Source organism: Salvelinus namaycush, chromosome 29, assembly GCF_016432855.1.
Source record: "Salvelinus namaycush isolate Seneca chromosome 29, SaNama_1.0, whole genome shotgun sequence".
NCBI classification, from domain to species: Eukaryota; Metazoa; Chordata; class Actinopteri; order Salmoniformes; family Salmonidae; genus Salvelinus; species Salvelinus namaycush.
In genome coordinates, this window is record NC_052335.1 from 3,317,507 (window position 1) to 3,389,595 (window position 72,089).

General features: G+C 42.8%; 1 protein-coding gene across 4 annotated transcripts; it reads left to right on the plus strand.

The window, feature by feature from the left end:
• Window positions 1-8,224: 8,224 nt before the first annotated feature.
• On the plus strand, window positions 8,225-48,241 carry LOC120024381 (cGMP-dependent protein kinase 1-like). 4 transcript variants are annotated; one of them, XM_038968612.1, is made up of 22 exons: window positions 8,229-8,539; window positions 8,888-8,899; window positions 17,982-18,071; window positions 18,189-18,251; window positions 18,380-18,512; window positions 18,624-18,790; window positions 18,928-19,041; window positions 19,189-19,294; window positions 19,403-19,466; window positions 19,562-19,639; window positions 31,848-31,936; window positions 32,066-32,131; window positions 32,221-32,268; window positions 32,376-32,535; window positions 39,880-40,016; window positions 40,306-40,395; window positions 41,068-41,209; window positions 41,452-41,615; window positions 41,712-41,828; window positions 41,938-42,000; window positions 42,099-42,174; window positions 46,992-48,241. In XM_038968612.1, the coding sequence occupies exons 3-22, from the start codon at window positions 17,984-17,986 to the stop codon at window positions 47,076-47,078; spliced, it is 2,052 nt and encodes a 683-aa protein (XP_038824540.1). In that variant the 5' UTR covers window positions 8,229-8,539; window positions 8,888-8,899; window positions 17,982-17,983; the 3' UTR covers window positions 47,079-48,241. The 4 variants fall into 4 exon arrangements, with proteins under 4 accessions (XP_038824543.1, XP_038824544.1, XP_038824540.1 ...); XM_038968615.1 differs by lacking the exon at window positions 8,888-8,899 and having other exon boundaries at window positions 8,225-8,539; window positions 42,099-42,193; XM_038968611.1 differs by lacking the exon at window positions 8,888-8,899 and having other exon boundaries at window positions 8,230-8,539.
• The last annotated feature ends 23,848 nt before the right edge of the window (window positions 48,242-72,089 follow it).

A 72,089-nucleotide genomic window follows, 5' to 3' on the forward strand; every position in this document is an offset into this window, starting at 1 on the left:
AAAAGAAGCCATACGCGGACTGCCATTGAAAAGAAATTTGAACTCATTGTCTGAAATGTAACCATTTTCCTTAGCTTCTGTGAGGATCCCTTTCAATTCAGTTTTTAGGTCCTCTGTAGGGAATTTGGTCAATATTGGAGAGGGAGACCTGAATCTTCCCCCCTTGATTTACGACAGGACTTGAGTTGTTAATCCAGTCAGTTAAGGTGGTTATTGTTTGGGGGGTTTAAAGTGAAACATGGATTTGAAATGAAATTGAAACTGTGGCCATTCTTCATGCGAGCTAACATTAGTTATTGTTCTGGATACTGCAAATGCACTAGAATTAACTAGGAAGTCGGGGCACCACGGAACATTTTTGTTTATAGAGTGTCAATTTCCCGAATATGACTCCAGATATTTTCATATCTTATCAATTAGTTTTTCTCATTCATGTATTATTATTACCTCATCAGTTCTCTTTACTGAACGTCACAAACCCTTGGATATCTGTATGAACCCTAGCCTAAATCATGAATCAACAATATACAAATTGGATTCATTATTTATTTACTAACTAACAGTAGATATTTGGGTTACTACATGATACAAAGAAAAAGTCCCTATCGGACGAAGCCAATATGACGTCTTGGTAGACAAAGGAAAGGGGTTGGGACTGAGAAAAAGTGGGAAAGACAAAATGGATTCACTACACACAGTTGAAAATTGTATTAATTGAAATGCTAATCCTTTGCACATGAATGACCGCTCATTCGCGAATAATTGCAATGTATATATTTACGCCCGTATGTCGTTGTTGTCTTTGTTGGAATCGCCTGTCCGTCTACTGGAGAGTCAGCTCATCAGAGAGTCTCTGGTTAACTTCCCCAGAAGTAACAATGTCCTTTGTGGTTGTAGGTTTCTCCGCAGCTCTGGATAGTGTCCGTTGTAATGGATGCATCAGATCTGAAGATGGTTGTTGCATAAAATAGATGTACTAGACTTGTACTAGACTTACGTAATTTCTAGCTGCAGACTAGTAATTTTACGTCTCAGATTTGCTCTTATTCTGTAGTGATCGAGTTTAACCATTTCCAGCCGTGTAGCCAAAACTACAGCTGTATGGTCTCCGTGGCCTATAGAATTGTAGCCATTCCAACGTGGGGACTCTGTCCCGGCGTTCTCTGACAATGTATATTTTGTAGGAAGTTCGTTTTATACTCTGTGGAAGATGGGGCGGTTCTATGACGCCAAATGTGATGTCTGGCCTCACGGGGGTGTGGCCACTGACTAGTTCATCTTTATATGAAAATCCATACTCTCATTTAGGTTAACATCACATTACATCTTTTCACAAATAGTTTCATATTTAATCACACGTTTCACAATATTTAGACATCAACCTAACCTGACAGCTGGGAAATGTACACTTTAAGAGATACAGTTGTGTGTTTCCTGTCCTTCATGAGATCACCAAATGAAACACATTCATCATGACTGTCCATCAAGTGTCCACGGACCATTCCCACATTCTCAAAAGTAGATACATTGTTTAATTATTCAAACTTTTGATGTCCAAGGGTCTCTCTGTGTGCCACAGTTTACATTCTAATCTCGAACAAAACAGAGCATAGGGGCAGCATATTTTATGACCGACCATAAAACCGACCATAAAACACTCCATCACAACTTTTTTCCCTCATTCAACTTTTTCACTCCGGACGCTTTATCTGGACATGGTTCGTCAGCACTTTCAACAGCCGAAGCTAAGTAGTAACATTAACATGATGTCTTCTAATTGCAGTCGCTGTACTCATATTATACAGGAGAACAATCGCCTTACGGCGAGGATAGCTGTGCTGCAAGCCCAGCTTCAGACGCAATCGTTAGGCGAGGGTAATTTCAGTGTAGGAAAGGATGAAACAGCGTCTGTGCCACCAGTAAGTACAGATAGTAGTATAAACCCCCCCCCCCCGCACAGTCCCCACAGCCGGACAACTTTCTCATGGCTTCTGGAGGGAAATGCTGTAGGAATGCTCAACTGGTGTCGCTCATTCAGCCGACAGAAATTTTCAACCGGTTTTCCTCATTAAGTAGCGAGTCGGAGTCTGAGGCCGAGTCTTCTCTTGTCTCTACTCCTCCCGTTACGGGGTCTGAGACGCCGAAGGCTCCCACCATTAGCTCTGACAAATTGAAAACCCTAGTCATTGGCGACTCCATTACCCGCAGTATTAGACTTAAAACGAATCACCCAGCGATTATACACTGTTTACCAGGGGGCAGGGCTACCGACGTTAAGGCTAATCTGAAGATGGTGCTGGCTAAAGCTAAAACTGGCGAGTGTAGAGAGTATAGAGATATTGTTATCCACGTCGGCACCAACGATGTTAGGATGAAACAGTCAGAGGTCACCAAGCACAACATAGCTTCAGCGTGTAAATCAGCTAGAAAGATGTGTCGGCATCGAGTAATTGTCTCTGGCCCCTCCCAGTTAGGGGGAGTGACGAGCTCTACAGCAGAGTCTCACAACTCAATCGCTGGTTGAAAACTTTTTTCTGCCCCTCCCAAAAGATAGAATTTGTAGATAATTGGCCCTCTTTCTGGGACTCACCCACAAACAGGACCAAGCCTGACCTGCTGAGGAGTGACGGACTCCATCCTAGCTGGAGGGGTGCTCTCATCTTATCTACCAACATAGACAGGGCTCTAACTCCTCTAGCTCCACAATGAAATAGGGTGCAGGCCAGGCAGCAGGCTGTTAGCCAACCTGCCAGCTTAGTGGAGTCTGCCACTAGCATAGTCAGTGTAGTCAGCTCAGCCATCCCCATTGAGACTGTGTCTGTGCCTCGACCTAGGTTGGGCAAAACTAAACATGGCGGTGTTCGCCTTAGCAATCTCATTAGGATAAAGACCTCCTCCATTCCTGCCATTATTGAAAGAGATCGTGATACCTCACATCTCAAAATATGGTTACTTAATGTTAGATCCCTCACTTCAAAGGCAGTTATAGTCAATGAACTAATCACTGAATATAATCTTGATGTGATTGGCCTGACTGAAACATGGCTTAAGCCTGATGAATTTACTGTGTTAAATGAGGCCTCACCTCCTGGTTACACTAGTGAGCATATCCCCCGTGCATCCCGCAAAGGCGGAGGTGTTGCTAACATTTACGATAGCAAATTTCAATTTACAAAAAAGAAAATGACGTTTTCGTCTTTTGAGCTTCTAGTCATGAAATCTATGCAGCCTACTCAATCACTTTTTATAGCTACTGTTTACAGGCCTCCTGGGCCATATACAGCGTTCCTCTCTGAGTTCCCTGAATTCCTATCGGACCTTGTAGTCATAGCAGATAATATTCTAATTTTTGATGATTTTAATATTCATATGGAAAAGTCCACAGACCCACTCCAAAAGGCTTTCGGAGCCATCATCGACTCAGTGGGTTTTGTCCAACATGTCTCTGGACCTACTCACTGCCACAGTCATACTCTGGACCTAGTTTTGTCCCATGGAATAAATGTTGTAGATCTTAATGTTTTTCCTCATAATCCTGGACTATCGGACCACCATTTTATTACGTTTGCAATCGCAACAAATAATCTGCTCAGACCCCAACCAAGGAGCATCAAAAGTCGTGCTATAAATTCTCAGACAACACAAAAATTCCTTGATGCCCTTCCAGACTCCTTCTGCCTACCCAAGGACGTCAGAGGACAAAAATCAGTTAATCACCTAACTGAGGAACTCAATATAACCTTGCGCAATACCCTAGATGCAGTTGCACCCCTAAAAATTAAAAACATTTGTCATAAGAAACTAGCTCCCTGGTATACAGAAAATACCCGAGCTCTGAAGCAAGCTTCCAGAAAATTGGAACGGAAATGGCGCCACACCAAACTGGAAGTCTTCCGACTAGCTTGGAAAGACAGTACCGTGCAGTATCGAAGAGCCCTCACTGCTGCTCGATCATCCTACTTTTCCAACTTAATTGAGGAAAATATGAACAATCCAAAATTTATTTTTGATACTGTTGCAAAGCTAACTAAAAAGCAGCATTTCCGAAGAGAGGATGGCTTTCACTTCAGCAGTAATAAATTCATGAACTTCTTTGAGGAAAAGATCATGATCATTAGAAAGCAAATTACGGACTCCTCTTTAAATCTGCGTATTCCTCCAGGGCTTAGCTGTCCTGGATCTGCACAGCTCTGCCAGGGCCTGGGATCGGGAGAGACACTTAAGTGTTTTAGTACTATATCTCTTGACACAATGATGAAAATAATCATGGCCTCTAAACCTTCAAGCTGCATACTGGATCCTATTCCAACTAAACTACTGAAAGAGCTGCTTCATGTGCTTGGCCCTCCTATGTTGAACATAATAAACGGCTCTCTATCCACCGGATGTGTACCAAACTCACTAAAAGTGGCAGTAATAAAGCCTCTCTTGAAAAAGCCAAACCTTGACCCGGAAAATATAAAAAACTATCGGCCTATATCGAATCTTCCATTCCGCTCAATTTTTTTTGAAAAAGCTGTTGCGCAGCAACTCACTGCTTTCCTGAAGACAAACAATGTATACGAAATGCTTCAGTCTGGTTTTAGACCCCATCATAGCACTGAGACTGCACTTGTGAAGTTGGTAAATGACCTTTTAATGGCGTCAGACCGAGGCTCTGCATCTGTCCTCGTGCTACTAGACCTTAGTGCTGCCTTTGACACCATCGATCACCACATTCTTTTGGAGAGACTGGAAACCCAAATTGGTCTACACGGACAAGTTCTGGCCTGGTTTAGATCTTATCTGTCGGAAAGATATCAGTTTGTCTCTGTGAATGGTTTATCCTCTGACAAATCAACTGTACATTTCGGTGTTCCTCAAGGTTCCGTTTTAGGACCACTATTGTTTTCACTATATATTTTACCTCTTGGGGATGTTATTCAAAAACATAATGTTAACTTTCACTGCTATGCGGATGACACACAACTGTACATTTCAATGAAACATGGTGAAGCCCCAAAATTGCCCTCGCTAGAAGCCTGTGTTTCAGACATAAGGAAGTGGATGGCTGAAAACTTTCTACTTTTAAACTCGGACAAAACAGAGATGCTTGTTCTAGGTCCCAAGAAACAAAGAGATCGTCTGTTAAATCTGACAATTAATCTTGATGGTTGTAAAGTCATCTCAAATAAAACTGTGAAGGACCTCGGTGTTACTCTTGACCCTGATCTCTCTTTTGACGAACATATCAAGACTGTTTCAAGGACAGCTTTTTTCCATCTACGTAACATTGCAAAAATCAGAAATTTTCTGTCCAAAAATGATGCAGAAGAATTAATCCATGCATTTGTTACTTCTAGGTTAGACTACTGCAATGCTCTACTTTCCGGATAAAGCACTAAATAAACTTCAGTTAGTGCTAAATCCTGACTAGAACCAAGAAATTTGATCATATTACTCCAGTGCTAGCTTCCCTACTCTGGCTTCCTGTTAAGGCAAGGGCTGATTTCAAGGTTTTACTGTTAACCTATAAAGCGTTACATGGGCTTGCTCCTACCTATCTTTCCGAGTTGGACCTGCCGTACATAACTACACGTACGCTACGGTCACAAGACGCAGGCCTCCTAATTGTCCCTAGAATTTCTAAGCAAACAGCTGGAGGCAGGGCTTTCTCCTATAGATCTCCATTTTTATGGAATGGTCTGCCTACCCATGTGAGAGACGCAGACTCGGTCTCAACCTTTAAGTTTTTACTGAAGACTTATCTCTTCAGTAGGTCATATGATTGAGTGTAGTCTGGCCCAGGAGTGTGAAGGTGAACGGAAAGGCTCTGGAGCAACGAATCGCCCTTGCTGTCTCTGCCTGGCCGGTTCCCCTCTCTCCACTGGGATTCTCTGCCTCTAACCCTATTACAGGGGCTGAGTCACTGGCTTACTGGTGCTCTTTCATGCCGTCCCTAGGAGGGGTGCGTTACTTGAGTGGGTTGAGTTACTGACGTGATCTTCCTGTCTGGGTTGGCGCCCCCCCTTGGTTTATGCTGTGGTGGAGATCTTTGTGGGCTATACTCGGCCTTGTCTCAGGATTGTAAGTTGGTGGTTGAAGATATCCCTCTAGTGGTGCGGGGGCTGTGCTTTGGCAAAGTGGGTGAGGTTATATCCTTCCTGTTTGGCCCTGTCCGGGGGTATCATCGGATGGGGCCACAGTGTCTCCTGACCCCTCCTGTCTCAGCCTCCAGTATTTATGCTGCAGTAGTTTGTGTCGGGGGCTAGGGTCAGTTGGTTATATCTGGAGTACTTCTCCTGTCTTATCCAGTGTCCTGTGTGAATTTAAGTATGCTCTCTCTAATTCTCTCCTTCTCTCTTTCTTTCTCTCTCTCGGAGGACCTGAGCCCTAGGACCATACGTCAGGACTACCGGGCATGATGACTCCTTGCTGTCCCCAGTCCACCTGGCCTTGCTGCTGTTCCAGTTTCAACTGTTCTGCCTGCGGTTATGGAACCCCTACCTGTCCCAGACCTGCTGTTTTCAACTCTTAATGATCGGCTATGAAAAGCCAACTGACATTTATTCCTGATTATTATTTGACCATGCTTGTCATTTATGAACATTTTGAACATCTTGGCCATGTTCTGTTATAATCTCCACCCGGCACAGCCAGAAGAGGACTGGCCACCCCTCATAGCCTGGTTCCTCTCTAGGTTTCTTCCTAGGTTTTGGCCTTTCTAGGGAGTTTTTCCTAGCCACCGTGCTTCTACACCTGCATTGCTTGCTGTTTGGGGTTTTAGGCTGGGTTTCTGTACAGCACTTCGAGATATTAGCTGATGTACGAAGGGCTATATAAAATAAACTTGATTTGATTTTGATGATTTGACTTCCCGCTCTCCCCCTCTATGAGAGAGAGCATGGTGTAGAGCGGACCCCCCTGTAATCTGATCCTTCAGATCGTCACAGGAGAGTTATGACACCACCTGGACTTTGGGAGGAAGGCCCCATATACCACTGACTGACCACTATCCCAGCTGCACTGCGATAGCAATAACAATCTAAAGTAATTTAGACCTTCCATTGTCCATTTCTATCTGTTACCATGACACCAGTCAAGACATTGAAATTGTATTCCTCAATAAAAAAAGTAACAATGTAAAATAGTTGTTCAGGTTGTGTCTGTCAATTTTCTGTTTTTCAGTTGATACGCGTCTACCTTATCACTGCTGTATTTACCACGAGTAAGAGCACATCAATTTGTTTGGATTGTTTTATTATATCACTGTGTTGGTGTCTCAGTGGTAAAACAGTACTGCTTGTCATTTGGTGCTCCAGGTCTATACCTCTTTCATCTGGTTGTTAATGTCGTTGGGTATTGATTAACAGAAAGGGTATCAATAATCAACTGAAGACAATAAAAATCCCCACATCCTCTGTCACAATGTGAACCCTTCAGCCTCATTTACATTCCTTAAAGGATGCTGGGCTGGAAAATATCCAATGATTTCACTGTGGCTTTCTGTGGAAAGACGGCATATGATAAAGTAGCAGCAGCTTTTCCCATCTTGTTTTAACCTCAGCGTATATCGTTTTATTGTACGATTAATGCTAGTTTCTGCTGGTTGAAACCAGTGGTTGAAAGTCTCTGGTGATTATGTGTTTTGCAAGGTGCTATTTAGGACTTTTAGTATTACGTACCTTTGACTCTCACTTTTCTGTCACTCCTATCTTTTGAACCTGCTCTGGCACAATTTAGTGCTAATACAATGTGGGTCTGTATTGATCTCTTTGTCTTTACCGCTCTCTCTCTTCCCCTGTGTCAAAAGGCCTGTGTATTCATGGTTGTTTTGCTTCTTACAAATGGAGATCAAGACGGAGTATGAGGAGTATTCCCTTTCCCTCCCACTCCTTCTTCCTTTCCCTGTTCCACGCTCCTCTGCCCTCCCCTTAATTTTCCCCCTCCATCTCTTATTTTTTTCCTAGCCCCCCCTCTATTTCAACCTCCTTGAGTTCCTGCACTTTTTCTCCTCCCTCCCTCCCTCCCTCCCTCCCTCCCTCCCTCCCTCCCTCCCTCCCACCCATCCTCCTCGGTTCTACTCTGTCATCCTCTATCTTGTGTGATAGGAGGTGCCTCTGGGGTCTGGTTAATGATCCAACACTGGAGCTGCTGAGCAGACACAGATAAGGAGAGACAGGGGGAGTGGAAGAAAGGGAGATAGAGAAGTAAGAGTACGAAGTATGGGGGGAGCCAGGTGAGATCAGAGAGAGGAAAAATACAGGATTAGGTAATAGTAGGTAAACAGAGAGATAGGAGTCAGTGTGTGTACAAGTGAGTGGACTCTGAATAGAGATAGGTGTCAGTGTGTGTACAAGTGAGTGGACTCTGAATAGGATTTCCCTTCAAGCTACAGGTGGAGAAAGCCTGATACAGGACCTACACAACACTTATCCTTAGCTGGATTTACAGAGTGCTGGAGGAAGGTCTTGAACCTCATATGAAGATCCATGTGGTCACCCTAGCAGCTACACAGACTCACCCTCCGTCCTACCCCTCCTCTCTTCACAGACTACAGGTGAGTCTAACTTAAGTCTTTTCCCCTGTAGCATCAATGTATTTGTTCCAAAATGAGACCTGTTGGAGCAACATCAGAACCCAGTTGCAACTATGTGCATCTAGTTTTAATGACCTCGGGTTGTGACTGTAGTGGCTGGCTTGGGGCCAGTGGACTTTTTAAACATGACTGACATACACTTCACACCAATGAATTCATATTTTCCATTTAGAAATGAAATAGTTTTGTCTATAATTACAGAGTGGAAAATGTAGCCTCTTAATCTACTTTATTTCTGTTAGGTGTTTGCTGGGTGACTTTACAATCACTGTAATACCATGTCTAATCTCTGCCCTGTCCAATGTTCAGGGTGAAGTAAAGGTAATTGGGGTCACGTGAAGAGCGGGCGCTAGGCAGTGCGGGATGGCATCGGAGGAGATGGCTGCCGTTTCACTGGCTCTGAACCAATTGTGCTATTGTGTTTGCTTTGTAACTTATTTTGTACATAATGTTTCTGCTACCGTCTCCTTTAACCGAAAAGAGCTTCTGGATATCAGAACAGCGATTACTCACCTCATACTGGACAAAGATTTTTTCTTTAACGAGTCGGACGCAGAGGATTTACTTCAGACACCCGACAAGGCCCAAATCACCGTCATTCGCATGAAGAAGAGACCGATATATTGGGGATGTAGGTCGGGGTGCCTTGTAAGGATCCGACGGCGAGTGGGTAATCCGCCTCCACCATCAGTCCTATTAGCCAATGTGCAACCATTGGATAATAAGTGGATGAGCTCCGATCAAGACTATCCTACCAACGGGACATTAAAAAACTGGAATATCTTATGTTTCACTGAGTCGTGGCTGAACAACGACATGGATAACATACAGCTGGCTGGGTTTTCGGTGCATCGGCAAGATAGACCAGCTGCCTCTGGGAAGACAAGGGGTGGCTGTCTGTCTATTTTTCTAAAACAGCTAGTGCACGAAATGTAATATTAAGGAAGTCTCAAGGTTTTGCTCGCCTGAGGTAGAGAATCTTATGATAAGCTGTAGACCACACTATTTAGCAAGAGAGTTTTCATCTATATTTTCCATAGCTATCTATGTACCACCACAAACCAATGCTGGCACTAAGACCGCACTCAACGAGCTGCATAAGGCCATAAGAAAACAAAAAAATTCTCATCTAGAGGCGGTGCTCCTAGTGGCCAGGGACTTTAATGCAGCGAAACTTAAATCCGTTTGAACTCAATTCTACCAGCACATTACATGCGCAACCAGAGGAAAAATAACTCTAGACCACAATAACTCCACACACAGAGATGCGTACAAAGATCTCCCTCGCCCTCCATTTGGCAAATCTGACAATAACTTTATCCTCCTGATTCCTGCTTACAATCAAAAACTAAATCAAATTGTATTTGTCACACGTGCCGAATACAACAGGTGCAGACCTTAGTGAAATGCTTACTTACAAGCCCTTAACCAACAATTCAGCTAAGAAAATACCTCAAAGTAAGAGATAAGAATAATAAATGATTAAAGAGCAGCACTAAATAACAATAGCAGTGCTATATACAGGGGGTACCAGTACAGAGTCAATGTGCGGGGGCACCGGTGTCGAGGTAATATGTACATGTAGGTAGAGTTATTAAAGTGACTATCCATAGATAATAACAGAGAGTAGCACCAGTGTTCCAGAGGGGGCAGGGGGCTGTCTCATCGTTGTCGGTGATCAGGCCTACCACTGTTGTGTCATCAGCAAACGTAATGATGGTGTTGGAGTTCTGCCTGGCCGTGCAGTCATAAGTGAACAGGGAGTACATGAGGGGACTCAGTACGCACCCCTGAGGGGCTCCCGTGTTGAGGGTCAGCGTGGCAGATGTGTTGTTACCTACTCTTACCACCTGGGGGCGGCCCATCAGGAAGTCCAGGATCCAGTTGCAGAGGGAGGTGTTTAGTCCCAGGGTCCTTAGCTTAGTGATGAGCTTTGTGGGCACTATGGTGTTTGTAAGATGAGCTATAGTCAATGAATAGCATTCTCACATAAGTGTTCCTTTCGTCCAGGTGTGAAAAGGCAGTGTAGAGTGCAATAAAGATTGCATCATCTGTGGATCTGTTGGTGCACTATGCAAATTGGAGTGGGTCTAGGGTTTCTGGGATAATGGTGTTTGATGTGAACCATGTAGAGGAAAAAGAAACGCACACCTATTTAGGCGAGGTGCTTGCTAGCGGAGTGGAAAACTTGAAAATAAAGGAGAGACGTTGGATCTGTTGGGGCGGTATGTGGGTCTAGGGTGTCCACGAGGATGCTGTTGATTTGAGCCATGACCAGCATTTCAAAACATTTCATTGCTACAGACGTGAGTGCTACGGGTCGGTAGTCATTTAGGCAGGTTACCTTAGTGTTCCTGAGCAAAGGGACTATGGTGGTCTGCTTGAAACATGTTGGTATTACAGACTCAGACAGGGAGAGGTTGAAAATGTCAGTAAAGACACTTGCCAGTTGGTCAGCGCATGCTTAGAGTGCACGTCCTAGTAGTCCGTCTGGCCCTGTGGCATTGTGAATGTTGACCTGTTTAAAGGTCTTACTCACATTCGCTGCAGAGAGCGTGATCACACAGTCGTCCTAAACAGCTGATGCTGTCTTGCATGTTTCAGTGATACTTGCCTCGAAGCAAGTGTAGAAGTAATTTAGCTCGTCTGGTAGGCTCGTGTCACTGGGCAGCGTACGGCTGTGCTTCCCTTTGTAGTCTGTTATAGTTTGTAACCCCTGCCGCATCCGACTAGCATCGGAGCCAGTGTAGTAAGATCCGATCTTAGTCCTGTATTGGCACTTTACCTGTTTGATGGTTCGTCGGAGGGCATAGCGGGATTTCTTATAAGTTTCCGGGTCAGATTCCCGCTCCTTGAAAGCCGCAGCTCTACCCTTTAGGTCAGTGTGAATGTTGCCTATAATCCATGGCTTCTGGTTGGGGTATGTACGTACCGTCACTGTGGGGACGACATCCTCGATGCACTTATTGATAAAGCCAGTGACTGATGTGATGACTGATGTGATGTAATCCTCAATGCCATCGGAAGAATCACGGAACATATTCCACTCTGTGCTAGCAAAACAGTCATATAGCATCTGCTTCATCTGACCAATTTTTTATAGTCACTGGTGCTTCCTGCTATAATTTATGCTTGTAAGCAGGAATCAGGAGGATAGAATTATGGTCAGATTTGCCAAATGGTTGGTGAGGCTAGAGCTTTGTGCGGAGTAAAGGTGGTCTAGAATTTCTTTCCCTCTGGTTGTACATTTAACATGCTGAAAGAAATTAGGTAAAACTGATTTAAGTTTACCTGCATTAAAGTCCCCGGCCACTAGGATCGCCGCCTCTGGATGAACGTTTTCCTGTTTGCTTATGGCGGTATACAGCTCATTGAGTGCGGATTTAGTGCCAGCATCGGTCTGTGGTGGTATGTCCACAGTGACGAAAAATACAGATAAACTCTCGAGGAAGATAGAGTATCTCATGATAAGCTGGAGATCACACTAACTCAGGCGAGCAATACCTCAAGACTTAGATACCTTAGATATCGTGCACCAGCTGTTGTTTAAATGCATAGGCCCCCGCCCCGTGTCTTACCAGAGGCTGCTGTTCTGTCCTGCCTTAGAGTGTATTACCCGCCAGCTGCATGTTAGCCACGACTCTGTGAAACACAAGATATTACAGTTTTTAATGTCCCATTGGTAGGATAAATGTGCTTTCAGTTCGTCCCATTTATTTGCAAGCGATTGAACGTTAGCTAGCAGGACGGAAGGCAAGGGCAGATTAGCCACTCTCTTTCGTGAAATCTCCATTTCCTTTTCCAGTGATTAACGGGGATCTGGGCCTGGTCGGATATCTGCATTATTTCCCTCCTGTCCGACTCATTGAAGAAGAACTCTTCGTCCAGTTTGAGGTGAGCAATCTCAGTTCTGATGTCCAGAAGCTCTTTTCGGTCATAAGAGACGGTAGCAGCAACATTATGTATAAAACAAATTACGAACAAAGCGAAAAACCCATCAAAGTAGCATGGTTGGTTAAGAGCCGAAAGACGGCAGCCTTCCCCTCCAGCGCCATCATCAAGCAGGAAGTAACCAGTGACTCGCTCAATACGGAAGTGGTCAGTTAACGCAGATGCTAAGCTACAGGTCTATTTTGCTAGCACAGACAGGAAAATGTTCCCGGGAATCTTCTGATGGCATTGACGAGTACACAACATTAGTCACTGGCTTCATCAATAAGTGCATCGATGATGTCGTTCCCACAGTGACCGTGCGTACATACCACAACCAGAAGCCATGGATTACAGGCAACATCCGCACTGAGCTAAAGGGTAGAGCTGCCGCTTTTAAGGAGCGGGACTCCAACCCGGATGCTTATAAGAAATCCCACTATGCTATTCACTATGCCCTCCGACTGCCCTCAAACAGGCAAAGCGCCAATACAGGACTAAGATTGAATCGTACAACACTGGCTCTGACGCTCGTTGGATGTGGTAGGGCTTCCAAACTATTAAGGACTGCAACGGGAAGCACAGTCATAAGCTGCCCGGTTACACGAGCCTACCAGGCGAGCTAAATTTTTTCTATGCTCGCTTCAAGGCAAGCAACACTGAAGCATGCATGAGAGCATCAGCTGTTAAGGACGACTGTGTGATCTTGCTTTCCGTAGCCGATGTGAATAAGAGCTTTAAACAGGTCAACATACTCATGGCTCAGCGTTCAACACCATAGTGCCCTCAAAGCTCATCACTAAGCTAAGGACCCTGGGACTAAACACCTCCCTCTGATACTGGATCAGGGGTGTGTGCTCAGTCCCCCCTATACTCTCTGTTCACCCAGGACTGCATGGCCAAGCACGACTTCAACACCATCATTAAGTTTGCCGACGACACAACAGTGGTAGGCCTCATCACAGACAACGATGAGACAGCCTATAGAGAGGAGGTCAGAGACCTGGCCGTGTGGTGCCAAGACAACAACCACTCCTTCAACGTGATCAAGACAAAGAAGATGATTGTGGACTACAGGAAAAGGATGACCGAGCGAGCCCCCATTCTCATCGACGGGGCTGTAGTGGAGCAGGTTGAGAGCTTCAAGTTCCTTGGTGTCCACATCACCAAAAAACTATCATGGTCCAAACACACCAAGACAGCGTGAAGAGGGCATGACAACGCCTAATACCCATCAGGAGACGGAAAAGATTCGGCAAGGGTCCTCAGATCCTGAAAAGGTTCTACAGCTGCACCATTGACAGTATCCTGACTGGTTACATTACCGCCTGGTATGGCAACTGCTCGGCCTCCGACCGCAAAGCACTACAGAGGGTAGTCCGTACGGCCCAGTACATCACTGGGGCCAAGCTTCCTGCCATCCAAGACCTCTACACCAGGCGGTGTCAGAGGAAAGCCCATAAAATTGTCAGAGACTCCAGTTACCTAAGTTATAGACTGTTTTCTCTGCTACCACACATTAAGTGGTACTGGAGCGCCAAGTATAGGACCAAAAGGCTCCTCAACAGCTGCTACCCCCAAGCCATAAGACTCCTGAACAGCTAATCAAATGGCTCCCCGGACTATTTTACGCTGCTCCTTGTCACTGTTTATTATCTATGCATAGTCACTTTACCTCTACCCACATATACATATTACCTCGACTAACCGGTACCCCCGCACATTGACTCTGTACTGGTACCCCCTGTATATAGCCTCGCTACTGTTATTTTATTGTTTCTCTTTAATTACTTGTTATTTTTCTATTTTCTTCTTTATTTTTAACTTACAGTAAATACTTTCCTCACACTTATTTTTCTTAAAACTGCATTGTTGGTTAAGGGCTTGTAAGTAAGCATTTCACTGTAAGGTCTACACTAGCGGAGATGGGTGAATTGAAACATTGAGGAGGATGGGAGACAGCAAAGTGTGTTTCAAAAATCGTCAAAGACCAAGTCTTTTAACACAAAGCATTTAATAGAGACATTTATAGTACAATATTATGGGGAATAGGAATGAGAGGGCTACTTACACAGTGTTGGACAGAGATCACAGCAGGGATGTAATGAGGGTATGATGCAGGAGTTGAGGTGTTCAGAGGCTTGACCAGTACAGGACAGGATTTGACTGGGAAAACAAAAAACAATAATACACTATAGAGTTAGACAAAAGAGCTAAGAATGAGTTTGTCCAAGCAAGGAGTAAAATCATTGATGTGTAATAATGTGATTGTTTTTGTGTATGTGACTGACTACATACAATAATGAGCTAAAATTGATAGGGGTACTCAAAGTGCTTGGAGAGGAAACATTCAATGTGCCAGTGGATGAGCGGGCACGTGAGACATGGCTTAAATTCATGTCATGAGAGAGTTGACAATGGTAGTGGAGTGGAGTGGTCATCGCCTCTTAATCAAGGAACAGGAGGGGACTTAGCTGTAAATAAAATAGCAGATACATTCCTTATAGCTATGCCATCGTAGGTTTGGACAACGAGTTTCTCTATGAAGTCAAACACAGACTGCGCATCTCACCCACTTCAAAGTAGGCCAAAAAACGTTGCTGAATACAGCCCTGATTATCCACATACCTGACGATAACAGACAACTGCAAGCAGACTGGTGGCACCATAGGTCCCAGAGTGGTGGGGCAATTTTTACCCCCTAGGTCCTGGAGTTTTTCCTTATATGTTAACCTAACTAGGAAAACTCTGAACCCTATAAGGTATGACAGTGATTAATCAGTTGTAAAAAGGTTTCATATGGGCTATGATGGGACCATTTTTTCCTAATCAGGTCACATGGTTATAAAAAACTCCTGGCCCTGAGGGGATGAAACCCCTGTCAAACTGCAGCTACCTTATATTTGTTCATATAAATTATATTTAGACCGGATTAGGAGGGGGATTTCCTCTACCCAGACAACAGAACTCACAGGGCTGAGCTTGCTTAATGCATGTTTGCATCATGCAGGCCTATGCAACTGTTGGCCTTACAAAAAATGTACTCACATCTGTCATCACTATTATGTTGACTGATTCATTTTGGATTAAAAACATATAGGCAGCCTAGCCAGCCCAATTTTGAATATAAACTAAATTTGATCACGTTCACATTTTCTCCTGACACATAAATGGACTATAAATACTTAACGTTACCAATTAGTTTACCCTGAACAGATGGACAGGGCAGATAAGATGTAACATTATGCAGCTGCTCTTATTAGCAGCCTACAGTTGATCAGACTGAAAAACAGTCTCATTTTCATCCCATACAGCATGTTAGATTTCTGATGTTTAGGTGTAGAGATTTTGCTTGGGTCTGTCCGGACTGATTATGTGTTGTCATCTTTGCTAAATAAATACTGGAGGAAAGTGGAAAGCCTACTTGAGCAAACGTGAAAAAATGCGCTGCGTCAACCTCTCTCTTTAATCTACATTTTCATGCATGATGCGATGGACGCTATCAAATCATTCGGAAAAGACAGTCACAAGTTCGATACGTGGGCATTCATACGCTCCCTGCTTTTGTTTTGCTGTTTAGCTGAACAAACGATGTTCTTCAGGTCACTGTACACACCTTTCGACCAAGGCTCAGACTTTCCAAAAAGCAGGCAAGGCCAGCAATACAGGTGGCTTGATGAAAAGCTCCCTGTTAACCAGCTATACTATTGATACCAGTTGAAATTGAACGCCCTCACTTTTTCATCCTTCATGAAACTGATCTCAGGCAGAGGTCGACCCTCCAGTGTTGCCAACTAATTTTCAGGGTAAGTTGCTAGAGGCAGGCAGGTTGTTACTCAAAATGACTGGCCATCTCAGCGAAAAATATGATTTGACATTTAATGTACAGACTCCCACTCTTTTCTGTACTTCTGGCTGTACAATTTTGATTGAGACATGTTGATTGATGGTGTAAGTTCTGTTCAAGATCAAACATTCGTGACCAACTATAGTCATTGGGTTTGGCTCGTCGAACCCGTACTACTGCTGCTGCCGTCAGCCAACAATGATCTGCAATTTGCTGAAATTGCTGCTGGCCTGCTGCTGACTTCACTCACAATGCACTTTTGCAGCCAGGCACGTGTGTTGTGACTGAGTGTGTGACAGAGAAAATCGTTTTTGTGTCATTTAGAGGGAAAATACGTGCATTTTAGCGTTTGAGTCACTTTTCAAAAGTTGCTAAAAGTTCAAAATACATTTTTAAAAGTAGCAAAATTTGTTGCTAGGTGCTGTTTGAAAAATAAGTTGCCAGAGTAGTCTGAAAAGTTGCTAAATCTAGCAACAAAATTGCTAAGTTGGCATCACTGCGACCCTCACTTTTAATTCGCACCTTTTCTGTGTACCCCAGAGAATGAAAGGGGTTCTTCAAGCTGTCCTCCGGCTACACCATGGTGCTACCCCAGACAGTGCTGTTGAAATTACTGTAGACTTTCAATGCAAAACTGTGTATTTTACTCAATTATTTGGTGACATATGAATATATTTAGTATAGTTGTACCTAAAAATTATAACTTTTTTAATGTTTCTAATGTTTATCTTTTTTAGGAAATTTCACTGAGGAGGATGGTCCTCCCCTTCCTCCTCTGTGGAGCCTCCACTGGTGTACACCTGTTGTATTCGGCGCATGTGACAGATAAAACTAGATTTGATGGGGATGTGTGTGCTAGGCTAACCCTGTGATTTGTTTGCATGGATGCTCTGTCAGAGACCAAAGCAGTTTTTTATTGACTACTAAATTAGCCCTCGCAATCAGTGCAATTGTAAACTGATCCGTGTATTTGGGTAGGACTTTTTGTTCACAGCTGTGTGTGTGTCCCTGCTAGCGTGTACATGCATACTCATACACATGAATGGCCCAGGGAGATGTACTGTATATGCACAGACACATTCAAGAAAACACAAACAATTAGTGATCGCATGAGAGAGTGGGTTTGTGTTTAAGACATGCACCAGCAAATTATTCCTGCACACACCAAAAGGTAGCTTTGATTTCGGAAACAATTGTCTGATTTATGAGACTGCCAAAAGGTACACAAATATTAGAGTCACGTGTTTAAGTGAATATAAACACAACGTGACCATTTAATTAGGACAGGACTTTGCGTTAGTGATAACAGTTTCTATATGCGTCGTCTTCCCAGGGTGTGATGGTATTTACAGTACCTTCTGTTGGTAGCCCATCATTTGTGTGCATTATTCATGATGACAGTGTAGAGACCTCTCGCTGAATGCTGGCTGTGTGCCAGTTTAATGACAGATGAGGCAGTGGTGTGTGCGCGAGTGCGTGCGCATGCGTGGGTGGGTGCATGTTTTATGCAGCTGGTATGAGTGTGAGTACATGTGTGCATAAGCGCTTACATTTTGTGTGTAAGCCTACATGTTCATTTGTTTTCCATCCTGTGACTCCTCACACATCCTCTACCCCTCCCCTCAGCCATGGAGTGCCAGGTGGAGGAGCTGAGGCAGCAGCTGGAGAAACAGACCCTGATCAACCAGGAGCTGCAGAACCACAACAAGGACCTGGGTACAACCACAACCACGACCCTGACCATGATTATGATCACAACCAAGACTACAGCCATAAAATAAACCATGATCTAAACCACAACTATCACAACCAATGGTCTCCTTTCACCTGTAGAAAGAAGACTGCAGGAGACGGAGAAGTTACTGCAGGAGCTACAGAGTCATTACCATGACCTGGGTAAAGTGCTAAATGTGACTATGGCAACCCACTGGGTGACGAACGGCAGCCATTTGTGTCAGATCACTAACCAAAGAGCAGCATGTATATTAACCCTATGTCCTGTGTGTGGATTGTATCTATTCCAGAGTTCCCTGATCAGAGGATCAGTGATGAAGGGGGACTTGTGGTCAGGAAGAGCAGAGCGGCTGTCATGGCCCCTGAGCCAATCCCAGAGGATCAGCTGGAGATCATGAAGACTAGAGTCAAGAAGACCGTCAGGTGATTGGCTAAGGCTATGCATGCAGCATCATGATATGTACAGTATCATGTGTTATGTGACGTCAGTAGAGTATGCTGGTGTGAATATATACAGTATGTCTCTTTCCACAGTGAGACGAGTCTGATCGTCAAGGCCATCCAGAAGAATGACTTCCTGAGACGCCTTGACGATGAGCAGATCACCATGATGGTGGAGCTCCTGGTGGCCATCGACTTCAAACCAGGAAATGATGTAATCAAGGAGGGCACTGAGGGAGACAGCATGTACATCGTAGCAGGTATGTGTCAATTTCTCAACCATATACGGAGATACACAACAAACATTTCCCAAATAAGGGTTGCTATGTCTGCTTACTATTCCCAATTAAATGATAACCCTCACCCCTCAATGTCCCCCCTCTATCTCTCTCTTCAGCGGGTGAGCTCCTTGTCAGTCAAGCAGATTGTAACCTTCGAACCCTGACCTGTGGGGATGTTTTTGGAGAGTTGGCTATTCTGTATAACTGCAAATGCACAGCCACAGTCAAAGGTGAGATGGTATTATAAAATGTGGATATTGAGAAGTACACAATATGGTAACTGTGTACCTTCCTACATTCTGTATTATGCATGTGTGCTGTACCGAATATTGCTTGTTGTTATGAATGAATTGTCCCCCTCACTCCCATCGTCGTAGCCAAGACAGTGGTGCGTCTGTGGTTTATGGAGAGACAGATGTATAGAACCATCATGACCAACAAGTCAAAGAAGAAACGTGAACAGCTAATGGGCTTCCTAAAAACGTGAGTTTACATACTTAACCTTCCAACTTGCACTCTCTTGGTCACACGCACATGCACCCACCCACCCGCACACTCTGCTAATTCTGCTCTGATATGCTTACGTATCAGGTCTCGGACTCTGAAGGCCCTAAATGACAGTCAGCTCTCTAAGATAATTGACTCCATGGAGGAGGTTTGTACTCAGCCATTTGACACACCTCCCCATACTAGATACATTTTCCAGAGCATTAACATCCAATTCCATATGAAATCTGTTCCTTCTTGTAGGTGAAGTACCAGAACAATGATGTCATTGTACGTGAGGGGGCGGAGGGCAACACGTTCTACATCATTCTCAAAGGAGAGGTACAGTGATCCAAAACTAGGAAAGTTGTGACACACAAATGGGCTGCTACACAGTCACTATGGGAGCTCTTTCTAGAGCACCTAGTTAAATCGTGCTGAAGAATTTATTTTAAATCTCTTAATAGTTAAACTAGTGGGAAAAATCTGTGAGTTTACTTAATTTACTGTCATCGTAAATGAAGATATTATATTAAATTTATATTACGTTACTTTCCATGATGTGGAAAGTATTTGTTACTACATTACAAAAGCTGACCCCATCGAATTGGGGGGAATTACACATCCTATATACCTCAGATTGGGGATGTGAAAAAGTATAGTTTCACTTAAATTTTATTTTACCTTTATTTAACCATGTAGGCTAGTTGAGAACAAGTTCTCATTTGCAACTGTGACCTGGCCAAGATAAAGCAAAGCAGTTCGACACATACAACAACACAGAGTTACACATGGAATAAACAAACATACAATCAATAATACAGTAGAAAGTCTATATACAGCATGTACAAATGAGGTAGGATAAGGGAGGTAAGGCAATAAATAGGCCATGGTGGCGAAGTAATTACAATATAGCAATTAAACACTAGAACGGTAGAATGTGCAGAAGATAAATGTGCAAGTAGAGATACTGGGGTGCAAAGGAGCAAGACAAATAAATAAATACAGTATGGGGATGAGGTAGTTGGATGGGCTATTTACAGATGAGCTATGTAGTAAACATGATGACAAAAGTTCAATTGTTTAAAACAGATCAACATCTTCGGTTTTGTGCTATTGATTTTGTCATAAGCGCTGGGGTCGCAGGACTGACATGCTGACCACAATGCTCGCGTCCCGTTGCCAGGCGCTAAAATAGAGCGTCTGCATTGCCAGGTGCTAAAATAGAAGTTGCTTCTATTTGTGGCTCAGAAAGTGCTGCAAGTCCTGCCTCTCCCATCTCCTCATTGATTTATAGAAGCAGATACCCATGTGCCATCTCCTCATTGGTTGTACCCAGGTGGGTGATTGAAAGACAAACTGAGGTCAGTCGTTGTCATGGTAACTATGAAAGTTAGATGCCAATCGCCATATAAAGTCCAAAGAAGAAAAAGTCTGGAAGGAGGAGAGATGACTAGAAACGATTCGGTTGACTGTTTTATGTGTGGCTTAATTGTCGTAGTAGAGGACCTTGTGCATTTCAGGTAAAATAACAACTCAATGTTCATATCCCAGGACAAATTAGCTAGCAACAGCAAGCTAGCTAAATAGGACACATTAGCTAGCAACTGTGAGCTAGGTAGCTAAATTGCCATAAATTGCATTTTTCCTATTTTGTTGCCTTATAACCTGGAATTAAAATAGATTTTGGGGGGGGTTGTATCATTTGATTTACAAAACATGCCTACCACTTTGAAGATGCAAAATATGTTTTATTGTGAAACAAACAAGAAATAAGACAAAAAAAACTGAAAACTTGAGCTTGCATCTGTCACGTTCCTGACCTATTTTCTGTTAGTTTTTGTATGTGTTAGTTGGTCAGGACGTGAGTTTGGGTGGGCAGTCTATGTTTTCTGTTTCTATGTTGGTTTAAAGGGTGACCTGATATGGCTCTCAATTAGAGGCAGGTGGTTTTCATTTCCTCTGATTGAGAGTCATATTAAGGTAGGTGTTTTCACACTGTTTGTTGTGGGTGGTTGTCTCCTGTGTCTGTGTCTATGTACGTTGCGCCACACGGGACTGTTTTCGGTTTGTTTGTTCGTTTGTTCGGTTTATGTAGTCTGTTCCTGTTTCATGCGTTCTTCGTGTCATGTAAGTTCTTATGTTCAGGTGCGTCAACGTCGTTTGTTGTTTTGTAGTTTGTTAAAGTGTTTTCGTGTTTTTTCGTCTTTAATTTAATAAATCATGTCATATCAAGAAGCTGCATTTTGGTTCAATCCCTGCTCCTCCTCTTCGGATGAAGAGGAGGAGGAAAGCCGTTACAGAACCACCCACCAATCCAGAACCAAGCAGCGCAAGTTTGAGCAGCGGCCAAGAAATCAGGACTCATGGACTTGGGAGGAAGTATTGGAGGGAAAAGGACACTGGGCTCACATTGGGGAATATCGCCGCGCTCGTGAGGAGATGGAGGCAGCGAGAGCCCAAGAGCGGTGGTATGAGGAGGCAGCAAGGAGACGTGGCTGGAAGCCCGAGAAGAGACCCCAAAAATTTCTTGGGGGGGGGCTAAGAGGTAGTGGGCCGAGGGCAGGTAGGAAACCTGCGCCCACTTCCCAGGCTAACCGTGGAGAGCGGGAGTACGGGCAGACACCGTGTTACGCAGTAGAGCGCACGGTGTCTCCTGTACGTGTGCATAGCCCGGTGCGGGTTATTCCACCTCCCCGCACTGGTAGGGCTAGATTGAGCGTTGAGCCGGATGTCATGAAGCCGGCTCTACATATCTGGCCACCAGTACGTCTCCTTGGGCCGGCTTACATGGCACCAGCCTTACGCATGGTGTCCCCGGTTCGCCTACATAGCCCGGTGCGGGTTATTCCACCTCCCCGCACTGGTCGGGCGACGGGGAGCATTCAACCAGGTAAGGTTGGGCAGGCTCAATGCTCAAGGGAGCCAGTACGCCTGCACGGTCCGGTATTTCCGGCGCCACCTCCCCGCCCCAGCCCAGTACCACCAGTGCCTACTCCACGCACCAGGCTTCCTGTGCGTCTCCAGAGCCCTGTTCCTCCTCCACGCACTCTCCCTATGGTGCGTGTCTCCAGCCCAGTGCCTCCAGTTCCGGCACCACGCACTAAGCCTCCTGTGCGTCTCCAGAGCCCTGTACGCACTGTTCCTTCTCCCCGTACTCGTCCTGATGTGCGTGCACTCAGCCCGGTGCCACCAGTGCCGGTACCACGCACCAGGCCTATAGTGCGCTTCGAGAGGTCAGTGTGCCCTGTCCCTGCTCCCCGCACTAGGCTTGAAGTGCGTGTCTCCAGTCCGGTGCCTCCAGTTCCGGCACCACGCACCAGGCCTACAGTGCGTCTCAGCCGGCCAGAGTCTGCCGTCTGCCCAACGGCGCCTGAACTGTCCGTCTGCCAAGCGCCGCATGAACTGCCCGTCTGTATTGAGCCTTCAAAGCCGCCCGTCTGCCATGAGCCTGCAAAGCCGCCCGTCTGCCATGAGCCTACAGAGCCTTCCGCCAGACAGGAGCCGCTAGAGCCTTCCGCCAGACAGGAGCAGCCAAAGCCTTCCGCCAGACAGGATCAGCCAGAGCCATCCGTCTCCGCAGCGCCATCTGAGCCATCCGTCTCCTCAGCGCCGTCTGAGCCATCCGTCTCCCCAGCGCCGTCTGAGCCATCCGTCTCCCCAGCGCCGTCTGAGCCATCCGTCTGTCCCGAGCCATTAGAGCCGCCCGTCTGTCCCGAGCCGTCAGAGCCGTTAGTCAGTCAGGAGCCGCTAGAGCCATTCGTCAGTCAGGATCTGCCAGAGCCGCCAACCAGACAGGATCTGCCAGAGCCGCCAACCAGACAGGATCTGCCAGAGCCGCCAACCAGACAGGATCTGCCAGAGCCGCCAACCAGACAGGATCTGCCAGAGCCGCCAACCAGACAGGATCTGCCAGAGTCGCCAGCGAGCCATGAGCGTCCAGAGCCGTCAGCCAGCCATGAGCGTCCAGAGCCGTCAGCCAGCCATGAGCGTCCAGAGCCGTCAGCCAGCCATGAGCGTCCAGAGCCGTCAGCCAGCCATGAGCGTCCAGAGCCGTCAGCCAGTCATGAGCTGCCCCTCAGCCCAGAGCGGCCATTTATCCAGAACTGCCCCTCAGTCCAGAGCTGTCTCTCTGTCCGGAGCTGCCCTTCAGTCCGGAGTTGCCCCTCTATCCTGAGCTACCTCTCTATCCTGACCTACCTCTCTGTCCTGTGCTATATCTCTGTCCTGAGCTACCTTATCCCGGTGCTGCCCCTTGTCTCGATGTTACCCAAAAAATTAAGTGGGTGGAATAGGAGGGTGGTCAGTCGTAGGGGGAAACGTAAGCTGGGATTGACTATGGTGGGGTGGGGACCTCGCCCAGAGCCTGAGCCACCACCGTGGTCAGATGCCCACCCAGACCCTCCCCTAAACTTTGTGCTGGTGCGCCCGGAGTTCGCACCTTAAGGGGGGGGTTATGTCACGTTCCTGACCTATTTTCTGTTAGTTTTTGTATGTGTTAGTTGGTCAGGACGTGAGTTTGGGTGGGCAGTCTATGTTTTCTGTTTCTATGTTGGTTTAAAGGGTGACCTGATATGGCTCTCAATTAGAGGCAGGTGGTTTTCATTTCCTCTGATTGAGAGTCATATTAAGGTAGGTGTTTTCACACTGTTTGTTGTGGGTGGTTGTCTCCTGTGTCTGTGTCTATGTACGTTGCGCCACACGGGACTGTTTTCGGTTTGTTTGTTCGTTTGTTCGGTTTATGTAGTCTGTTCCTGTTTCATGCGTTCTTCGTGTCATGTAAGTTCTTATGTTCAGGTGCGTCAACGTCGTTTGTTGTTTTGTAGTTTGTTAAAGTGTTTTCGTGTTTTTTCGTCTTTAATTTAATAAATCATGTCATATCAAGAAGCTGCATTTTGGTTCAATCCCTGCTCCTCCTCTTCGGATGAAGAGGAGGAGGAAAGCCGTTACAGCATCACTATTCAATCCCCCAAATTCAATACTTTATAGAGCAATCATTTGCAGCAATTACAGCTGCAAGTATCTTGGGGTATATTTCTATAACCTTGGCACATCTAGCCATTGTTATTTTTGCACATTCTTCAAGGCAAAACTGTTCCAACTCCTTCAAGTTGGATGGGTTCCGCTGGTGTACAGCAATCTTTAAGTCATACCACAGATTCTCAATTGGATTGAGGTCTGGGCTTTGACTAGGCCATTCCAAAACATTTAAATGTTTCCACTTAAACCACTCGAGTGTTGCTTTAGCAGTATGCTACTGGAAGATGAACCTCCGTCCCAGTCTCAAATCTCTGGAAGATTGAAACAGGTTTCCCTAAAGAATTTCCCTGTATTTAGCACCATCCATCATTCCTTAAATTCTGACCAGTTTCCCAGTCCCTGCCGATGAAAAACATCCCCACAGCATGATGCTGCCACCACTATGCTTCACTGTGGGGATGGTGTTCTCGGGGTGATGAGAGGTGTTGGTTTTGCGCCAGACATAGTGTTTTCCTTGATGGCCAAAAAGTTCAATTTTAGTCTTCTCTGACCAGAGTACTTTCTTCCATATGTTTGGAGACTCTCCCACATGCCTTTTGGCGAACACCAAACGGGTTTGCTTATTTTTTTCTTTAAGCAATGGCTTTTTTTTCTGGCCACCTCCGTAAAGCCCAGCTCTGTGGAGTGTACGGCTTAAAGTGGTGCTATGGACAGATACTCCAATCTCCGCTGTGGAGCTTTGCAGCTCCATCAAGGTTATCTTTGGTCTCTTTGTTGCCTCTCTGATTAATGCCCTCCTTGCCTGGTCTGTGAGTTTTGGTGGGCGGCCCTCTCTTGGCATTTTTGTTGTGGTGCCATATTCTTTCCATTTTTTAATAATGGATTTAATGGTGCTCCGCGGATGTTCAAAGTTTCAGATATTTTTTTATAACCCAAATCTGATCTTTACTTCTCAACAACTTTGTTCCTGACCTGTTTGGAGAGCTCCTTGGTCTTCATGGTGCCGCTTGCTTAGTGGTGTGGCAGACTCTGGGGCCTTTCAGAACAGGTGTGTATATATATACTGAGATCATATATACTGAGATCATGTGACACTTAGATTGCACACAGGTGGACTTTATTAAGTCCACCTGTGTGCAAGGTAATTAGTTGCACCAGATCTTATTTAGGAGCTTCATAGCAAAGGGGGTAAATACATGTGCATGCACCACTTTTCCATTCTTTAGTTTTTAGAATTTTTTGAAATAAGTAATTTCTTTCATTTCACTTCACCAATTTGGACTATTTTGTGTATGTCCATTACATGAAATCCACATAAAAATCCATTCAAATTACAGGTTGTAATGCAACAATATAGGGAACACTCCAAGGGAATGAATACTTTTGCAAGGCACTATAAATATTCCATAAAAAATCTGCCGTTTCCAGCTACAACAGTCATTTACAACATTAATAATGTCTACACTGTATTTTTGATTAATTTTATGTTATTCTAATAGACAAAAAATTTGCTTTTCTTTCTAAAACAAGGATATTTCTAAGTGACCCCAAACTTTTCAACGGTAGTGTTTATCTGACTAAATTATGAAAAACAAGAATTGTAATTTGTATTCCGTAAAGTGAGTGTGGAAGAGGTGCATTTTTTTGCCAGCAACAAACGCTGACACTACACATCAAAGTATATCTAACCAAATTATGAAAGGCAAACATTTAATTTTTTGTTGTTGTCTATCAACAATGACAAGCCACAGGGGTCTGACAACTTCGATGGAAATTTACAGAGGATAATAGAGGATGATATTGCCTTCTTCCATTTGCCACATCTTCAATTTAAGCCTACTAGAAAGTGTGTGGGCTCAGGCCTGGAGGGAAGTCATTCCGCTACCTCTACCTAAGAATAGAAAAGCCCCCTTTACTGCCTCAAATAGCCGACCAATCAGCCTGTTAACAATCCTGATTAAAGTTTTTGAAAAAATTGTGTCTGACCAGATACAATGCTATTTTACAGTAACCAAATTGACAACAGACTTCCAGGATGCTTATAGGGAAGGACATTCAACAAACACAGCACTTACACAAATGACTGATGGTTGGCTCAGAGAAATTGATGATAAAATGAATGTTTCGTTAGACTCAGTGTGGCTTTTGACATTATCGATCATAGTCTGCTGGTGGAAAAATATCAGTGTTATGGCTTACACCCCCTTCTATATTGTGGATGAAGAGTTACCTGTCTAACAGAACACAGAGGATGTTCTCCAACATAATCCAGGTATAATCAGGAATTCCCCAGGGCAGCTGTCTAGGCCCCTTACTTTTTTCAGTCTTTACTAATGACGTGCCACTGGCTTTGAGTAAAGTCAGTGTTTCTATGTACAGTATGTTGATGACCTAACACTATACACGTCAGCTACTACAGCGACTGAAATTACTGTAAACCTTAACAAAGAGCTGCAGTTAGTTTCAAAAAGGGTGGCAAGGAAAAAGTTCTTCCTAAATATTTCAAAAAACATTGCACTTGGGATGAAACATTCACTAAACCCTGAACCTCAACTAAATCTTGTTATAAATAATGTGGAAATTGAGCAAGTTGAGGTGACTAAACTGCTTGGAGTAACCCTGGATTTTAAACTGTCATGGTCAAAACATATTGATAAAACAGTAGCTAAGATGGGGAGAAGTCTGTCCATAATAAAGTGCTGCTCTACCTTCTTAACAGCACTATCAACAAGGCAGGTCCTACAGGCTCTATTTTTTTCGCACTTTGACTACTGTTCAGTTGTGTGGTCAGGTGCCACAAAGAGGGACTTAGGAAAATTGCAATTGGCTCAGAACAGGGCAGCATGGCTGGCCCTTGGATGTACACAGAGAGCAAACATTATTAATATGCATTTCAATCTCTCCTGGCTCAAAGTGGGGGAGAGATTGACTTTATCACTACTGTTTAAACAACACAGCTCAGACACCCATGCATATACCCCACAAGACATGCCCCCAGAGGTCTCTTCACAGTCCCCAAGTCCAGAATAGACTATGGGAGGTGCACAGTACTACATATAGCCATGACTACATGGCATTCTATTCCACATCAGGTAACAGAAGTAAGCAGTAGAATCAGATTTTTAAAAAACAGGTAAAAATACACTTTATGGAACAGCGGGGACTGTGAAGAGACACACACATAGGCACAGACACATGCACACACATACATGATAATATATGCACTATACACACACATACACATGGATTTTGTGTTATAGATATGTGGTAGTGGAGTAGTGGCCAGAGGGCACACATTTAAGGTGTTGTGAAATCTGTTATTAATGTATTGTAATGTTTAAAAAATGGTATAACTACCTTAATTTTGCCGAACCACCAAAGAGTAGCTGCTGGGGGATCCATAATCAATACAAATGCATTATTATAATTATCCACTTAAATTTTTTCCTCAACATTTTTTTGGGATGCTAACTGGGCTCGAACCTGAGATAAAAAAAACACTATCAATTATAAGTCAATTGCTTTAGCTGTCACGATCGTCGAAGGGAGAGAGATTGGACCAAGGCGCAGCGCGTGAAAAATACATCTTCTCTTTATTTTAAGAAGAAAAATGAAACAAAACAACAAACAGACGACCGTGAAGCTATAAATCCAGATAGTGCTGACACAAACACTACACATAGACACAGACAATTACCCACAAAAACCTAGTGCCTATGGCTGCCTTAAATATGGCTCCCAATCAGAGACAATAAATGACATCTGTCTCTGATTGAGAACCCTTCAGGCAACCATAGACACAGCTAGACTTCTATACTAAACATAAACCCAACTACTCTAATAAACCCCCTAACCTTACAACCACCCTAGACACTACAAAAACACATACATTCACCATGTCACACCCTGACCTAACTAAAATAATAAATGAAAACAAAGATAACTAAGGCCAGGGTGTGACATAACCCCCCCCTTAAGGTGCGAACTCCGGGCGCACCAGCATAAAGTCTAGGGGAGGGTCTGGGTGGGCGTCTGTCCACGGTGGCGGCTCTGGTACTGGTCGTGGTCCCCACCCCACCATAGTCACTACCCGCTTTCGTAGCCTCCTCCAACTGACCACCCGCCAACTTAACCCCACTGGATTAAGGGGCAGCACCGGACTAAGGGGCAGCACCGGACTAAGGGGCAGCACCGGACTAAGGGGCAGCACCGGACTAAGGGGCAGCACCAGGATAAGGGGCAGCACCAGGATAAGGGGCAGCACCGGGATAAGGGGCAGCACCGGGATAAGGGGCAGCACCAGGATAAGGGGCAGCACCAGGATAAGGGGCAGCACCAGGATAAGGGACAGCACCAGGATAAGGGGCAGCTCCGGACTGAGGGTCGGCAGCTCCGGACTGAGGAACGGATCCTGGCTGGATGACGGCTCTGGCGGATCCTGGCTGGACGGCTCTGGCGGATCCTGGCTGTACGGCTCATGGCTGGCTGACGGATCTGGCTGCACATGGCTGGCTGACGGATCTGGCTGCTCATCGCTGGCTGACGGATCTGGCTGCTCATGGCTGGCTGACGGATCTGGCTGCTCATGGCTGGCTGACGGATCTGGCTGCTCATGGCTGGCTGACGGATCTGGCTGCTCATGGCTGGCTGACGGATCTGGCTGCTCATGGCTGGCTGACGGATCTGGCTGCTCATGGCTGGCTGACGGATCTGGCTGCTCATGGCTGGCTGACGGATCTGGCTGCTCATGGCTGGCTGACGGATCTGGCTGCTCATGGCTGGCTGACGGCTCTGGCAGATCCTGTCTGGTTGGCGGCTCTGGCAGATCCTGTCTGGTTGGCGGCTCTGGCAGATCCTGTCTGGTTGGCGGCTCTGGCAGATCCTGTCTGGTTGGCGGCTCTGGCAGATCCTGTCTGGTTGGCGGCTCTGGCAGATCCTGTCTGGTTGGCGGCTCTGGCAGATCCTGTCTGGTTGGCGGCTCTGGCAGATCCTGACTGACGAATGGCTCTAGCGGCTCCTGACTGACTAACGGCTCTGACGGCTCGGGACAGACGGGCGGCTCTAATGGCTCGGGGCAGACGGATGGCTCAAACGGCGCTGGGGAGACGGATGGCTCAGATGGCGCTGGGGAGACGGATGGCTCAGATGGCGCTGGGGAGACGGATGGCTCAGATGGCGCTGGGGAGACGGATGGCTCAGATGGCGCTGGGGAGACGGATGGCTCAGATGGCACTGGGCAGACGGATGGCTCAGATGGCACTGGGCAGACGGATGGCTCTGGCCGGATGAGGCGCACTGTAGGCCTGGTGCCTGGTGCTGGAACTGGAGGCACCGGGCTAAGGACACGCACCTTCAGGCTAGTGCGGGGAGAAGGAACAGGGCATACTGGACCCTGGGGACGTACATTAGGCCTAGTGCGTGGTGCCGGAACTGGTGGTACCGGGCTGGGGACACGCATCTCAGGGCTAGTGCAGGGAGCAGCAACAGGATGCACAGGACTCTGGAGACGCACAGGAGGCTTAGTGCGTGGTGCCGGAATTGGTGGTACCGGGCTAGAGACACGCACCATAGGACGAGTGCGTGGAGGAGGAACAGGGCTCTGGAGACACACTGGAAGCCTGTTACGTGGTGTAGGCACTGGTGGAACTGGACTGGGGCGGGGAGGTGGCGCCGGAAATACCGGACCGTGCAGGCGTACTGGTTCCCTTGAACACCGAGCCTGCCCAACCTTACCTGGTTGAATGCTCCCCGTCGCCCGACCAGTGCGGGGAGGTGGAATAACCCACACCGGGCTATGTAGGCGAACCGGGGACACCATGCGTAAGGCTGGTGCCATGTATGCCGGCCCGAGGAGACGCACTGGAGACCAGACGCGTTGAGCCGGCATCATGGCACCTGGCTCAATGCCCAATCTAGCCCTACCAGTGCGGGGAGGTGGAATAACCCGCACCGGGCTATGAACACGTACAGGAGACACCGTGCGCTCTACTGCGTAACACGGTGTTCGCCCGTACTCCCGCTCTCCACGGTTAGCCTGTGAAGTGGGCGCAGGTCTCCTACCTGCCCTCGGCCCACTACCTCTAAGCCCCCCCCCAAGAAATTTTTTGGGCTGACTCACAGGCTTCCTACCGCGTCGTCGTGCTGCCTCCATTCGCCGGTATCCCTCCTCGCACTGCGCCAGAGAATCCCATGCGGGCTCCGGCACTTGCCCTGGGTCGATCGCCCACCTGTCGATCTCCTCCCACGTTGTGTAGTCCAGATTACGCTCCCATTGCCATTCCTCCTTGCGCTGCTCCTGTTGCCGCTTATCACGCTGCTTGATCCTGAATTGGTGGGTAATTCTGTCACGATCGTTGAAGGGAGAGAGATTGGACCAAGGCGCAGCGCATGAAAAATACATCTTCTCTTTATTTTAAGAAGAAAAATGAAACAAAACAACAAACAGACGACCGTGAAGCTATAAATCCAGATAGTGCTGACACAAACACTACACATAGACACAGACAATTACCCACAAAAACCTAGTGCCTATGGCTGCCTTAAATATGGCTCCCAATCAGAGACAATAAATGACATCTGTCTCTGATTGAGAACCCTTCAGGCAACCATAGACACAGCTAGACTTCTATACTAAACATAAACCCAACTACTCTAATAAACCCCCTAACCTTACAACCACCCTAGACACTACAAAAACACATACATTCACCATGTCACACCCTGACCTAACTAAAATAATAAATGAAAACAAAGATAACTAAGGCCAGGGTGTGACATTAGCAGTATGTGGCACCTAGAAGTGATAATGATAGCTATAGCTTACATAACTGCTATTTGAAAAATCCATAAGGCTCTTCGTTTTTTCAAACAATGTACAACAAACTTTCTTGTAAGGACCTAATTTATATTTTTTTCAAAAAAAGCACATGGGGGTGTTTGAAACAGATACACAAACATGTGGATTTTGTCATATATGCAAATATTTGTATAGTCAAGGATTCATCAGTGCAATATTTCACATCATATTTTGTTACAGACCAACAGAACAAGTAAACCTTGATTTTGTAGATTTAAAATATCCCTCTAGTGGCTAAGGTTGACCTATTTCTTGAAAATCTAAGATCTTTTATGGGCTGGAAGCAGAAGTTGTGCCAGGATGTAATCACTGCCACCTGGTGAAGTTAGCATAGAGCTAACTTGTACCGTATCATGTTATCTGATGGGACCAGCTACAATTTAGTGTTTGGTCACATGCAAGTAAATCAACTATATTAATTGGGTGATACACATTTCCAGCGTGAGTAGCTGTTTAACTTTAAATGCGTGCTAATGTTTGCAAGTAAGACTCCACTGTTTTTGTACACCCTTTGTTTGATGATCATAGTGAACAACAACTTACTACACTAGTGGAGGATTGGAGTCTACAATACTCCTACCTGTGCTTACCAACCCATGTGTTTACTAATGACAAAAATGTGTGTGTGTATGTGTGCGTGCTAATAATGCCTGCGTATGTGTGTGTGCGGATGTGTGTACGTGCACGTGGGCACTTGTGTGTGTCTGCCCTCAGGTCAAGGTGACTAAGAAGTTGAATGGGCAGGAGAAACAGATTCGCAAGATGGGCAAAGGGGAGCATTTCGGGGAATTGGCCCTGATACGGTAACCATGGATACATTAGTAGCTAAGGCTATAAATAGACTTCATGCTGTTCATTAAAATGACCCTGGTGTGCAGTACCTATTAGTTAATGTGGCTGCTCATAAGTGTGGATCTGTATGTAACCTGCAGTGAAATCCTGAGGACTGCAACATGTACTGCTGTTGGGCCTGTGACCTGCTTCTCCATCGATAAGGAGTGAGTCTGAACAAGTACTATTACATTTCTTAATTGATTGGTTTATGGATTGATTGAATGACTAATGGTCTGTTATGTTACACTTCTAGGGTGTTTGAGGAGACGATCCCCATTGAACACCTGGAGCTCCATGATGAGTGAGTACAAAGACACTCTTGCCCCTTTTAGCAGTACCCTTCTCCTCCTAGTTCTATTTTCACCACTTTAGTCTAGTCAAGCTGTCTAACTGTTGTCTGTGTTCCAGCATCAGCTCTAAGGTTTTGGAGGAGCCAGATGCTCCAGAGAAGACCAGTCCTAGTTCCTCTCTGAGACTGAAGGACCTGATCCCTGTACTGTACCAGGAGGGGCGTTACCAGGGAGAACCTGTCACTCTCGGAGTGGGAGGGTTTGGTCGCGTTGAACTGGTATGTGTGTGAGTTTGGTGTTGTTGTTGTGTTTGGCAAGTTAGAGGCTGAAACCAACTGATAAAGTATTTAATATTTATTAGGATCCCCAATTTGCTGCTACCGATGCAGTGGCTACTCTTCCTGGGGTCCAAACAGGAAACAACACAACATTAAATACATAATGTATGTAAATACATAGCCCCCTATTTACATTACAATCTAGCCATTCATCAGACGCTCCCATCCAGAGCGACCCACATCGAGTTAACTCATCTTAAGATAGTCAATACATAATACAATACAACATGCATACAAATTTCTGTGTCTCTTCACAGTCCCTGTCGTCGTGTCGTAAGGTGTTCTTTTATCTGGTTTTATTGCTAGCATGAGTTACCTGGGGTTGGCAGAGAGTTACATTTAGTCATGGCTCTATTTAATAAGGTGTGTTTCCCAGCCTCTATTCTGGACCTGGGGACTGTGAATAGACCTCTGGCTGCATGTCTTGTGTGATATCGATGAGTGTCCGAGCTGTGTGCCAACTCCTTGAACAGACAGTTCGGTATCTTCAACACATGTATAAGCGGTCATATAGTACAATACGTTTTGTAGGTGATTCTTATGTTGATGATGTAAAGAATATTTGGTGGTCTGCACCCATTAAGAAAATGACTGTAAAAACGGGTAAATCCACGTGGATTGATGAGGGGGGAAAATATTGTATGGTTGAGGGGGATGAGGCAAAAGGTATGGCAAAAATATCTGGCAGCACAACCGATTAGCAAACGTACTGCAAATTGAGAAATCATGTGAATGAAAAGAAGAAGAAAATATAAGAATAAAGCAAAGATGAATGATAGTAAAAAGCTTTGGAGCACCTTAAATAACATTTTGGTCAAAAAGGCAAACTCAGTTCCATCATTCATGGTATCAGATGGTTTGTTCATCACAAAACCCACTATCTAAGAATAGTAAATCCCCCTTTACTGGATTGTAGGACCTGTCTGGTTGACTGAGATATCAAGAAATCCGAGCAACGCCTGATCACGGACAGACCTCTTCCCATTTTAGTGGCATTGAGTTTATATGTTTTGACCATGATAGCTTGCTATCTAGGGTGACACCCAGCAGTTTAGTTTCTTCAACTTGCTCAATAGCTACATTATTCAATGATAGATCCAGATGAGATGTAGGCTTATTTCTCCCAAAAACTATGCATTTAGGTTTGGAGATATCCAAAGAGCCTTCAGAAAGTATTCACACCTTTTTCCAAATGTTGTAGCCTGAATTTAAAATTGATAAAAAATTGCGATTTTTGTCACTGGCCTACACACAATACCACATAATGTCTAAGTGGAATTATGTTTTTAGACATTTTTACTAAGTAATAAAAAATGAAAAGCTGAAATGTCTTGAGTCAATAAGTATTCATCCTCTTTCTTATGACAAGACTAACTAAGTTCAGGAGTAAATATTTGCTTAGCAATTCACATAAGTTGCATAGACTCACTCTGTGTGCAATAATAGTGTTTAACATGATTTTTGAATGACTACCTCATCTCTGTACCCCACACATACAATTATCTGTAAGATCCTTTAATCGATTAGTGAATTTCAAAAACAGATTCAACCACAAAGACCAGGGAGGTTGTCCAATGCCTCGCAAAGAAGGGCACCTATTGATAGATGGGTAAAAACAAAAAAGCAGACATTGAATATCCCTTTGAGCATGGTGAAGTTATTAATTACACTTGTATCGTGTATCAATTGTTCCGTATACACCAGGAAGCAGGTGCAGAAGGTGAGTTCACTAATGATAAATGCAGATAAACAAAACATGACAAGCGTACAGACCGTGAATCAAAACAAACCAATACTGCCTGAAGACTGAGGCTACTGAGGGCTAAATAAAGGAGAGGTAAATCAAGGTGATGATGAAGTCCAGGTGTGCGTAATGATGGGTAGCAGGTGTGCGTTGTAATGGTTGCCAGGGCTGGTGGTTAGTAGATTGGCGATGACGTACGCTGGAGAGGGGGAGCGGGAGTAGGCGTGACATCAATACACCCAGTCAATACAAAGATACAGGAGTCCTTGCTAACTCAATTGCCAGAGAGGAAGGAAAACGCTCAGGGATTTCACCATGAGGCCAGTGATGACTTTAAAACAGTTACAGAGTTGAATGGCTATTACTCCGCAATACTAACCTAATTGACAAAGTGAAAAGAAGAAAGCCTGTACAGAATAAAAATGTTCAAAGAAATGCACCCTGTTCGCAACAAGGCACTAAAGCAAAAGAAAATGTGGCAAAGCAATTAACTTTTTGTCCTGAATACAAAGTCTTACGTTTAGGGCAAATCCAATACAACACATTACTGAGTACCACTCTCTATTTTACAAGCATAGTGATGGCTGCATCATGTTATGGGTATGCTAGTTATCGTTAAGGACTGAGGAGTTTTTGACGATAAAAAATAAACAGAATGGAGCTAAGCACAGGCAAAATCCTAGAGGAAAACCTGGTTCAGTCTGCTTTCCACCAGACACTGGGAGATTAATTAAACTTTCAGCAAGACAATAACCTAAAACACAAGGCTAAATCCATACTGGAATTGCTCAGTTACAGTTCTGACTTAAATCTGCTTGAAAATGTATGGCAAGATTTGGAAATGGTTGTCTAGCAATGATCAGCAACCAATTTGACAGAGCTTGAATAATTTTGAAAATAATAATGGGCAAAGATTGTACAATACAGGTGTGCAAATCTCTTAGAGACTAACCCAGAAAGACTCACAGCTGCTATTGCTGCCAAATGTGATTCTAACATGTACTCACTCAGGGTTGTGAATACTTACAGTACCAGTCAAAAGTTTGGACACAACTACTCATAATTTTTTTTTACTTTTTTCTACATTGTAGCATAATAGTGAAGACATCAAAACTATGAAAAAGCACATATGGAATCATGTATTAACCAAAAACGTGTTAAATAAATTATTTAAACAGATTCTTCAAAGTAGCCACCCTTTGCCTTGATGACAGCTTTGCACACTCTTGGCATTCTCTCAACCAGCTTCATGAGAAATGCTTTTCCAAAAGTCTTGAAGCAGTTCCCACATATACTGAGCACTTGTTGGCTGCTTTTTCTTCACTCTGCAGTCCAAATCATCGCAAACCATCTCAAATGGGTTGAGGTTAGGGCTGTTGCGGTGACCATATTACCGCCACACCGGCGGTCACGAGTCATGAAGGCAGTCAAATTCCATATAACGGTTTAGTCACAGTAATTAGGCTTCTCCAAGCTGTGATTCTGCTGCCGGTCATTAGTAGCGTACCAAACGTACAAACTGCCTGGTACTCAGCACTCTATTGTCCCTCCAATCATTCTGACATCAATGCAAATTTATTCGAAAATCCAATCAAACACTCCATGAGAGCCCATGAGCTCATGTTGCGCAACATTTCTATAGGCTATGCAGAGTGATGTCCGCTAATAAAAAGAGGAGGATCCCATCAGCTTTCTATAGGCTAGGCCTACTATATTTATTTGTCAACTTTCCTAATTTTAAGCACATAGCCTACCTGGCTGGCATGAAAATAAACCACAGGGAAAAGCGTCCTCCTGTCGCTATTTATTTTCATAGATGACATGTATTCTTTCCCGCTGCCCCTGTTTTGATACAGGTGCATGATAATGGTCCATGCTAAATCAAAACAAATGTCACCATATTATTTAGTATATGTAAAGACAAGATTAAGTCAATAATAGTCTGATAAGTGACAATATTAGCCTATCACTTGTGAATTATATATTATCACTTGTGAATGATGCCCAACAATGCCTTTTTTTTTTGACTTTTCAATCATAGTCGCACACCGCATGTAGCCTAGCCCATAGGCCTATATGTTTACATAAGGTTTGTATCACAACAAAAGTGTCCAAATAACTTAAAATTAAGCACATGAATCCACTTTACAAGGGGTGTAGAGCCTAACTAGCATATATTCGTAGCGTGTGAGTTTCAAGTATGGGGAAGATAATTTTTTACATTTTATTTCTCGCACTGAATAGTATAGGTAGACTTTTGCACGATGGGGGATCGTAGATTGACATAGGATAGTGCTTTTGCTGTTCATTAGGCCTACTCTTCTTGTTGGCTGACAAAGTAAATGTGAAAGTTTCTTCCAATATCTTCAATATGCACCTCGTAATGCAGTTGCGTCAACGATGTGTCTGTCTTAGCTTGTAGCCTGTGAGAAAGACCCGTGACAGAGAGCCGTGTGAGTGAGAGACGCTTCAGATTGCGACGCACACTCAGGGAGAAGGGCACCACGCAGAACTCCGGGCTGTAAAAGGCATGGATTTTTTTTAGGGTGCATTACTGCCACAAAAGGTATGCCGCTGTGAAATTTGACACATTATCTATTGCTATCTAGAGACTATTGGAGTGTGTAAAGCCTGCGCAAAAAAACTAAGCGGCGCTCATGCCATTCAATCGACTTTTTTCGAATCATCATTAGTCTCATGCAGGACAAAATATTTGTCACACCCTTGATCTGTTTCACTTGTATTCGTGCTTGTCTCCATCCCCCACCAGGTGTCTCCCATCTCCCCTCATTGTCCCCTGTGTATTTATACCTGCTTTCTCTGTTTGTCTGTTGCCAGTTCATCTTGTCCCATCAAGTCCCACCAGCGTGTTCCCGTGTTTCCTGTGCTCTAGTTTTTGTTTTTCCTAGTCTTCCCAGTTCTGACCTTTCTGCCTGTCCTGACCCTGATCCTGCCTGCCGTCCTGTACCTGCCTGAATCTGATTTGGATTACGACACTTTGCCTGCCTTGACTTACCTTTTGCCTGTCCCTTGTACTATAATAAACTCTGAGACTCAAATGATTTCAAAAACAAATGTACTTGTTAAACTTAGACACAAAGTAGTATGTGACAAATAGCACAATATGTTTCGTCTGAGTATTTGCTATAGTCAAAAACGAGTTGTATGAGCTCAGGTCAATGAGGCCTCCAGGCCATAAACAGCAAATAGAAGTTCAAAGCTTGTAATTGTCACAAGAACTTAAGTTGATAAAAAGATCTAACACAACGTTAGATGATAATATATGTATTATTATAGATTTGTAATTAGCTATAATGTCATTTTGGACCGGGAACACAGAATTAATTAACATGAAACGAACACAACACGAAGGTTAAGGGTGTCAGTTATCTGTTTTAGTGATGCAGCTGGCATGTATACTGTTGAGTCGTCAGCGTACATGGACACACAGGCTTTGTTCAAGGTCAGTATGAAGTCATTAGTAGACACAGAAAACATAACAATATGTTATGATCCATTGATCATGAAAAAACATATGGATCTTTAATGGAAGCAGCAAAGGCTGCACTGAAGTCTAATAAAACAGATCACACAATTTTCGTATTATCAACTGATGAAAGATTACTGTCCCCTTTAACGTGATAGAAAGTTCATTTCAATGTTAACTTTTTATGGCTGCAGGGGCAGTATTGAGTCGCTCTGTTTAAGGTGCCCATTTCAAACGGCCTCGTACTCAATTCTTGCTCGTACAATATGCATATTATTGTTATTATTGGATAGAAAACACTCTCTAGTTTCTATAGCCGTTTGAATTATGTCTCTGAGTGGAACAGAACTCATTCTACAGCACTTTTCCTGATATGGAGTGAGATTTCAGAAATCTTGGCCACTGGTCCCAGGTCAGTTTTAAAGTCCCTGTGAATCCTATGAGGATACAAACACTGCCCACGCCTTCCTCTAGATGTCAGTAAGAGGTGACAATTTGAATGGAGTCGATTGCGCAATCAGGGCCTGTATAAAAGGCCAAAGACCGGATGTACCGTTCTTTTCCTGCTGCGCCTGACGCACGATGGACGTCGGACCTGCTCTCTTTCCAAGCTTGGGTTTAGCCAGTAATATATCGCCGGTCATGTTTTTACTCGTTATAGGTGTTAAAAACATAATAAGGTAGTTAATTTAAACCGTTTTATAGCAATTTATATCCGTTTAGTGCGATTTTGAGGCATTGCTTTGTGTTGCACTTTGAAGCGCCGGGCACGTTTCGGGGTCCCGGTCGAACGTTAGTGGGCATTTCGACGGACAAGAGGACATCTTTCGACCAAAAGAAGATTAGACCCAAGAAAGGATACATTGCCCAAGATTCTGATGGAAGATCACCTCATAGTAAGAAATATTTAAGATGATAAATCGTTGTTCTGTCGAAAAATTTTAAACGCATATTCCGCCATTTTTTTTGGTATAGCTTCGCTTGGCGAACCCTGTATTGCACAGTAAGGATAATTTTAGAAATGTAATTCAGCGATTGCATTAAGAACTAATTTGTCTTTCGATAGCTGTCCAACTTATATTTTTTTAGTCAAGTTTATGAATAGTTATGCATGAGACAAGATCACTGTTAAAGATGGCGCCCGACATTTTCAGGCTAGTTTTGCTAGTATTGTCATTGTATAACCACGGTTTTTTGTGGCTAAATATGCACATTTTCGAACAAACTCTATATGTATGTTGTAATATCATGTTACAGGAGTGTCATCGGAAGAATTCTGAGAAGGTTAGTGAAAAAATTTATATATTTTGGCGATGATTACGTTATCGCTCTCTTTGGCTTGAATCAATGCTCGGGTAACGTTTGCACATGTGGTATGCTAATATAACGATTTATTGTGTTTTCGCTGTAAAACACTTAGAACATCTGAAATATTGTCTGAATTCACAAGATCTGTGTCTTTCCATTGCTGTGAGCTGTGTATTTTTAAGAAATGTTTTATGATTAGTAATTAGGTAATACACGTTGCTCTGTGTATTTATTCTAGTCGAGTTGTGATGGTGGGTGCAATTGTAAACTATGATTTCTACCTGAAATATGCACATTTTTCTAACAAAACCTATCCTATACAATAAATATGTTATCAGACTGTCATCTGATGAGGTTTTTTCTTGGTTAATGGCTATCAATATCTTTATTTGGCCGAATTGGTGATAGCACCTGATGGAGTAAGAAACTGATGGAGTTAGAAAAGTGGTGTCTTTTGCTAACGTGGTTAGCTAATAGATTTACATATTTTGTCTTCCCTGTAAAACATTTTAAAAATCGGACATGTTGGCTTGATTCACAAGATGTGTACCTTTCATATGCTGTATTGGACTTGTTAATGTGTGAAAGTTAAATATTTAAAAAAAATATTTTTTTGAATTTCGCGCCCTGCACTTTGAGCTGGATGTTGTCATAGGTGTACCGACCTCGGGCTTGTTAAATGGCTCTTTTTAGATCAAAAGTTTATAACTGTTTTTGTTGTTGTTGTTATTGTTGTTTTCCGCAGGTGACCACTCTGCATCATGGAAAGTACTTTGCCATGAAGCGGGTCAGTAAGAAACACATTGTTGCCAAGCGACAGGAGGAGCACGTCCTGTTTGAGAAGAGGATCCTCAAAGCCATCACGAGTGACTTCATTGTCAGGTGATTGTGGGGTGCTAGGTGACCGCTGACCTCTAACCTTTAACATCCAAGCATCATTATTTAAGCTCACGCTTAAATCCTCTTTCTTCCCGTGTCAATCGATGGCTTTCATTTGTCACTTAAGTACCTTAAGTACCATGAAATATAAAGGAAAATCAGCAGACACTGCTGTAGCCCTCAAAGCTCCAGGAGGACGGAGGATACTGTACCTGCTGTAGCCCTCAAAGCTCCAGGAGGACGGAGGATACTGTACCAGCTTTAACCCTGTTTTCTTTCTCTTGATGTTCAGGCTCCATTTTGCCTTCAAAGACACTCGCTACATCTACATGATTATGGAGTTCTGTGTAGGAGGGGAGATCTGGACCAAGCTCAAAGAAGTGTGAGGAAACACGGCTGACTAAGGGCGTTTTCACACATACTTTTGAGCTATAGAATCAGAGTTTGACTCTTTGTTACATTGTATTTTTTTTCATTTGATTCCATTGGTTTCACATTGCCAAATGTCAAATGAACAAAAATGTCTCAACAAAACCACGTGTCCACGCAAGTCATTTGCTATTGGACAAACATTCTCACGTTTCTCCATTTATGATTATAATGAAGCATCACTTGTGTGTCCCAATCTTCATATTACTTTTGCTTTGGTTTTCCAACAAATTGTGGGAGCATCTGATGCACTCATAAATGCGTTGCTCCTCACAGAATGTTTCAGAGATCTGAAGTTATGATGCTGTGTGCATTTCATCAAATGCTGGGAGTTCAACAACCAATAATAATGTGCGACTCTGGTTCTTTTCCTGTGTTTTCCGAATTAAATCGGACCGAGACCACCGTTTTTGAGTGAACCATGATGCACTCTTTTAGTGAGCTCCCAAGTGCCGAACTAAGGGGGTAAATGCACCAGAGTTTGGAAAAAAACAAACCAAACCATTTTGGAGTGAAATCCCCCTAAGTCTTCTCATTGAGATAAACACAACTGAGGTTGTAGATTCTTCAAGACATTTAATTAAGATCAAAACTGTATTATCTGCATTGTCTCTGTTTTTTACAGTGGACGTTTTGATGAGCCCATTGCTGTATTCTGCACTGCCTGTGTAGTGGAGGCCTACGCCTACCTCCATAAGAAGGGCATCATGTACAGAGACCTCAAGCCTGAGAATCTGATGCTGGATGCCAAGGGCTACGTTAAACTGGTAGGTGCTACCCTACGCTTTCCCTCTTTCACTGCTTTTTATCTCTTGTCACATGTTTCTGTGTACGTGCCTTCTAATCTCGGTATCCAGAAGCAAATCTTGCTTGCATGTGAACTGGCCAGCTATGAACGTTAACGTATGTCACAAGAGACTATGTACTTGCGACGCCAAATAGTTTATGCATTCATAACTCTGTGTTTGGGTATGTGTGGGGGTTTGAATGTGTGTGTTTTTACACCTAGGTGGACTTTGGCTTTGCTAAGGAGTTAGTGCACGGTGATAAGACCTACTCATTCTGTGGTACTCCGGAATACATGGCCCCAGAAATCATCCAGAACCAGGGACACGACTTCGCTGCTGACTTCTGGTCCCTGGGTATCCTGGTCTATGAGCTGCTGGTGGGGAGGTACTGTACACGTCAGCACGTGTACAGTAAGATTTAAAGCAGCTTCAATTCTTCATTTTAGTAAAGTATTATCTAAAATACTGTTTTACCTTTCAGCCCTCCATTCTCCAGTTCTGAGCCCGCTAAGATCTACCCTAAAATTTTGGACGGGGTGCTCAAGTTCCCCCCTTACATGGGCGAGGGGGCCAAGTCCCTCATCAGTAAACTGTGCAGGTGAGAGATGGGCCACCCCGTGTTCTGGGGTGTTAGGTGCTGTTCTAACTCTGTCTCAGTTAAGTGTAAGTGTTTTGATTGGTTGTTGATGTTGTGTTATGGCCCATAGGCCTCGGCCGGGTCAGAGGCTGGGAAACACCAAGAATGGGATTAAAGATGTACGCCATCACAGGTAACAATGATGACCCAACCGTCCAGTGTATATGACCCATTATTCGGTCTCTCTCTGAGGACTCTCACCCGCTCCCCATTTCCTGTGTTCCCCTCTAGGTGGTTCAGCAGTATGAACTGGCACAAACTGCGTGTGGGTCAGGTGGAGGCTCCTACAATCAGACTCATACGCAAGGTCAGTCTAGCCACAGCAGGTAACTTTAAAGGTGTCCTTCGAAGGATTTATAAATGGGTATGAATACTTTATCATTTATAGGGACATTCGTTTATACAGTATACGGTCTATAACGGCTATTCCCAAACTGGGGTACGCAATCCGTCGGGGTATGCCCAAAAAAATGTGATTGAAATTTTCAAATAGTCTATTTAGATTTTTTTCCCTAGCTGCTACTACCAGCAGTACTACACCTGCACCTGTCGAGTTGTTCTGCTTCCACGAGCACATCAAATGTGAGCATCAGTAATTCTACATTTGTTGCTAGCCCAGCTAGCATGGACGCTGACAGTTGTGAATCTGATGCACCCAGAGAGCTACTGCCCTCTTACCCGGGAAAGCACTGAACAACAGACAGGGACGTTTGACCATCGAAGAGGCTCAAATAGGATGAGAACTACATTGATTTGGGGTTCACTTATATTGGGAGTAGTGCCTTTCCTCAGCCACAGTGTGTTATATGTACAAAAGTTTTTGGAGCGAGAATTAAGACGATTTTCGAGTAGTAAGACTTATATAAAAGGAACAGATCCCATTAATATGAAGGGGCTAGAAGCATCTTATATTTAAAATTTTTCAATATTTTAATTTAACCTTTATTTTATTAGGCAAGTCAGTTAAGAACACATTCTTATTTACAATGACGGCCTACACCGGCCAACGCTTGGCCAATTGTGCACCGCCCTATGGGACTCCCAATAACGGCCGGTTGTGATACGGGCTGGATTCGAACCAGGGTTTTTTGCCCCTATAACATAGCAGTCCACCACCGCAAGAAAGGTTTTGATGCAGCGACGTATTAACACCACAGTGGACTCTTACCCCTACAGTTTCCCAAATGCCGCGAGTCAACCCAAATGTATTTTCAACAGCTGTTATCTTTTTAGTGAACACATTTTTCCCGCAATAGGTTTTCACACTTTATAAAGATCAAGTACCATTCATGTTACAGATTGAGTGGTAAGGGACAGTCAGAAATGTACTGGTGGGGGCGGGGACCACAAATACAAATAACTGTGTTTATAAACATGGATATTGACTTTGCCACTTCAGCATGCTTTTGTGGCACAGTCGATACCATGCAGGGCTACGGGCCAGAAGGTTGAGGGTTCGCCGACCACCACGGACGGGCTCACTGTCCCTGCCTGTTTCATTACACTACGATCAGAGCCGGCAGCAGACAATGATTTTGATGCCATGTTTATAATTATATAAAATATATGCAATGCATTTTTCACCAACAGATTTCTGTGCCAATGCACAAACAATAAACTAAGCATACCGTCTTCGAGCATTTTAATATTGGTTTGCGTTTTCAACACCACAATAAATTCGAGCAAGGGTTGCCTTCCAGAGAGATATCAGAGATTGTAACATTCTCTGCTTCACGGAAAAATGGCTCTCTCGGGATATGTTGTCGGAATCGGTTCCGCCACCGTGCTTTTCCATCGACTTATTCGCTGACTCGGTGAGTGCGTTTTATAAGGAAGTGCATTGGAGATGTTGTACCCACTGTGACTATTAACACCTACCCTAACCAGAAACCGTGGATGGTCGGCAGCATTCACTCAAAACTGAAAGCGCGATCCAGCGCTTTTAACCATGGAAAGAGGTCTGGAAATATGACTAAATATAAACAGTGTAGTTATTCCCTATGCAAGGCAATCAAACAAGTGAAATGCCAGTACAGGAACAAGGCGGAGTTGCAATTCAACTGCTCGGACACGAGACATATGAAAACCAGCCACGTCACGGACACCAACGTCACACTTCCAGACAAACTAAACACCTTCTTTGCCCACTTTGAGGATAATACAGTGCCACTGTCATGGCCCGCTAACAAGGACTGCGCCCCCACCTCTCCTTCTCCATGGCTGATGTGAGTAAAACATTCAAATCAATCGTGGACTTCAGAAAACAGCAGAGGGAGCACCCTTCCTATCCACATCAAAGGGACATCAGTGGAGAAGGTGGAAAGTTTTAAGTTCCTAAATGTACACATCACAGACAAACTGAAATGGTCCACCCACACATACAGTGTGGTGAAGAAGGCGCCACTGCACCTCTTCAACCTTCGCTGTCCCCCAAAACCCTGCCAACTTTTACAGATGCACAATCGAGAGCATCCTGTCGGGCTGTAATACAGCCTGGTATGGCAACTGCACCGCCCTCAACCGCAAAGCTCTCCAGAGGGTGGTGCAGTCTGCACAACGCATCACCGGGGGCAAACTACCTGCCCTCCATGACACCTACAGCACCCGATGTCACAGGAAGGCCAAAAAGATCATCAAGGACATCAACCACCTGAGCCACTGCCTGTTCACACCGCTATCATCCAGAAGGCTAGGTCAGTTCAGGTGCATCAAAGCTGGGACCGAGAGACTGAATAACAGCTTCTATCTCAAGGCCATCAGACTGCTAAACAGCATTCACTTACTCAGAGAGGCTGCTTCCTACATTGTGACCCAAACACTGACCACTTTAATAAATGGATCGCTAGTCACTTTATACAATGCCACTCTAAATAATGGCACTTTAATAATGTTTACATATCTTACATTACTCATATCACATGTATATACCGTATTTTATACCATCTATTGCACCTTGTCTATGCCAATCGGCCATCGCTTATCCATATATGTTCATATTCTCATTCACCCCTTTAGATGTGTGTATTAGGTTGTTGTTGGGGAATAGTTAGATTACTTGTTAGATATTACTGCACTGTCGGAGCTAGAAGCACAAGCATTTTGCGACACTCACATTAACATCTGCTAACCATGTGTATGTGACAAATAAAATCTGATTTGATTTGAAATAGACTATGTAAATCTCGACAAACAGAAAATACTTCCCTCCTTACCTTGTAGGCCTACCTAGTATCCAAGACTTGGCTTGACAATCTCTGAATGTCATTAAACTTTTTGCTATTTTGTAACAGATGTCTCTTTCCATTCATCAAATGGCCGTTGAACAGTTTTGATGGCCGTTGAACAGTATTTGTCCTAAAAACAATACATATACACACATTACAAAGATGTTTAGAAGGGACTGGGATTGCACAATAAATTCAGGGACTTATGTCCATTGTGGTCCATATGTTTTACATAAATATACAATGACATACAGACACATTACAAATATACAGACAAAAATGTGCCCAACTTCCTTATGACTTGTTTTGGCTGGTCTGTATTTTATTCTTTAGATGTTTGGTGCTGTTGGTGAATCAATCAATGCATTTTTAAATCCCTTTTTACATCAGCAGCAGTTGTGCTTATACAGAAACCCAGGCTGAAACCACAAAGAGCAAGCAATGCAGATGTAGGAGAACGGTGGCTAGAAAACATTTCCTAGAAAGGCAGCAACCTAGGAAGGAACCTAGAGAGAAACAGGTCAGGGTTCCATAGCCATTGGCAGAAGTGCAGAAACTGGATCAGCAGCACGACCAGGTGGACCAGTTAGACTGAGGACGGGGACAGCCAGGAGTCATCAGGCCATGGTGCTAGGGCTCAGTTCCCCTGGGAGAGAGAGAGAGAGATGGGAGAATTAGAAGGAGCATACCTAAAATCACACAGTAGAAATGTAATGAAATATTCGAATCACATGGCTTTTGCATCGTTATTCAAATGGCATTTTCACTGCAACCAAGAGTAGAATTTTGTACTCACTTGAAAACAATAAGGCAATTATTCATTGCATTTTGGTGTGGAAGGCTAGTCTAGGCAGGATAATTGTACTGGCCCTAAACAAGATCAATAGGGGAGCTTTTGAGCCGCATGTCTCATGTCTTCACTGTTCTTTTATGCACAATGATGCATCTGGCCTCTCAGGTGCATATCAGCTATTCCTATTTGTTCTTGTGGATTCATAATGATAATTGAGCAGCTTTGAATGCTTTTATGCGTGGTTTGATCGCTAGTTAGCCTACCGCAGATCTGGACAAATGATCCACCTACCACTATTGTCACTATGTGTCACGTTCCAGGAGAAGACCCAGATGCAGACAGTGTCGAAGTAACAAAAGTTTATTAATAGGACAGGGGGCTGTCAAAATGACAGGTCAAGGGCAGACAGAGGTCAGTAATTCAGATCAGAGTCCAAAAGGTACAGAACGACAGGCAGTCTCGGGGTCAGGGCAGGCAGAGGTCAATAATCCAGGGTGGTGTGACAAGGTACAGAATGGCAGGCAGGCTCAGGGTCAGGGCAGGCAGAATGGTCAAAACCGTGAAAACTAGAAAAAGACAGGAGCAAGGGTAAAACTGCTGGTAGGCTTGACGAACAAAACTAACTGGCAACAAAACAAAAAGAGAACACCGGTATAAATACACTGTGGATAATGGGGAAGATAGGTGACACCTGGAGGGGTTGGAGACAAGGGTGTGACACTATGAATGGTGGATAGAGGGCAGGATAGACAGTTAGACTGGTTGACAATATTATGGTATAGTAAAAGTTAACGCGTGGAAAAGCATAGTGCATATTAATATATGCAAGCAGATGAGGAAATTTGGCTAGGATGGAAGAAATTATATAAGAAATCCGCAAAAGAGCTCATGTAAACCAGGGAAAACACACACTACCCTCCCCTGTGCCCAATAAAAAAAATAAAAAAAACCTCCCCAAAGCAAAAAAAATATGTTTGATAACCTTCCCCTATTTTGGACCTCAGTAAATGTGTTTTGTCCTTAAGTATTAACTGTCATATCCAGTGTGACCGTCATTCCCAGGCAGCCAATGATATGAGCTCCCCTTCCCCCCCTCTTTTCCTTCAGGGTCCGTGCTACATCAACTTTGATCGCTTCCCGTTCGACCAGGCTCTGGCTGATGAGGAGTTCTCCGGCTGGGACAGAAACCTCTGACTTGAACCAGAGTCAGAGGTCACGGGTTCACTGATAGATTTATCCAGATCAGACTACTTCTTGGTGACCTTGGTTTATCCCTTACCTTTAAGACTCTGAAAGCAATGTAGGGGTAGGGATGAGACTATGCCCAAAGCCATTAATACATATGGTCAGATTCTGACTACTTTTTACTAAGGCTCTGATTTCTCCATGCTGGCTTCACAGAATCCTCTGTTGGCTGCTCTGGCACTTTAATAAAGTAAGAGATACTGTACAACACAGAGAGGCATGAAGGAAACGTGTGAATATAAACAGACTCTCCTACACACACACACCTGTGTAACTTGACACGTGTGCTCATTGAAAGCTGTATGTGTGTGTTGTGCCCAAAAGAATGATTTAATTAATAAAAAATGTTGGATGCAATGTCCCATGCTGGACAAAGATATGGTTTTACCATTGACCCTCATTGTACTTTATAATTTAGGATGGCATTATTGCTAGTCTCTATTCCTTGTAACATATACTGTCTGTATAGAATACTCAATGTATGTGTTTCACTTTAAAATAAATGTATACGTCAATGACCCTTAAATGTATACATAGAGGAGAAAAGGTGCTTTAGTACATGTCAACACGGGTGGAGGCTGAACAGGAATGCAGAGTCTGTTCTAAATGGAATCATATACTGTAGTTTGGTACAGAGCACAGGTTTTGTATGAAGTCAAGTACTATGTAGTATTTGAACATCATTACACACTTCCTCAGTGTCTGTTAGCTTGACTTAAGCTATTTTACTTGACTGTGATGAATCGATCAAGTCATCAGACCTCTAAGGACAAACAACTCTTATCAGGAGGGAATAACAAAACAACAAATCAATATGCCTAATCTGTGATGGTGGTCTGAAGTACATCTGATTTATATTGGATTAAAAAGGAACTGGATGATTGATCAACATGTTGATCCAAGGGGCGTACAAATTGCCATTGACAATACTATTATGATGAATAATATTTTTTATATGCTGCCAAGGACAGCTTCCAGTGTTTGTTACTACTGTTTTTCATTTGTGTATATCTGCCAGGCCATCTTTGTAAACTGAACAAAAATATAAACGAAACAGTGTTGGTTTCATGTTTCATGAACTGAAATAAAAGATCCCAGAAATGTTCCATACACACAAATTTGTTTACATCCCTATTAGTGAGTATTTCTCCTTTGCCAAGAAAATCCATCCACCTGACAAGTGTGGCACATCAAGAAGCTAATTAAACAGCATGATCATTACAAAGGTGCACCTTGTGCTGGGGACAATAAAATTCTAAAATGTGCAGTGTTGTCACAGAACACAATGCTACAGATGTCTCAAGTTTTGAGGGAGAGTGTAATTGGCATGCTGACTGCAGGAATTCTACCAGAGCTGTTGCCAGAGAATTGAATGTTAATTTGTCTACCTTAAGCTGCCTCCAATGTTGTTTTAGAGAATATGGCAGTATGTCCAACCGGCCTCACAACCGCAGACCACGTGTATGGCGTCGTGTGGGCGAGCGGTTTGTTGATGGCAATTTGAATGCACAGAGATACCGTGATGAGATCCTGAGGCCCATTGTCTAGCCATTCATCCGCCTCAATCATCTCATATTTCGGCATGATAATACACAGCCCCATGTCGCAAGGATCTTTACACAATTCCTGAAAGCTGAAAGTGTCCCAGTTCTTCCATGGCCTGCATACTCACCAGACATGTCAGCCATTGAGCATGTTTGGGATGCTCTGGATCGACGTGTATGGCAGCGTGTTCCAGTTCCCACCAATATCCAGCAACTTTGCATAGCCATTGAAGAAGAGTGGGACAACATTCCACAGGCCACAATCAATAGCCTGATCAACTCTATGCAAAGGAGATGTGTCGCACTGCCTGAGGCAAATGTTGGTCACACCAGATACTGACGGGTTTTCTGATCCACGCCACTACCCTTTTTTTAAGGTATCTGTGACCAACAGATGCATATCTGTATTCACAGTCACGTGAAATCCATAGATTAGGGCCTAATGAATTCATTTCAATTGACTGATTTCCTTATATGAACTGTAACTCAGTAAAACCTTTGAAATTGTTGCATGTTGCGTTTATATTTTTATTTAGTACAAATAACAATTTGTTCTTAAGACTCACCTGGTTAAATCAAATCAAAGTGTATTTGTCACGTGCGCCGAATACAACAGGTGTAGACCCTACAGTGAAATGCTTACTTACAAGCCCTAACCAACAGTGCAAAAAAGGTGTTAGGTGAACAATAGGTAAGTAAAGAAATAAAACAACAGTAAAAAGACAGGCTATATACAGTAGCGAGGCTATAAAATTAGCGAGGCTACATACAGACACCGGTTAGTCAGGCTGATTGAGGTAGTATGTACATGTAGATATGGTTAAAGTGACGATGCATATATGATGAAAAGAGAGTAGCAGTAGCGTAGAGGGTTTGGCGGGTGGTGGGTGGCGGAACACAATGCAGATAGCCCGGTTAGCCAATGTGCGGGAGCACCGGTTGGTCGGCCCAATTGAGGTAGTATGTACATGAATGTATAGTTAAAGTGACTATGCATATATAAATAAAGGTTAAATAAATAAATACAGCGCATTCAGAATGTATTCATACCACTTGACTTAATTCCACATTTTGTTGTGTTACAGCCTGCATTCAAAATGGATTAAATAGATTTTTGTCTCTCACCCGTCAACACACAATACCCTATAATGACAAAGTGAAACATGTTTGCACATTTTTGGAAAATGAAATACAGAAATATTTCATTTACATAATTATTTACACCCCTTTGTCAATACTTTTAGAAGCACCTTTGGAGCTGATTACAGCTTTGAGTCATTTTAGGTATGTCTGTATGAGCTTTGCACATCTGGATTTGGGGATTTTCTCCAATTACTCCTTGCAGTTTTTTTATTTTGTAGAAAGACTTGAAGATTGCTGTGAACCACCACTCCCGATCTACCTTAACGTTAAATCGGGAGCGGTGGTGAACAGCAATCTTCAAGTCTTTCCACAGATTTTCCAAAGGGATTCAAATCTGGGCTTTTGCTGGGCGACTCAAGGACTTTAACATTCTTGTTCTTAAGACATTCCAGGCTCTCCAGAGGGTGGTGCGGTCTGCACAACGCATCACCGGGGGCAAACTAGCTGCCTTCCAGGACACCTACAGCACCCGATGTCACAGGATTGCCAAAAAGATCATAAAAGACAACAACGACCTGAGCCACTGCCTGTTCACCCTGCTATCATCCAGAAGGCGAGGTCAGTACAGGTGCATCAAAGCTGGGACCGAGAGACTTAAAAACAGCTTCTAACTCAAGGGCATCAGACTGTTAAACAGCCATCGCTAACACAGAGGCTGCTGCCTGCATACAGACATAAAATAATTTGCCACTTTAATAAATGGATCACTAGTCACTTTAATAATGCCACTTTAATCATGTTTACATATCTTGCATTACTCATCTCATACTGTATTTTATACCCTCTATTGCATCGTGCCTGTACCACTCTGTCATTGCTCATCCATATATTTATATGTATATATTCTTATTCCATCCCTTACTTAGATTTGTGTGTTTCGGTAGTTATTGTGGAATTGTTAGAATACATTTTAGATTTTGCTGCACGGTCAGAACTAGAAGCACAAACATTTCGCTACCCTCGCCATAACATCTGCTAACCATGTGTAAGTGACCAATAACATTTGACTTGATTCGGCTCTGGCAGCCAGTGATTGTCAAGCAAATAAATGACGTTCTCACAGTAATTGACCATTAATTAACATGAACACAAACCACTGATGCAGACCTTTGGAACATCTACATTTTAAAAAGTCTAATAAATCCATGTAATATAGCCTACACCTTCACAATTAATCCAATTATTTATTTTAGACAGGACTAAAGAAACATGATATGAAGAAAATGTAGACTATTTCAGCAGAACAGAATAACGTATGTTATGTTAAGGCCCTGATCTGGGTACGCTACATGGCTGTGGGCTACACTAGTTCATTTAGCAGACAAGATTTGCTTCCATGGCATTATTTTATATTATTTCATAGTATGAAGAATAAGATTGAACATAGCTGAATAAAATGGAAAGTATATTTTCTCCAAACGATTTGAGGGAGTGCGTACCATGCAGCTATTCTGTGTTGAGCAGTTAACAAAGAAGCAGGTACTCCTATATGCTTAATTTTGAGTTATTTATGCAACTTTAATTGTGATACAAACGTTGGGCTGGCTATATGTTTCGATTTTTAATACATTCTAATGCTGCATGATGAGACTCTAATTATGATGTGAAAAAGTTGCATGAAAAGCATGAGCTCTGCTTTGTTTTTTTTGCGCAGGCTGCACAAACAGTCTCTCATTCAGAACTTGACAGGCACTTGATAATGCCTTGAATTTCCCTTCGAAAATCCATACCTTTTGCAGCCAGTGGCTGTTGTGCCCTTGGGCTGGATATAACAATTATAATTCCCTTCTCCTGGCTGCGTGCGCCGAAGCACCTCTCACTGACATGGCTCTCTTAGATATCTCAATTCTTATTAGCCAATTCCCGTCACATCTTATTTGCCAATGACTGTCACGTGATCGGGTCCTTCTCACATCCCCGACGACATACACATCGTGGATGCAACTGTGCACGTCCATATGGAATTCTGAGGCGCATAATGAAGATGTTGTAAGAACTGTCCACATTTACTTTTCGTCAGCCAACAAAATGAGTAGGCCTAACGAACAGCAAAAGCACTAGCCTATGTCAATCTACTATCCCTCATAATACAAAAGTTGACCCATTCTATTGGTCAACTTGTCCTTCTGTGCGAGAAAGAAATATTCCAAACATAGTCTGGGACAGTTGTGGGATGCTACTAGCTTCAAAAAACATAAAACTAGGCATATGTCACGTGTCACTACTTCACAGGAGAGCCATTTGAACTTAATTAAACTGTTTTATTTTTATCAAAATGCGTTTTTTGGCAGAAATGACGACTGGAACATGTGAACTTTCATGTGGCTTAATAACAAGCGTGTATGCAATCTGTATATAGGAATAAAATTGTTAAATTACAAAACGTGTTGGTTTAGCCATGGAAAAAAACAGGAACCTTCCCGTTAGTCATGATTGGCTGAGATAACGGATGGGCTGGACATGGCGAGGGATGAGTTTGGATTGGTCTGCCACGTAGCACGCTTCTGCCTATAACATGAGCTGGTCAGTATATCTAGGTAATCCTTTCTAACGCAGCTTTTTTTTAAAGACATCACGAAGTAGAACTGAAAAAGTGTTGTTCTCCACTTTCTGGAGGACTGAGTTTTGAAATCAGGAGGAGATGGAGAAAATTCTAGCATTTGATTGCAGAGACCACTTGCTGGACAGAGAACAGGTGTTTATGGTTAAGGGTCACATTAACACGCTTAATACCACTCCTGTGTGTGTGTCTGTGTGTGTGTGTGTGTGTGTGTGTGTGTGTGTGTGTGTGTGTGTGTGTGTGTGTGTGTGTGTGTGTGTGTGTGTGTGTGTGTGTGTGTGTGTGTGTGTGTGTGTGTGTGTTGTGTACAGTAGAACATGTCTGTGTGCATTAGTCTGCTCTTATGGCAGATGTACCTCATGTCTCCATTTCATTCAGCATAAAACTGTCTGAAAATCATTTTAGAAGACTCTATTTAATAAGCCACAGATAGATAAGTTAAACTAACACCTTAAGACCTATTCAGACTCAGATATGCTTGGATATGTATGCTTGAATATGGATTACACCGTATGTGTTGACTAAAATGTAAATTGTCTGAAGACTGACAACTTTACTTGCTCTGGGGACGTGTTCAGGGACGGGCAGAGGACGATCAGGAAATTATATGTGTGTATTTGTTGCCCTGAGCGTTGATGCGAACTGAAGTAAACGTCAAGCATAAGCAATTAGCAGCTTTGACAAAACACTACACGTGACACATTTGGAAGTGGATGTGGAAGAAGTGCCTTCAGAAAGTATTCATACCCCTTGACTTTTTCCACATTTTGTTGTGTTACAGCCTGAATTTATAAATCTTTACATTTAGATTGTTTGTCACTGGCCTACACACAATAACCCACAATGTCAAAATGGAATTAAGTTTTATAAATGTCTTGAGTTAATAAGTATTCAACCCCTTTGTTATGGCAAGCCTAAATAAGTTTAGGAGAAAAAAAAGCTTAACAAGTCACAAAACAAGCCTCATTCGGTGTTCAATAATAGTGTTAAACATGATTTTTTTATGACTACCTCATATCTGTACAAACACACATACAAATATCTGTAAGGTCCCTCAGTTGAGCAGTGCATTTCAAAACACAGATTAAAAAACGCCTTGCAAAGAAGGGCACCTATTGGTAGAATTAAAAAAAAAAAGCAGACTGAATATCCCTTTAGTCATGGTGAAGTTATTAATTACACGTTGGATGGTGTATCAACACACCCAGTCACTACAAAGATAGAGGCGTCCTTCCTAACTCAGTTGCCGGAGAGAAAGAGGCCAATGGTGACTTTAAAACAGTTACTGAGTTTAATGGCTGTGATAGCAGAAAACTGAAGATAGATCAACAACATTGGAGTGGAGTACCTCCACAATACTAACCTAATTGACAGAGTGTAAAGATGGAAGCCTATACAGAATACAAATATTCAAAAGCATGCATCCTGTTTGCAACAAGGCACTAAAGTAACATTGCAAGAAATGCGGCAAAGCAATTCACTTTTTGTCTCGAATACAAAGTGTTATGTTTGGGACAAATCCAATACAACACATTACTGAGTACAACTCTCCATATTTTCAAGCATAGTGGTGGCTGCATCATGTTATGGGTATGCTTATGGGTATTCACCTGTCAGCAGGATAATAACATAAACCACAAGGCCAAGTCTACACTGGAGTTGCTTACCAATATGACAGTGAATGTTCCTGAGTGGCCGTGCTACAGTTTTGACTTAAATCAACTTGAACATCTATGGCAAGACTTGAAAATGGTTGTCTAGCAGTGATCAACAACCAATGTGACAGAGCTTTAAGTATTGAGAAAATAATAATAGGCAAATGTTGCACAATCCAGGTGTGGAAAGTAAAAATAAAAATAAATACAAATATAGGACAAAACACACATCACGAGAAGAGAGACAACACAACACTACATAAAGAGAGACCTAAGACAACAACAAAGCATGGTAGCAGCACAACATGACAACAACATGGTAGGAACACCACATGGCAGCAGCACAACATGGCACCAGCACAAAACAGGGTACAAACATTATTGGGCACAGACAACAGTACAAAGGGCAAGAAGGTAGAGAAACCAATATATCACACAAAGCAGCCACAACTGTCAGCAAGAGATTCCATGATTGAGTCTTTGAATGAAGATATTGAGATAAAACTGTCCAGTTTGAGTGTTTGTTGCAGCTCGTTCCAGTCGCTAGCTGCAACGAACTGAAAAGACGAGCAACCCAGGGATGTGTGTGCTTTAGGGACCATTAACAGAATGTGACTGGCAGAACGGGTGTTGTATGTGGAGGATAAGGGCTGCTGTAGTTATCTCAGATAGGGGGGAGTGAGGCTTAAGAGTATTTTATTAATAAGCATCAGTGGGTCTTGCGACGGGTATACAGAGATGACCAGTTTACAGAGGAGTATAGAGTGCAGTGATGTGTCGTATAATGAGCATTGGTGGCAAATCTGATGGCCAAATGGTAAAGAACATCTAGCCGCTCGGTGACTACCTCAAGCTTTAAACCCCCAGAGGTAGTATTCACACCTGTGGGGAGAGGGGCATTATTCTTAACAAACCACATGACGTTTGTTTTGGAGGTGTTCAGAACAAGGTTATTAAGGGCAGAGAAAGCTTGTTGTAGAGCATTTAACACAAAATCTGGGGAGGGGCCAGCTGAATATAAGACTGTATCATCTGCATATAAATGGATGACAGAGCTTCCTACTGTTTGAGCTATGTTGTTGATGTAAATTGAGAAGAGCGTGGGGCCTAGGATCGAGTCTTGGGGTACACCTTTGGTGACAGGCAGTGGCTGAGCGAGCAGATGTTCTGACTTTATACACTGCACTCTTTGAGAGAGGTAGTTAGCAAACCAGGCCAAAGACCCCTCGGAGACACCAATACTCATTAGCCGGCCCACAAGAATGGAATGGTCTACTGTATCAAAAGCTTTGGCCAAAGTCAATAAAAATAACTGCACAACATTGCTTAGAACCAAGGGCAATGGTGACATCATTGAGGACCTTTTAAGGTTGCAATGACACATCTATAACCTGAGCGGAAACCAGATTGCATACCAGAGAGAATACTATAGACATCAAGACAGCCAGTCAGTTGATTATTGACATGCTTTTCCAACAATTTTGATAAACAGTGCAAAATAGAAATAGGCCTATAACAGTTAGGATCAGCTTGATCTCCCCCTTTAAATAAAGGACGAACTGTGGCTGCCTTCCAAGCAATGGGAACCTCCCCAGAGAGGAGAGACAGGTAAAAAATGTCAGAGATAGGCTTGGAGATGATAGAGGCAGCAACCTCTATTTGGGGTCAAGTTTAAGGAGCTTCTTTAGCACCTTGGACTCAGTGACTGCCTGCAAGGAGAAACTTTGTAGCGGGGCAGGGGAAAAAGAGGGAGGAGCATCGTGGCTAGTTGCATTAGAAGGGGTGGGAGATGAGGAAATGTTGGACGGGGAAGGAGGCATGGCTGAGTCAAATAGGAATCCTGACTTAATGAAGTGGTGATTAAAGAGCTCAGCCATGTGCTTCTTGTCAGTAACAACCACATCATCAACTTTAAGGGACATGGGCAGCTGTGAGGAGGAGGGTTTATTCTCCAGGTCTTTAACTGTTTTCCAGAACTTCTTGGGGTTAGGTCCACAGAGAGAGAACTGCTCCTTAAAGTAACTAAAAATATGCCCTTTCGGATAGCCTGAGTGCACTTATTTCTCATGTGCCTGAACGAGAACCAGTCAGCCTGAGTATGCCGAGCCTTTCGCTAAATGCAATTCTTTAGGTGGATTAACTCTGCAAGATCACGGTCGAACCATGGGCTGAACTGTTTTGAATTCTAATTTTCTTTATGGGGGCGTGTTTGTTAACAATACCATTGAAAATATCAAAAAAGCAGGTCCGAACATCTTCGACAGAGAGAATCAAGCTGAACTGCTTTAAAATCTAATTTTTTTATGGGGGCGTGTTTGTTAACAATACCACTGAAAATACCAATTTAGAGAGGCCAGGTCATGAAGGAAGGCTTGCTCATTAAAGTTTTTTAGCAAACGTCTATGACAAATCAGGACAGGTCATTTCACTGAGCAGCCATTACGAACACAAGCTGTAAAACAGTGATCACTAAGGTCATTACAGAAAACACCAGACTGATACCTATCAGTATTATTTGTGAAGATAACATTGAGGAGAGTAGACTTTTCTGGGTGTTTGGAGTCATACCTTTGAGTAATAATTTGAGAAAGATTTTGGGAGTCCCATTGCTTTAGGACTTGGTCAGGTGGTTTAAGCATGTACCAGTTTAGGTCACCTAGTGGGACAAATTCAGTCTTAGTGTAAAGTGCCAGGAGAGACCTTAGGGCAGGTAGGATACAGTTGCCACTGTATTGAAGCCATTGGACACAGTTTATCATAGCACACTCTTAAGGGCGACACATCACTGGTTTCTGTAATAGAAAATAGGCCCGTTTTTAGGTCTTATAGATTGATGCATTGCAATCTTTCTGTTTATAAAGCCCTCTTGCACAAACTTCAGCCATACCTTACTTCATTGTTAAACTACAGACGTACGTAAGAGCTACCAGACCCGGACTCAGGGTTGACTAACTCTCGAGATCCCTTCTATCTCCACTAGGTTTAAATCTGCTTTTAGTTTTTGTTGTACCTTACTTGTGGAATAAACTCCAAAACGGTCAAAATGTTGATGATTTGATGTCTCTAGGGCAATTGACGAGAACTTTTTAACTGAAGAATGTGTTTGTTTTCTATGATTGTCTTTTGTATCTCTGTTTTGCTTTTCATACTGTATTGATGTGTATTGATACTGTATTGATGTGTGTTTTTGTGCATATTTTCGTAATTACAGTGCTCAACCGTGAAAGAGTACGAGGTCTCAGCATGACTCCCTGTCAAAAGTCGGGGGTAAAAGCAAAATGTCTATGGTATTTTTGTGTTTGTGTGTGTGATAAAAAAAAGGGTGTGAGAGTACATTTGAGGGAGAGGGTTGTGTGTTAAGGGAGTGCGCATGCACGCATGTGTGTGTGTGTGTGTGTGAGAGTCACGATGTGTGTTTGAGAGCTGTGCATATTAAAGAGAGTGTGTAAAAGTGCCGGGACTGAGTGTGTGATGTAGCATTGTGTTTGTGTGTGTGCATAATAAATCATCTGAGTAGCCAGCTAGCACCTGGCTAACCCCACTGAGGGCCCTAATGGAACAAGTCACCAGAGAAGGCTGCTAGCGTGAAGAGCAGTTATAAACGTAGCATTAGAATGTGTTTCTTCAGCTCCTTTAGCTCCATCATTGCAGCTTCCCCATTTAGGGAGGCTTAGGTAGGCGAGCGAGAGCCAAGTCTGGTGCTCACGTCCTATACTCCCCACCCCCATTCAAGCGTCTAGCCTCAAACAGTTTGGCTTCAATTAATTTCAGTTGAAAGTTATGGTGTCAGAAGCCCCAGCTGTTGCATTGTGTGTGCTTTTATGCTCTGTTTAAAAAACTACATCTAGGTGGAAATACAGCACAGGCTCAGATATTATTACCATTATTGCTTTAGAGTCCAGGCAAACACCAGCAGGTATTCACATCAGTAGTGAGAAACCACGATAGTTTCATGACTGTCCTGTGAGGATTAGAATGGGTCAGATCAGACTAGTGGGGGGGGGGGTGACAGTGACCAGGCCTCTCAGTCACAGCGCGAGCTGATTATGGCAACTTGGTAGGAACTTTGAACGATTATTCACTAAAGAAGAAGTGATACCTCCTAGATGTCGAGTTATCAGCTCCAGCTGTAAAAGTACATGGCCTAGAAAAGGACCGGCAATCTCCTAAGAACGACAGGGTACTTCAACATAACACTACGACCAGAAAGATTCTTCAAAGGACAATGGTGATCTCTGCTGGGCAAACCAGTCTTCCATCTTCGACCCATCTATCGAAGTGCTGCACAGAGTAATATATATACAGTTGAAGTTGGAAGTTTACATACACCTTAGCCAAATTCATTTAAACTCAGTTTTTCCTAATTTCTGACATTTATTCCGAGAAAAATGTCATGTTTCAGGTCAGTTAGGATCACCAATTTATTTTAAGAATGTGAAATGTCAGAATAATAGTACAAAGAATGATTTATTTCAGGTTTTATTTCTTTCATCACATTCCCAGTGGGTCAGAAGTTTACATACACTCAATTAGTATTTGGCAGCATTGCCTTTAAATTGCTTAACTTGGGTCAAACTTTTCGGGTAGCCTTCCACAAGCTTCCCACAATAAGTTGGGTGAATTTTGGCCCATTCATCCTGACAGAGCTGGTGTAACTGAGTCAGGTTTGTAGGCCTCCTTGCTCGCAAACACTTTTTCAGTTCTGCCCACACATTTTCTATAGGATTGAGGTCAGGGTTTTGTGATGGCCACTCCAATTCCTTGACTTTGTTGTCCTTAAGCCATTTTTCCACAACTTTGGAAGTATGCTTGGGGTCATTGACCATTTGGAAGACACATTTGCAACCAAGATTTAACTTCCTGACTGATGTCTTGAGATGTTGCTTCAATATATCCACATAATTTTCCTACCTCATGATGCCAACTATTTTGTGAAGTGCACCAGTCTCTCCTGCATCAAATCACCCCCACAACATGATGCTGCCACCCCCGTTCTTCATGGATGGGATGGAGTTCTTCGCAAGCCTCCCCCTATTCCTCCAAACATAACAATGGTCATTATGGCCAAACAGTTCTATTTTTATTTCATCAGACCAGAGGACATTTCTCCAAAATGTACGATCTTTGTCCCCATGTGCAGTTGCAAACCGTAGTCTGGCTTTTTTATGGCAGTTTTGGAGCAGTGGCTTCTTCCTTGCTGAGTGGCCTTTCAGGTTATGTCAATATAAGACTTGTTTAACTGTGGATAAAGATACTTTTGGACCTGTTTCCTCCAGCATATTCACAAGGTCCTTTGCTGTTGTTCTGGGATTGATTTGCACTTTTCGCACCAAAGTACGTTCATCTCTAGGATAGAGAACTCCTTCCTGATCGGTATGACAGCTGCGTGGTCCTATGGTGTTTATACTTGCGTACTATTGTTTGTACAGATGAACATGGTACTTTCAGGGATTTGGAAATTGCTCCCAAGGATGAACCAGACTAGTGGAGGTCTTCACTCTTTTTCTGAGGTCTTGGCTGATTTCTTTTGATTTTCCCATGATGTCAAGCAAAGAGGCACTGAGTTTGAAGGTAGGCCTTGAAATTCGTCCACAGGTACACTTCCAATTAACAAAAATTATGGCAATTAGTCTATCAGAAGCTTCTAAAGCCATGACATCATTTTAAGGACTTTTCCAAGCTGTTTAAAGGCACAGTCAAAAGTGTATATACACTTCTGACCCACTGGATTTGTGATACGTGAAATAATCTGTCTGTAAACAATTGTTGTACAAATTACTTGTGCCATGCACAAAGTAGATGTCCTAACCGACTTTCCAAAACTATAGTTTGTTAACAAGACATTTGTGGAGTGGTTGAAAAATGAGTTCTAGTGACTCCAACCAAAGTGTATGTAAACTTCCGACTTCAACTGTATATGGGGCATACAACAATCTCAGCTCTGTAGATTTTGCTGCGAAGAGACAGAATCAATAAATAATTTATTCTGGTATTGCCCCTATGTAGCTTGTTTCTGGTCACAGGTTCAGGAATGGTTAAAAAATATCACAACATGCACTTAAAATTAACCTTACAAATAGCAGTTTTGGGCGGTCTGGAAAGCCATAGCCAATTAATAAATACTATAATAAAACTTGAAGGAAAGGTTTTCATCTTTAGCTCACAATCTGTAGATAATATATGATTGGAAAGATTCAAAATCTTTGTAAAACACCACAGCGCAATTGAAAAAGATATGGCACATGGAAACCAAACAAGGGCGGTCTATGGTGATAGGTGGTATGGGCTGAAGGTTGGGATTAAAGAGTTTGTTTAGTAATGTATTGTTGTTGTATATAAAAGTACCATGTATATGTAAAATGTATATGTAAAATGTATAGGTCAAATGTATGTATATGTAGCAAAAAAGCTTAAATCCAAACTGGTTCTCTAGTAAATTGGTAGGAATGTCTCATCCTATCTTCAAGAATGGCCTTTTTCCCCTTTATTCAGATTACAACTGCACACTTTTGGTTGTTTGAAAAGGAAATAATCTCCAAAATATCATTATTTTTTAAACAAGCCTTAGAAAGTTGGTTGCAATTTCAGTTTAATCCACCGGAAATGACAGAACAAATAATACAACAAATATTGTGGTGTCACGATCGTTATAAGGAGTGGACCAAGATGCAGCGTGGTATGTTTCCATCCTTTTTTTTTTGGAAGAGAAACTTAAAGAACAAAAATGCGAACAAACTAAACGTGATGCTCAGAGTAGTGCTCACAGGCAAGATACCAAAATACCTAGACAAGATCCAACAAAGCACAATGGGGAAATGGCTACCTAAATATGATCCCCAATCAGAGACAACGATAAACAGCTGCTTCTGATTTGGAACCATACCAGGCCAAAATAGAAATATATAATTCACCTAGATAACCCACCCTTAATCACACCCCGACCTAACCAACATAGAGAATAAAAAGCTCTCTATGGTCAGGGCGTGACATGTGGTTAAACTCAAATATACTAATTGATTTAAAAAATAAATTAAAAAATCGAATACATTTTTTAAAAGGGTATAATTTTTGTGAATGATATCATAAATAGGACTGGTGGAGTTATGTCACACATGCAGCTAACACAGACATATGGAAATATCTGCTTAACCCACATTTACAAACCATCTAATTGCAGCATTACCACAAAAATGGAAGAGGCAAGTAGAAGGGGAAAAAGTAAGGAACTTGTATGTCGGCCCTGTATTGAAGAACATAAATGGTTAAAGAAAGGTGTCATAAATTAAAACATATACCAATTTCATTTAAGCACCAAATAACTGACAGCTGTGCCATATAAATTGCAAAAGAGATTTCCGATGTACCCATTCCATGGCACATGGTTTATGAATTGATACGCAAAACAACGCCGGATTCAAAACTTCTAATTTTTCAATTGAACCTGTTGAGGACAGAGGGCGCTGTTTTCACTTTGGGGGAAAATCGTGCCCAATTTAAACGGCCTCGTACTCAATTCTTGCTCGTACAATATGCATATTATTATTACTATTGTATAGAAAACACTCTCTAGTTTCTAAAACCGTTTGAATTATATCTGTGAGTAAAACAGAACTCATTTTGTCACGTTCCTGACCTTGTTTTTGTATGTGTTAGTCGGTCAGGGCGTGAGTGTGGGTGGGCATTCTATGTTATGTGTTTCTATGTTGGTTAATGGGTGACCTGATATGGTTCTCAATTAGAGGCAGGTGGTTTTCATCTCCTCTGATTGAGAACCATATTAAGGTAGGTGGTTTCACATTGTTTGTTGTGGGTGGTTGTCTTCCGTGTCTGTGTCTGTTTGCACCACACGGGACTGTTTCGTTTTGTTCGTTCGGTTTTTGTGTAGTCTATTTTCCTGTTCGTGCGTTCTTCGTGTTATGTAAGTTCGTTTGTTCAGGTCTGTTGACTCCGTTTATTATTTTGTAAATTCTCAAGTGTTTGTTCGTATTTGTCTTTATTCTTTAATAAATATCATGTCAAATTACTACGCTGCAAATTGGTCCTCCGATCCTTCTCGCCTCTCCTCGTCTGATGAGGAGGACGAAGTAGAAGAGCGTTACACATTTGGCAGCAAACTTCCTGATCAGGAAGTGGAAAATCTGAAAACGATGCTCTGTTCTAGGGCCTGCCTATAAATGGGCTTGATACGTATAAGTATACATGCACGTCATACACCTTCCACTAGATGTCAATAGGCAGTGAGAGAAGAAATGGAGTGTTTATCTTGGTCTGAGGTGGAATAAAAGCTCTTGGCATGACGTGTCACCCATTTCCTGTTTTCTGGAAAGCGCGAGAAGGAGCCTGGGATTGCCTTCTGGAAAGCTGTCGTTATAGACCACTAATATCTCCGGCTTTGATTTTGTTTGATAAATGTGACAATATCATCGTAAAGTATGTTTTTTCAATATAGTTTTATTAGATTATTGAATTTTTTTCGGGACGTTAGGCGTGTTGCGTTGTGTGCCTTTGTTCAGGAAGGAGAGCTTCACGCTACTTTGCTAGCTTTCTGTGCTAATTGACTGGAGAAGAGGACGTTCTAAAACCAAACAACGATTGTTCACGACAAAGGACCCCTTGTACAACATTCTGATGGAAGATCGTCAAAAGTAGGACCCATTTTATGATGCTATTTCATATATCTGTCGAACATGTTGTACTAGTAGTTTGCGCCCAGATTTTGGGCACTCTCGCTATAACATAAGCTGGATGTCGTAATGAAGTTATTTTTAGAATTCTAACACGGCGATTGCATTAAGAACTAGTGTATCTATCATTTCCTATACAACATGTATTTTTTAGTCATGTTTATGAATAGTTATTTGGTCAGAATAGGTGAGTTTTAGAAAAATATCCGCACATTCTGGGAAAAGGATGCTACGTTAGCACAATGTATAACCACTGATTTCAGCTCTAAATATGCACATTTTTGAACAAAACATAAGTGTATGTATAACCTGATGTTATAGGACTGTCATCTGATGAAGGTTTATGAAGGTTAGTGAAAATTAATATCTTTTGCTGGTTTATTCACTATCGCTAACGTGCCTATTGCTATCGCTAACGTGCCTTGATGAATGAATGCGGTAGTGTGGTAGGCTATTGTAGTAAGCTAATATAATGCTATATTGTGTTTTCGCTGTAAAACACTTAAAAAATCGGAAATATTGGCTGGATTCACAAGATGTTTGTCTTTAATTTGCTGTACACCATCGATTTTTCAGAAATGTTTTATGACGAGTATTTAGGTATTTCACGTTGGTCTCTATAATTACTCTGGCTGCTTCGGTGCTATTTTTGACGGTAGCTGTGATGGTAGCTGCAATGTAAAACTGATTTATACCTCAAATATGCACATTTTTCGAACAAAACATAGATTTATTGTGTAACATGTTATAGGACTGTTATCTGATGAAGTTGTTTCTTGGTTAGTTTGGTTGGATCTTGGTTAGTTATGTTGGTTTTGTGCATGCTACCTGTGCTGTGAAAAATGTCTGTCCTTTTTTGTATTTGGTGGGGGGCTAACATAAATATACGTGGTGTTTTCGCTGTAAAACATTTTAAAAATCTGACATGTTGGCTGGATTCACAAGATGTGTATCTTTCATTTGCTGTATTGGACTTGTTAATGTGTGAAAGTTAAATATTTCTAAAAAATATTTTTTGAATTTCGCGCTCTGCCTTTTCAGTGGAATGTGGGAGGAGTTCCGCTAGCGGAACCCCGGAGCCAGACAGGTTAAATTACTATACAAAATTCTTGCAACCAATAGAACGTTATATATATGGGGGATACAATCTTCCCAGCTCTGCAGATTCTGCTGTGAGGAGGCAGAGTCATTAGATCATTTATTTTGGTATTGTCCGTATGTAGCTCGTTTTTGGTCACAGGTCCAGGAATGGCTGAAGAATTGCAACATTTGCCTTGAACTCACGCTGCAGATAGCAATACTGGGTGATTTGAAAAGCCATTGTCAATCAATCAATAATATAATAATTATTTTAGCAAAAATGTTTATTTTTAATTTACAATCTGTAGAAGCTATGAGAATAGGAAGGTTCAATTCTTTTGTGAAGCATCACAGCACAGTTGTAAAAAAAATATGTCAAATAGAAATCCAAAATGGATGGTGTTGAGAGATAGATGGGAGGGGTTGAATGGAGCTGCAAGGTGGGACTAATAACAAGATAACCAATGTAAAACATACGGGGTCTGTAAAATGTATATAGGTTCAGAAATGTTGTAAAATAGCAGTTACAAATAGAAATCAAACTGGATGGACATCAGAGATAGAGGAAGGACTAAACACAAACAAAATATAACTATTGTAAAATAGATTTTGTCTGTAAAATGTGTATAAGATGTATAAACTGAAGGTAGAAGCCTAAGTGTTATTCTTTATTATTTTACTCCAAATGGGGGAAGGGTGGTAGGGTTTGCGGGGAATAATAAAGGTATATTCTAAAAAAGTATTTATGTCTATATAGGAATGTGTATGTATATATGTGTATATGTATACATATGTGTATGTATATGGATATATATATTTATCCCAAAAAGTATATATGGGGGATTGGAAATGATGCAGACAAGGAAAAGGAAAATGCTATGTCTGGTGCAAACCCAACACCTCTCATCACCCCGAGAACCCCGTCTCCACAGTGAAGCATGGTGGTGGCAGCATCATGCTGTGGGGATGTTTGTCATCGGCAGGAACTGGGAAACTGGTCAGAATTGAAGGAATGATGGTTGGTGCTAAATACAGAGAAATTCTAGAGGGAAACCTGTTTCAGTCTTCCAGAGATTTGAGACTGGGACGGAAGTTCACCTTCCAACAGGACAATAACCCTAAGCATACTGCTAAAGAAACACTTGAGTGGTTTAAGGGGAAACATTTAAATGTCTTGGAATGGCCTAGTCAAAGCCCAATCCAATTGAGAATCTGTGGTATGACTTGAAGATTGCTGTACACCAGCGGAACCCATCCAACTTGATGGAGCTGGAACAGTTTGGCCTTGAAGAATGGGCAAAAATCCCAGTGGCTAGATGTGCCAAGCTAATAGAGACATACCCCAAGAGACTTGCAGTTGTAATTGCTGCAAAATCTGGTTCTACAAAGTATTGACTTGGGGGGTTGAATAGTTATGCATGGTAAAGTTTTCAGTTTTTTGCCTTATTTCTTGTTTGTTCCACACCAATTATTTTTTTTGCATCTTCAAAGTGGTAGGCATGTTGTTTAAATCAAATGATACAACCCCCCCCCCCCCCCCAAAATCTATTTTAATTCCAGGAAAAATGCCATGGGGGTGAATACTTTCACAAACCACTGTATTCCTACAGTGAGGTTGTGTGCATTTCTGTACATGTACTTTTGATGAGCTCAACATTTAAACATGTTATGTATAGGGTTCTATTGTAGAATGTTTTTTCTAAAGCAAAGTGACTGTGATTGTAAGTGCTTATGTTTACTGGCTATGTTCCTTCATTATTAAGGCATAATTCAATTTTGTCTGAAAAAGATGTATTTTGAAGTGTTGCCTACTTGAGACTCCACATTCTTTTTTTCATACCTGAGATCTTCTTGCATCCGTAAGACTGTTACCTTTCAGAAAAGCTCAAACGAAGTTAACTTTTTATGGCTGCAGGGGCAGTATTGAGTAGCCAGATAATAGGTGCCCATTTCAAACGGCCTCGTACTCAATTCTTGCTGGTACAATATGCATATTATTGTTATTATTGGATAGAAAACACTCTCTAGTTTCTATAGCCGTTGAAATTTTGTCTCTGAGTGGAACAGAACTCATTCTACAGCACTTTCCCTGACATGGAGTCAGATTTCAGACATCTTGGCCCCTGATCTGGAGTCAGTTTAAAGGTCCCTGTGAATGCTATGAGGATACAAACACTGCTTACGTCTTCCCCTGGATGTCATTACGTGGTGACGCTTTGAATGGAGTCGATTGCGCAATCAGAGCCTCTATAAAACAACACAACGTGTAGGTAGTGTCCCTTTTCCAGCTGCGCCTGATGCAAGGTGGACACGGACCTGCTCTTTTTCCAAGCTTTAGTTTAGCCAGTAATATTTCTCCGGTCATGTTTTTGCTCGTTATAGGTGTTAAAAACATCATAAGGTAGTTAATTTAAACCGTTGTATAGCAATTTATATCCGTTTAGTGCGATTTTGAGGCATTGCTTTCTGAGACACTTTGAACCTCTGGGCACGTTTCCAGTTCATGCCGAACGCAGTGGGCATTTCCACATGGCAAGAGGACAGCTTTCGACCAAAAGACGATTAGACCCAAGAAAGGATTCTTTGCCCAAGATTCTGATGGAAGAACAGCTCAAAGTAAGAACAATTTATTATGATAAATCGTGTTTCTGTCGAAAAATGTTAATCGCTTATGCCGCCATTTTGTTAGATGTAGCTTCGCTTGGCGCAACCTGTATTGAAAAGTAAGGATAATTTAAAAAATGTAATTCAGCGATTGTATTAAGAATTAAATTGTCTATCAATCGCTGTCCACCCTATATTTTTTTAGTCACGTTTATGAGTATTTATGTATAAGACTAGATCACTGTCTAATATGGCGCACGACATTTTCTGACCAGCTGGGCTACTTTTGTCATTGTCTAACCATGATTTTGGTGGCTAAATATGCACATTTTCGAACAAACTCTATATGTATGTTGTAATATGATGTTACAGGAGTGTCATCGGAAGAATTCTGAGAAGGTTAGTGAAAAAATTTATATATTTTGGCGATGATTACGTTATCGCTCTCTTTGGCTTGAATCAATGCTCTGGTAACGTTTGCATATGTGGTATGCTAATATAACGATTTATTGTGTTTTCGCTGTAAAACACTTAGAACATCTGAAATATTGTCTGAATTCACAAGATCTGTGTCTTTCCATTGCTGTGAGCTGTGTATTTTTAAGAAATGTTTTATGATTAGTAAATTGGTAATACACGTTGCTCTGTGTATTTATTCTAGTCGATTTGTGATGGTGGGTGCAATTGTAAACTATGATTTATACCTGAAATATGCACATTTTTCTAACAAAACCTATCCTATACAATAAATATGTTATCAGACTGTCATCTGATGAGGTTTTTTCTTGGTTAGTGGCTATCAATATCTTAGTTTAGCCGAATTGGTGATAGCTACTGGTGTTGAGAAAAAATGGTGGACAAAGAAAAATGGTGTCTTTTGCTAACATGGTTAGCTAATAGATTTACATATTTTGTCTTCCCTGTAAAACATTTTAAAAATCTGAAATGGTGGCTTTATTCACAAGATCTGTATCTTTCATTTGGTGTCTTGGACTTGTGATTTAATGATATTTAGATGCTACTATTTAATTGTGACGCTATGCTAGCGATGCTAATCAGTGTGGGGGGGGTGGGGGATGTTGTCATAGGTGTACCGACCTCGGGCTTGCAGCCATAAGAGGTTTTAAAGGTCTGGCTGTTTTGCTTTTTGGATTTGCGACTCTTACGTTTCATACTTTTCCTTCTGATACTTAAGTACATCTACCACTGCTTAATATAAAGAATTTGATGTGTAACATTTAATTTGACTTTGTACTTTTACTTAAGTATGATGATTGAGTACTTTTTACACCACTTAAGTACATTTAAAACCAGATACTTTTAGACTTTTACTCAATAAGTATTTTACTGGGTGACTTTCACTTTTACTTGAGTAATTTTCTATTAAGGTATATTTACTTTTACTCAAGTATGACAATTGAGTACCTTTTCCACCACTGACTTTAATAATGTTTACATACTGCTTTACTCATCTCATGTATATACTGTATTCTATTATACTGTATTTTAGTCAATGCCACTCTGACATTGCTCTAATATTGATATATTTCTTATTTCCATTCTTTCACTGTTCGATGTGTGTATTGTTGTGAATTGTTAGATATTACTGCACTGTTGGAGCTAGGAACACAAGCATTTCACTACACACACAATAACATCTGCTAAATATGTGTATGTGACCAATAACACTTGATTTGGTGTGTCAGTGTAAGTATGTGGGAGTGTGTGGGTACAGAATCAGAGTAGTAGAGTTAGTGCACAAAAAGTGTATATGTTTGTTGGGGTGTCAGTTTAAGTATGTGTGATTGTGTGGGTAGAGTCCAGTGTGTGTGCATAGAGTCAGTACAAGAGAGTTAGTGCAAAAAAGGGTGAATGCAGGCAGTCCGTGTAGCCAGTTGATTAGCTATTTAGCAGTCCTGTTTAACAGACTTATGGCTTGTGGGTAGAAGAGGTTCAGGGTCCCAACCTGGTCTCTTTTGTATTATTCTGTACGTAAATCCGAGACTCCATTTAGTATGTTAAGCTAGCTTTGTATGGTATGTATTAATTTGTGGATGCCCATCACCCATAATATGTTACAAATTACAATTAATATTGTTACGGATATAGGTATCCTGTGTATATTTGTTTTCTCTCCTTCTGCCCTAGTCACAGGTGTCACTCATCAGTCGCCAATCAGTCGTCACTGAAGACACACCTGCTCCTTTTCCCTTACCCAATCACATCCCCTTTCCCTTGGTTTAAAAAAACCCAGTCAGTTGTTTTCCCAAACTCTCTCTGTCTCTCTCTCTCTCTCTCTCTCTCTCTCGCTCTCTGTCTCTCTCTCTCTCGCTCTCTGTCTCTCTCTCTCTCGCTCTCTGTCTCTCTCTCTCTCTCTCTCTGTCTCGCTCTCTTTCTGTCTCGCTCTCTCTCTCTGTCTCGCTCTCTCTCTGTCTCGCTCTCTCTCTCTCGCTCTCTCTGTCTCACTCGCTCTCTCTCTCTCTGTCTCTCGCTCTCTCTCTCTCTCTGTCTCTCGCTCTCTCTCTCTCTCTGTCTCTCGCTCTCTCTCTCTCTCTGTCTCTCGCTCTGTCTCTCGCGCTCTTTCTCTCGCTCTCTCTGTCTCGCTCACTCTGTCTCTCCCTCTCTCTTTGGATTGAGCTATCTCTCTTTTGTTTTTGCTCCTACATGTCACATTTGTCCGTAATAATGTGAGTATGTATTGTTGTGGTTCATGACTATTTGTTTGTTGGTGGGAAAAGGGGATACCAAGACAAGTCGCCCATGGGCATACACTACCCGTAGAACTGGGCGGACCACCCACTGTATTTTATTGGTTAGTTAGCTAGCGGCTATTGAAGCAAGTAAGACTAGCTTAGGGGTTTTTGGATATTATTATTTCTTTCCTTGGGTCCAGCTCAGCCCCCCCCCCCCCCCCCTTTACTGTGTGTTGAACAAATAAACCATAAGTGTTTGACGGTAGATTTAGGTTGTCTGTTGTTATTGTTCCTTTTCACTATTATGATTTGCATGAGATATGTTACGGGTCTCGTTTCCATCCCCCCTAGACTGCAGGGCCAAAGGGATCCGTAACACATGTTAGGAATTTGCATAAGGTATGATATGTTATGAATATGAATTCTAGCTGGGTGGCTAACATTAGCTACCTGGCTAATGTTAGCTAGGCTAGGGGTTAGGGTTAAGTTTAGGAGTTAGGTTAAAGGGTTAAGGTTAGGGTTAGGGAAAGGGTTAAGGTTAGGGTTAGAAGAAGGGTTAGCTAAAATACTAAAGTTGTCTGTGATGAGAACAGTTTGTGGCTAGGCTGGCTGGAGTCTTTGATAATTTTTTGGGCCTTCCCCTGACACCGCCTGGTAAAATGTCTTGGATGGTAGGCATCTCAGCCCCAGTGATGTACTGGGCCATACTCACCACCCTCTGTAGCGCCTTGAGGTCGGGTGCCTTGCAGTTGCCGCATCAAGCGGTGATGCAGCCAGTTAAGATACTCTCAATAGTGCAGCTGTAGAACTTTTTGGAGGATCTAAGGGCCCATGCCGAAACTTTTCAGGCTCCAGAGGAGGAAGAGGCGCTGTCGTACCCTCTTCACAACTGTGTGGGTGTGTGTGGACCATGTTAATTGTCCCCTACCATGAAATCCAGGCCCGGCGGCAGGATTAACTCAGCAAGGGGGCATCAGAAATTAGGGGGCACAACTATTTTCGCTTGCTGATAACACAGGATGGATAATCATCGATTGTACAATCACACACAATGTATACGCAGCCACGCATGGATGTCTTGTCACAAGAATACAGGCTACCTCACCGCTTTACAAACATGGACAATTCACAACTGTCTTGAGAAATGTAATGTTATAAAAACGCTACACAGCTTCATGCACAATACCCATCAATGCAATGCAAAACAGTTGCTAATTACCATAATAACACTTCCCCATGCCAATAAAATGCATTTCCGATCGCAGAAAGCAAACAATAAAGTACAATGCACTAGCACAACTTATCGGTGCAATGCAGCTTGGACGCAGCTACCGAGCTGTGTTCCCACAAGAGTGCCGTACTACACTGCGTATGATAACAGAGAACTTAGTATTTCATAGCAACGAATTGTTTATGGCAACGCTATGGCTACATCGTTACTCAACCATTGGTCAAGGTCTGCCCACCCTCAAAGCACCTCAACATTAAAAACAATCCAATTATATTATAAACCAAACATTTCAAAATCACATCACAGAAATCAAGCAGTAGACTTGGCAGCAACGGCAAAAAAGAAAATCACGTCTACGCCTATTTCTGACATTTACCACGCATTTCCAAAAGCCAGAAAATAACAAAACAATACAAGCCCAGCCAGGCTGCCTGTTCTCACCCAGATTCAAAAGATTTGCAGCCGCTTTGATGCTGTGATGAACCTCTTCAGCAGTCTCTCGTTCCACTCCCCACCGAATTTGTTAGTAAGATCCCTCTCAAATGCCATTTGAATCAGCTGCACTTTCCTCCTGTGCAACATACTCCGTCTGTGCTCACTGAATACGTTTTTCAATGTTGAAAAAGAGTTCTCGCAAGTTGCCGTGGATGCTCCAAATGTTAATCCCAGCTTCAATGCAATAATCACAGTAGGCATTGCCGTTAGAGGCCCGGAGTATCTATCCAAAATGCTCTGTGTAACGTTAGTCCATTTTTCTTATCCAGATCAGGCGATTTCAGTCTGTAAACTCAGCTTCCACAAAGTCTCCTGAGATTAAGTCCAGCAGTGGTTTCAACTTTTCCACATCCATAAAGCTTTCATTCTCTGGGTGCAAGGCGAACAGGGCCTCATCAAGTTGTCTGTTTCGTTCGTTAAATCTTGCTGACATTTCTCCCAGTACAGCATCCAGAATGCTGAAAAACAGTATTTTGCACTCCCTCTCATTATCCTCTTCTTGCTGGCCCATTGTTGTTTCGACCACATATTCCTTCAGATTACTACTCACTATTCTTTGCCGTTTACTTGGAGCAGGGGTCTCCGTGTGCTTGTATTTCCTTGCAGGAAATTCCAGCCACTCTCTGCCTTTGAACCACGCGCTTCAAAATGCCCGTTTTCTCCCACAGTACAGGCGGGTTGGGTATTTCCCCAGACAAACCTGCGCTGGCTCCTCATCACCGAGGTCGTCAGGAACTAATGGAGGTGTCGGTTCTTGTAATACCCTGGTGGTGCTGCTGCTAGGTTTGGTCTTGGCAGATGCAGGACCCTCCTCGAGTTGGTTACCTCCTATGCCACCAGGCTGCAAGACCGTTACGCAGGTGCCTTTGCTGCTGGGCTCGATGGCCTTGGCCTCTGTGGCAGGCTTCTCCCCCTCCCCGCCGCTTTGATTCGATGCTGCCGTTGTGCCCTGGCGAAGCCACTTTCTAATATACATAATGTACACAGCTACCTACCGAACTGTTAACATGAGCTAAATTCCATCCAACTACGCGGTGAAACGTTTTTCGAAATACGTAACTTTGAATGTAAACCTAAACGGTCAAATTGAGCCATTCTACTGTGAAGGCCGATCCAATTACCTGTTTTTTTTCAACTGGTAAAATGTGTATGACGTACAGTACCGTTCAAAAGTTTGGGGTCACTTCGAAATGTCCTTGTTTTTGAAAGACAAGCTAATTTTTTGTCCATGTAAATAACACCAAATTGATCAGAAATACAGTGTAGACATT

Bases quoted from the DNA above. Each gene is read 5' to 3' on its own strand.
- LOC120024381 (XM_038968612.1), top strand. From the start codon at position 17,984: ATGGAGTGCCAGGTGGAGGAGCTGAGGCAGCAGCTGGAGAAACAGACC. The intron at 18,791-18,927 runs GTATGTGTCAAT...CTCTCTCTTCAG, and splicing joins CAGCATGTACATCGTAGCAG to CGGGTGAGCTCCTTGTCAGT. The intron at 42,001-42,098 runs GTAACAATGATG...GTTCCCCTCTAG, and splicing joins AAAGATGTACGCCATCACAG to GTGGTTCAGCAGTATGAACT.